Source organism: Prosopis cineraria, unplaced genomic scaffold (genome assembly GCF_029017545.1).
Source record: "Prosopis cineraria cultivar Desert tree isolate PC_DT_omini unplaced genomic scaffold, ASM2901754v1 PC31, whole genome shotgun sequence".
In the NCBI taxonomy this organism is placed as follows: domain Eukaryota; kingdom Viridiplantae; phylum Streptophyta; class Magnoliopsida; order Fabales; family Fabaceae; genus Prosopis; species Prosopis cineraria.
In genome coordinates this window covers 1-53350 of record NW_026555362.1, presented here as the reverse complement: position 1 = coordinate 53350, position 53350 = coordinate 1, and the positions used below count along the sequence as shown (strand labels likewise).

General features: G+C 31.4%; 5 protein-coding genes across 5 annotated transcripts; 3 read left to right on the top strand and 2 right to left on the bottom strand.

Annotated features, from left to right (window-relative positions):
• Positions 1–13218: 13218 nt before the first annotated feature.
• On the top strand, positions 13219–18884 carry LOC129294981 (formin-like protein 1). The gene is made up of 4 exons (XM_054933466.1): positions 13219–16020; positions 16146–16345; positions 16931–17175; positions 17842–18884. The coding sequence occupies exons 1-4, from the start codon at positions 13448–13450 to the stop codon at positions 18667–18669; spliced, it is 3846 nt and encodes a 1281-aa protein (XP_054789441.1). The 5' UTR covers positions 13219–13447; the 3' UTR covers positions 18670–18884.
• Positions 18885–21784: 2900 nt separating this feature from the next.
• LOC129294983 (formin-like protein 1) lies at positions 21785–23966 on the top strand. Its single transcript, XM_054933469.1, has 3 exons — positions 21785–21817; positions 21922–22257; positions 22924–23966. The coding sequence occupies exons 1-3, from the start codon at positions 21785–21787 to the stop codon at positions 23749–23751; spliced, it is 1197 nt and encodes a 398-aa protein (XP_054789444.1). The 3' UTR covers positions 23752–23966.
• A 1130-nt stretch (positions 23967–25096) lies between these two features.
• LOC129294985 (acyl-coenzyme A thioesterase 2, chloroplastic-like) lies at positions 25097–28878 on the bottom strand. The gene is made up of 5 exons (XM_054933471.1): positions 28411–28878; positions 27218–27395; positions 26373–26842; positions 25737–25865; positions 25097–25615 (listed from the first exon to the last, which is right to left on the bottom strand). Exons 1-5 carry the CDS (start codon positions 28816–28818, stop codon positions 25469–25471), a joined length of 1332 nt encoding a protein of 443 aa, XP_054789446.1. The 5' UTR covers positions 28819–28878; the 3' UTR covers positions 25097–25468.
• A 19502-nt stretch (positions 28879–48380) lies between these two features.
• Positions 48381–48851, top strand: LOC129294982 (SKP1-like protein 1B). Its single transcript, XM_054933468.1, has one exon. It carries the CDS (start codon positions 48381–48383, stop codon positions 48849–48851), a length of 471 nt encoding a protein of 156 aa, XP_054789443.1.
• A 1197-nt stretch (positions 48852–50048) lies between these two features.
• On the bottom strand, positions 50049–53229 carry LOC129294980 (putative B3 domain-containing protein Os03g0621600). The gene is made up of 5 exons (XM_054933465.1): positions 53146–53229; positions 52791–52914; positions 52559–52690; positions 51175–51314; positions 50049–50357 (listed from the first exon to the last, which is right to left on the bottom strand). Exons 1-5 carry the CDS (start codon positions 53227–53229, stop codon positions 50049–50051), a joined length of 789 nt encoding a protein of 262 aa, XP_054789440.1.
• Positions 53230–53350: the final 121 nt, after the last annotated feature.

Below are 53350 nucleotides of genomic sequence, written 5' to 3'. Positions count from 1 at the left end.
ACTTATTAAACTAATTAGAAATTATTTTCTTTTTTTCATATATTAATTATTTTAAAAAATTTAAACAAATTTTATAAAATTTCACTAAATTTTTTCTTCAAAGAATAAGTAATTTTTAATTAAAAAAGCTTAAATAAACAGGTTCTTTTACCCAATACACCGTGGTTTGATCTTAATCATATATAGCTAATATTTTAATTATATAGTTAAAGTTTAAACTACTAAAATATATATACAAATTCCTAGAATTGATTTGAATAAATTGGCTAATTAATATTTAGTTCAAAACTACATGCATCTTTAGCATGCGAAATACAATTTTATTGGAGGGTTTGGAGGATGAAGATTTTGCTGATGAATAAAAAATGATAATTGACAATTACCTCTCCACCTTTTTAATTAAGAAAATTAAAAAATAATATTAAGGCAAAAGCTTTTGAATGAGAAATATTATACATTGACCCCACCACAAAAGCAACATTTGCACCACTTGTTTATGTTTAATGTATATTTTAGTCATCCTCACCGATCTCGAGCGACAACGATATATGATCTCCCAAAGTGCATGTCTCATTCACCAAAATGAATCTCAGCTAACAATTATTATTATTATTGTTATTAAATAATAATGATCATAATAATATGTCATCATGGTGCAGAGACCAATATGCATGTAATGATTTTCAATAACATTACGCACGTTCCCTTTTATAATCATACGTACTACACATTATTTTTCTTCTTATGCACTCTTTCTTATTCGGTGTTTTTTTTTTTAGCCCTTTTCAAATTTTATAAGTCAAGATACACCCACGTTACGTATTTGGGTGTGTCAAAATAAAGTCTCACATTACATAAATAAATGAAAGGCTTAGTGTATACTCCCTCTTACTTTTGTTTTCAAATATAAGCAAATTTTAATTAACTCGCATTATTTAAAAAAAGTTGGTTAATTTTAATAATGATATATGTCTAAAATTGAAAAATTTGGACTAAAATGTCATTGTAATACTTTTTTCTCTAATTTCATGAGATTATCCATTCATGAGGGCTAATTTAAAAAAAATTGTAATAAATAGAGGGAATATATATATACTAAATTTGTGTTTGTGAGTTTTTTTTAAATAATGAAATTAAATGAAGTGGGATGACTAAAAATTTAATACCATTGTTCGGAAAAAAATTTAAAAGGAAGTGCAGCTTGGGGTGACTTTCCAAGCCGTCTTTGACTATCTTAAAGTCATTTTTTCCAACTCCCTAATTGTGGGGTCAAAAATAAAATGGTCCAACATAAATAACATTATTACAAAATTAGTAAATAACATTATTACAAAATTAGCCCTTGTTCTTCTCACACCTTCACTCCCTCCCAACCTAAAATTGAAAATTATAATTATATCCAATTCAAATATGTTAATTTTTTAATTATTCTTAAAGAAATCATTTATTCCTCTAATAAAACTTTTAAATAATATAATGTTTCATTTCATTTTACTTCATTCCAGTCAATCTCATTTTATTTCATTCATGACTATTCCTTTTTATTCCATCATTTACTGATATAAGCTTGGGCTAGAAAGTAAGGCCTGATGGAGAAGTGAGCTTGCGAACGTATCAACAAGCCAATTTGTTTAGAGGTGACTTATTTATGAAATGAATGATTTAATAGTGTTGAATGTGGCTGCCCAATGTTTGCCTAGATATCATCCTATAAACACCGGTATCGTCAACAACTTGTTCTAGTGCCCCAACTCGAGTTTTTGAGCTACTCTTCTCCCCTCATCCGTTGTGCTTCTCCTAAATTATTCTGTTAATTTTCACTATTTTATGTTCTTATTTATCATGTAGGGATGGTTCGTTCAATTCTAAAAACGGCATATTCAATAGTACTATAGTAAAATAGCTATTAAGAATAATGTCCACAAGATCAAGTTTTGTATGCTGCTAATGGTGTTCGTAGGTGCAGCTTGGTTTGGTTTTGAGGAAAAACCAGACTAAACCAAATCAATCATTTCACTATAATTTGGGATCTATTTGGTTTTTTCTCTGATCGGTTTGATTTGACTTTTGAGTGGTTCAATTCGGTTTGATTTAAGTCTGAGTCAAGTTTAAACTTTTTTAATGAAATATTCTTTATAATCACCAATATATACTCATGTTTGCTAATAATTTTTAACTATTAATTATTATTTGTAATGAAAAATCTCTTGAGCACAAAAAATATTTTTTGACAATTAATTATTATATTTAACTATTAAAAATTAATATATTATCTTTAAAACACTTGATTATGAAATTTAAAAATTATCTTAAATAGCTATAAATAACATCTACCTAATTGTAACTTATTTTTATTAATGGTTTACAAATAACTAAACTTGAAAAAGGGAAAAAAAAACTTTGAAAAATTTATAAATAAATATATATATATAACAAATATAATAAAACTTGATTCGATTTGGTCCGAAAAACACAAAAACCTAAACCAAATCAAATCAATTGATTTTGTCAAAATAAAAACTAAAGTAAAACTCATTTATAATCAGTTCTGATCAGCTCATGTCAGCTTGGTTTGGTGTAATCAATTTAGATTGGTTTGGAATACCTTTAGCTACTACCAACAATATATATATATATATATATATATATTATTCTTATTGTTTCAAGTGATTTGTGTGTTTGATTATAATACAATTAGGTAGAATAAGAAAGCAATGGCTGATGTGACATACGAATAGCAGAAAATGGGAGCATGCGTTTTGTTGAATAAAAACATTAAGAAAATAACGTTCTTTAAGTTCATCAAAAGTTAAGCAAAGTAGGCCATTCAAAATAAGACAATAGAACAAGGACAGGGGATAACACTATTTTTCATAAGTCAAAACAAAAAAGAATTATTAACTTTTTTAACAAATAATTATTTTCTTCCCCTCTTAGAGATTCTCAAACTACACTACCCATTTTATTATACAAATAAATACAGGTCACTTATATATATTTAAAATCATTTTGAAAACATTTTTAAATTTTTATGTCAATATTATATATTTTCTGCGCAATATAAATTTTGAAAATAAAATTTATTATTTGAAAAATGGGTAGGGTCAAGTATAATATTATAATCAACATGAAATACAGAATTTATCCAGAGTTGCATCAACTTATATTTCAGATTTCGTGCATGAGCTTCATTTTTCAGTGGACTTCCTGAAAATTTTATAATTGTATTGATAAATACATGAAAAGTCCCCCTATTGGCCTAGTCATCCATACATATCTTGCATTTTTATACTCGTTTTGATCTTATTTATAAGTCACTTTCAACATTTTTGATGAAATCAAAGAAAATATTAAACCTTAGTAACTCTGTCTTAAAATTTAAAAAGTTTTTAACTTTATCCTTATTAAATATCTACTCTAAAAATAAAATATTCTACTATTTAATGATATCTCTAACATTAAATAGGGACAAAAGAGTAAAGATAGACATAATAATTATTGAGGTGTCCTATAAATATGATCAAAATAAATATCCTCTCTCTATTTTATAAATAAAATTAGAAGAGTATAGTAGTATTTGAATTTTATAAGAAATCATTATAAATTTCATATTACTCGTCTAGTTATTAGATAATCTCTTCGTTCCTTTTATAAAACATTTTTAACAATGTTTTTAAATTTTCATAATATAGATAAATTTGGCTTATGAAAAGGGAAATAATTTATCGGGAGATCCATTTCTAGGAATATAGCAAGGAATTTATTCACAGATAAAAACTAATAATAAGTCTTATTTTTAAAAAAATAAGTTCATATTTCCATTTAAATAACAATACATTCCATGCTTTTGTTTGTGAATAATTTTTTTGCCAGATTCTTGGACATGATTCTCCCTAATTCATTTGAAGTACTCTCTTTGTCCTAAATTATTAGACATTTCTTGACAAAATTTTACATACCAATAAATATCATTAAATAAACTTAACAACCTTAATTTTTTTTTCAAAACAAAATATAAACTCCAAAGAATATCCTTCATTTAATAATCTTAAATCTACACTTAATTATTAAATATGTAAAGAGAGGGTAATATTAGAATAAGCCTATTTAATAAAATATTAATCTTTTCAAAGTGTCTTATGCTCTTTTTAATCATATTTATAAGTCACTTTTAACATATTTTATCAAACAAAAAAAAACTATTAAATTTCATTAACTTTATCTTAAAATTTAATACAAGTATTTAATAAAGGTAAAAAGATAAATATAAACATAAAAAATAATAAAATACTCTGTAAATAAGATTACAATTAATTTTCTCTTTGATTTATAAATAGGAGAAATATTTTTTGATATTATCTTCGTCCCAAATTATATGACACTTTTAAAATATTTTTTTATCCTAAAATATAAAATATTTTGGGTGGATTAAAATTTTATTAAATATATTAATTTTCATACTATCATTTCTTTTTCTATAATTAATTTTCATCTCTTCTCTTTTTAATATATTAAATAATAAATATTTTTAAAAATTTATATTTTTATTTTAAAAAAATATTGTTAAGTATATTTAATAAAATTTATTAATATTTAAAATTTTATTCAAAAATATTTTAAAATTTAAGGGAAAGGGATTATTAAAGTTTTTTTTAATATTTTATAACTTGGAACCGTGGGATGGTATGTTAGTACGAAGTTATTTGTACGTCGGATGGTACTGTGAAAAATCTATAAATTATACATAATTTTTTTTAAGACCAATTTGATAGGGCCCTTGACTAAGTTGCCGTCCTTGACTGCTTCTCAACTGTTGGCAAAGTTTCTGAAATGGTGAGTCAGAACTCTGCACACAAAATTATGTGAATTTTGTCTTCATTTGCTTCTTCTTGTTTTTGTTTGTGGAGTAAGAATTACTCCACCCAATTAATTTATAAAATATTTTAATAAAAATAAAATTTTATTAATAATATTTTTAATATTATCTTTTATATACATTTTTTATTCAATATTTATTTATTAATAAAATATTAAATAAAAGATATTTTTAAAAATTTATATTTATATTTTTAAAAAATAAGATTATAAAGTATATTTAATTAATTTTATTAATATAAAATATTTTATTTAAGAATATTTTTTAATTTGAAAGAGAAGGAAGAGTAGAAAGCACGAGACTTAAAAAAATTATGTAATATAATTTATAATCGAATAAATAAATTGGCAAATGCAAATGCATCCAAAACATGAGGAGTAAATGCAGCCTGTCGGTGCTACATGCACGACAAATGGTTTTCCCATTCATTCATGATACGGAGCTATGATGAGTGCCCAGGCAATTTCATGTTCATATTATCAGACTTGGAAAATTTTGCTTGTACTTTTAGAAAATAATACTCCTTGTACCCCAATTTATAAGCAATTTATGAAAAGGGTTGTACATACACTGACATTAATTAAATACTCTTTTAACGTTTTTTATAAATTATTTTTATCAACCTTATTAATATTAATATAAAAAATAAAAATATGTAAAATTTTAAATATATCTCTGTAGAATAAATTTAAAAAATAATGTTATGTTATTTTTTCTCTTCGATAAATGATAGTTTTAAAAATATTTTTTAAATATTACCTAAAAAATTATATCATGATTTATAAAATTAATTAAATACATTTTATAATTTTATTTTTTTGAAAAAATATAAAATTTTAAAAATACTCTCCATTTAATATTTTTTAAAAAAATATTAAAAAAGAGAATATATAAAAATAATTATATTAAAAAATTTAGTAATAAAACCTTATTTTTATTTGAGTGTTTTATATTTTGAAACATTAATCTCTCCTAAAAATGTATTATAAGTTGGGACTGAGGCAGTATTTCCCTTCTCTCAAATTATAAGATAATTTTATAGGTATTTTATTGTACCAAAGTATAATATATTTTAATAAAAATAATGTTTTGTTAATAATGATTTTTCAATATTATCCTTTAAGTACTAGATAGATAATTAAAATGATTGTGATGTAATAAATAAGTGTGTATATTTAACCGACAGGATTAGTGTCTAGCGAAAGGGGTTAACCCATTACAACATAACAAATTAGAATTCAAATCATCGTTAAGGAAGGTGCTTGCATTTAATGTTTGATGTGTTTTGAATGTGATTATTTCCAATAAGAAAATATCTGTGACAAATAAAAAATATATATAAATTTAAGGGTTAAAGACTATTTTTTCCTTGCATATTTTTTTGATGAGCACTAGATACCTTATACTTAAAGATAAGATAATATTTTCACTAAATAATTTTTTTAGGAGCAAAATTATCCTTTCATCATAGGCTCAATATCTTCTTCATTATTTTGATCATCTGATGTGAGACAAATGGGATGAAAGTAGTAGTAATTAAGCTTTATTTTAGCGGTGAAATAATGGCAAAATGGGCCAAATGCCTTGTTGTCACTATGCTTTGGCCTCATAATTTTTTCATGTCACAAATAATGAAAAAGATAATAAGTTTCTAACAGAAGAGTGATTTTGCTACTAAAAGTTTGTTTATGGGGTACATTGTCCTACTTTTCAATATGAGGTGCCATTGGATCTTTGAAAAAAAGTTTGGGGAGGAAAAATTAAGTTTAATGGTTATATTAAATGAAAGATATTTGTTTATGTTTATATTTTTCTTTTAAAAATTAAGTTTGTAAAATATTATTATTAAACTTCAATGTTAAGTGTAATTTTATTCCAAATTATAAGATAAATTGGGACGATGGGAGTAATATTAAAAATTAAATTAATCCATTTAATTGAATGGATAAATTGATACTATTTTAATTGAATGAATGAAATGTTCTATTCATAACTAGTCTTGCCACATTTTAAATAAAATTTTGACTATCAGCTCTTGAATCAATTATTAATTTTTGCTGAATTAAACATATATTAGGTTTGTCTTTCTCTAAAAATAGCTTAAGCTAAATTGATAAAACTTACGTTAATTTGTATACTTTCAATCAATTCTTCAATTAATCAATGTGAATATATTTTAATATCAGTGTCTTTGCCAACTCAACAATATAAAGTGATATAGGAGAAGAGAATAACAGAATAATTTTTTTTAAAAAAAAAAAGAGAAGGAATTTTTATATTTATGAAATTTTTCCTCGAAAAATTTTATTTTCCATTTTTCCTCTTTATTCAAATGAAGGGTTAAAAAAAAGGTTTATTCATTTGGAGCTTAAAATCTAAAATTATTAATAATGTTAAATGCTAGTGTTGAATATTACTAAAACATTAAATTAAAGTACTTGTATTAAAATTTTGAATCTGCGAAATTATTTGATACATATGGTAATTACGATTAAGATTAAAAATATAATATTACAATTTTGAATTACTAGATGCCTAAAAACACTATCTCTCTCATGCACACGTACACGCATATAGATCTCAGAGATGTGATTCATGGGGTCTACAAACGTATGAGTTGGAAGCATTATTTTTATGCCACGATAAACACGAGTTAGACAACAAACTCTTCTTAATTCTTATTGCTATTAGAGTTGTATGGTATGTCAACTCAAAAAATTAGAAATTTGAGATATTCATTGAATATTTCTTTGGTCATCTGTATCCTTTTCTTTTCCCTTTTCTATCAATTCTAACTCAAATTTTGTAGTTTTTTTAGACAATTAATTAATTTCTAATGAAAATTGGGCCAATATATAATTTCATGCAAGCAACAAATAACTGATGTATATAATTTCTCTCAACTAAGTTTTTATTGTATTTTTGATATATTTAAATTTAATTTTAGTAGTCCATGTTTTTTTTTTTGGTTTGGTTCTAGGAAAAACTTTAATATTATGAGAATTGAACTAGACTAGTTGGTTTGACCGGTTGAATTAAAAATTGGTCCTAACTTTAGTCTAATTATGACAAAAAAATTTTAGTTTGAAAACTAGACACGAATAGGGGGCAAATTGGTTGAACTAGTACTCTTATCAGTTTTTTTTTTTAATTAATTATCTATGCCTAATAAACAATGAACAAGGAAGAAAAATGAACCAGTATCTATCGAATATGTAAATATTTTAAAGTTATATATTATAAAATAAGTATATATATTTTGAATCAAAATGATAGAATATTAATGGATATTACCTTTTTTAATTCATATAATTTTATTTGAAATTTAAAAATTGATTCTTAATTATTACTATATATTATTATTTCTCTTTATTTTAGGTTTTAAAATATATTAATCTATCAATGATTTATTGGACCATAGTTCCACCATTAAATCATGAACCAAAGTCCCAACCGGTTCAATAACTTGTTCAATTTTTCTTAACATTATTCATAACTGGATCAAAATGTAACTAGATTAAATAAAAACAAGTGAAGACTAATTATAACACGTTAGTAGAAAGGCAATACAACAAGAAGATAAACTGAAAAAACAAAATAGGGGTCAAGGGTTTAACAACCAACCCAAATGGGGCACTATCACTTTGAGAAATACTTAACTAATAGTCCATATGTTGCTAAGAAACAAGATGCATGGAACCAAGCAATATAACTAGTAAAAAAGGAAAATTATATTAGTTTAATCAGATATTTCATGCTTGAGTTCTAAAAATTTAGTAATATTAACAGTAGAGCTCCAATCTGAAAGGATCTAATCTCGGCTCGACCTGGATTAGTCTGACTCCTATTAAATTCCCTCAATTCAACGTAGATGCATTTAGAATACCGGATACTCCACGCCAAGGAAAAAAGAAACCTCTGCAACGGAGCATCCCTGCAAAGGAAGAAAGACTAAGTCCACAAGCTCCATGTATAATTGATTGCTTACAACCAAAATGTCTCCAAACTTTATTATGAAGTATCAACCACAGCTAGCTAGTACTCGAGACCTCTTCAAAAGTGTGTATACAGAATTTAAAACCATTTCTCTTAGTAGAATCCATATTAAATGATGCTTGATTTTATGACGATATATGCTCATTGCTAGAGCAGAATCAATTCAGATGATAGGCCACCAAAATTCAGTCATTATTAAGTATAGATTAATTACCCATCTTACAAATCATAGAGTATTTATTAAGTGTACTCTCTTTGTTAGTTAGTTAATTTAAGGCAAACTTAACTACATGTTTAGTAAGAAACCATAGTTACATATTTGAAATTGTTTAAAAAATATGTAACTTTTCTATGTTGTCTCTCTCTCTCTCTCTTTTTAACTATCAATAAACATAATAAATTGTTTTATAGGAATTCACATGAAAATAAATAAACAAGGGATAAAATTAAAAAAAGTATGAGATACTACATAGTTTTAGCTTATATAAATATTAAGGAAGAATAGTTTTGAGAATCTATTTGAAAATCATTTTAGCCTAGGCCCTGTTTGAAAACTTGTTTTGAGAATAATTTTTTATTCTCTAAAACAAGAAAATAAAAAAATTTGTTTGGTAACATGTTTTTAAAAAGTGTTTTAAAAAGTAAAAAAATAATATATTGTTCTTGAGAATAGAAAAATGAAAACAATTTTTAGGTATTTTGTAATTATTATTCTGGAGAATAAAAAAGAATAAAAAAATATATTTTTATTATTTTTTTATTTTCAAAACATGTTCTATAAAATATCAGTTCTTAAAATAATAAAATAAAAATAATTTCAAACAGTTTTTAATTCCATTTTTTTTCCTTTCAAAATTTGCCTCACATCAAGAAGTCAAGGGAGTATGTTATTACAAACGGTCAAGTTTAAATAAATAAATTTACTTGAAAGGTCTTTTGCAAATTATTCATTCAAAATAGGGAGAATAACATTTAAAGTTCTCTCAACAATTTATCATAATAAAGGCCCACCAATTTTGTATTGAATATTATTTTGTAAAAATATATATATGTTAGTATTAAAAATTGAACCTTAACTCGTTAAATTTTTAAGAAAAACTTAACAAAAATTACAAGTTAAAGTATAGCTTTTTTATATATAGTGAAGGTTTAGCCTTTGATAATATAACATATATGTGATTTTATAATATAACATTCAATACAGAACTAACAAGCTTTTGTTGCAATATTTTAACCCTAAAATGTCATTTTCTCTTTAGAATATGTTTAATTTCATGTGGGCATCCCTCTAAAATACATTGAATAGAAATTGAAAAATAAAAGAAAGAAAGAATGCAAATTCTTTAAGGGAGAATTTTAGCTCAATATCTTTGAAGAGACTTAATTTTAGATGGGTCCAAAAAAAATTTAAAATTTCAGTTTAGTTTAGGGGAGAAAAGTCAAAAAAACTTCGCTAATGAAAAAATTAAAATACCCTTCACTTGTAGGATTACTAATTATTAATTTTCTTACTCTACTTATTAATTTACGAATATGAGTTGTAAATTACATAAGTTGACATGTCAATAATTATATAGAACTTAACATCAATTTTTTAATTACAAATAGCAACATCAGTTGTTAAATTATAAATTTTACTTGTTAATTTATTAACATCAATTGTAAATTATTATAATTATTGTAATTTATAATTAATGTTAGTAAATTAATGAGTAAAGTTAGTAAATTAATAACTAATGTTACTGATTGTCTAGCAGAAGGATGTAATTTATAAGTGATATTAATAAATTAATAAATATAATAAAATTAGTGATTTAGTATAATAAATGAAGAGTATTTTAATTTTTTTATCAATAAAGTTTTTTTAATTTTTTTTTGAATTGAACTAAATTTTAAAATTTTTTTAAACTCACGTAAATTTAAGTGCTTGCAAAGCTACCGAACTCAAATTCTGCCATCTATTTATATTCACTAGGTATAGCACTAGCATAGGTCTTGACAAAGATTTTTTTTACGGACACGTTGATCACACGCCAACATTATTGACCACGTAGCTGAGATGTGTACCATTCAAAGGTGCCGTCAACTTTGTTATTTCTTCACATCTCCTCCCACTTTCCAACAAAAGCTAAATTTATTATTTAATGTGGTTAAAAGCTAAAATTCGCCTCAAAATCCTGCTTTTTGCCTGCCAATTGTCTTTACCTTTTTTTTTTTGTAGAATTTTTTACTTTTTGTGGTGCTACACATTATGTCTAAGAAAAATCTATAATCTATATCTATATCTATAATAAAACCTAAATTCGGTAAATTATGCATGAAGGTAATATATTGATTTTCTCAGTAATGGTTAGAGAGATTAGACTGAATGGATAACGAAGGCTCAACGGTTATTCAACAGAAGCAAATTACACTTTTGGAGTAAAAACAAGAAAACATATTATCGCATTTGGTAACGGACATTATTGTTTTGTAAGTTTCTCCAAGATAGATTTCATTAATTAGTCAATATTATCATCGTCCTATGTTTGAAAAATACTACTCCTAAATTTGCATGTTAATACTATATGGTGATAAAATCAGCTGCATTCTTATCTATAATTATTATGTCTTTGCTAGTTTCTATGTTATGTGATGGCCACTATAACTAATTCATTTCTTCAACTTGTCCATTAGCATGCTTTTAACATTTAACGTTAAACTTAATCACAGAGTCTATAACCTTTTTATTGATCATTGCTTGTTCCTATTCATAAACTTGAACAACACGATAATCCATCTCCAAATTAAACTTAACGAAAACAAATTGACTTGAGTGTTAACTAGATAAGAAATCTATAAAGTCATATGTACATAATAACCTTTAATTTATTAAGGGTTAAGGGGTAGTAAATTGGCCCTTAAATTATATGCCCCCTCTTGGTTTAAAAATTAACCGAATCTCATCTCCTAATAAAATAGTTACCTACTTTCAAACTAACCTTATCTTTTTACATTTATCCCTATTAAATATTTTATAATAAATATAAAATCACTATCAATAGGGATACTTTTAGAAAAAGGCAATGGTTACACCTTAAAAGATTAAAAATGCTTTACATTTTTAAACATCTAATTTCTCAAAAAATGTCTTATATTTTTGAACTAAGGGAGTATATATTTCTAGGATTGTTGGAAATCCTAAACTTATTTTTCATATAATATTTTTTTTTAATTTTAGAAAATAATGTAATGTAACCTCTATTATTAATTGACAATATAATGATAAAAAATATCTCAAAAATTATAGAAAAGGTAAAAAATTAAAATAAATAACTCAAAAATTAAAGACAAAGATAAAAAATTATAAAAAAATATATAAAATTTTATTGGTTATTTTATGTAATTTTTGAGATATATTTTTATATTTTTTAGTTAATTTTAAATTTTTGTGTAATTTAAAAAAAAAAAAACCCATGAGTCACGATAGACAGGGTCAGAGTATCTTGTAAAGTGAAAACACATGTCCCAGAAAAAAATATTCCTCAGAGTCTAGTGTTACTTGTAGCCTAAGTTAAAATACTACTTCTACCATTTAAAATATTTTTTTTATTAAATTTTATCTTTTAAAATAATTATATATTTTTAAATTAATTTTATCTTTTTATATTTATCTTTATTAAATACCTTATAATAAATATAAAGTTACTACACTTTTAAAAAAAATAATAATTATGCTTTAAAATATTAAAAATACCTTATATTTTTTAACATGTAACTGTTTAAAAAATATCTTATATTTTTTAACGAAAAAAATATTTATTTAGGTCATATTTGTAGGGTGCTTGAACATTTTTATGATTTTTGTGCTCATCTTTGTTCTGTCATCCTTACTAGATGCTGAGAAAATTATTAAATATTGGAAGATTTTGTTTTTAAAAGCATGGATTTTTAATAAAATAAAATGTAAAACTTATTCAATTTTTATACAATTAATAAAATTTAAGATTTTCTGAAGTTCAGGAAAAATAATGACTTATATATGACGGAGTAGAATAGTAAGCGTGGGGAGCATTAAGGGGACAAATATGAGGATTTGACTAAAGCGTAAATGAGAGTGAGATGTTAAATTAAATTGACTGTATCTGAAGTAAGTGCTGGGAAATTGACAAAAGAGGAAGAAGGAAGGAAATGGATGATGGATCGGAGCATCATAGAGGGAAGCATTATACACAGAGTCTCTGTTCTGAAATCCTAATAATGGCGTAATCCGCGACCAGCAGAATCTTAGCTGGATACATCCATTTGCCTTTCTCCCTTAATTTACTCTCTCTCTCTCTCTCTCACCGCTTTTTTTTTTTTTTCCCCTCTGATTCGACCTTTTCACAGTCTCTCTCTCCCCTCCTCTGTTCTCCCTGTGACTCTCTCTCTTTCTCACTCCTTCATCACTGTGTCTGTGTGTGCGCGTCTCTCTCTCTCTCTCTCTCTCTGTCTCTCCCCGTCCCATTACTGCATTATCCTCTCTCTTCTCTGTCTGTGTGTTCTTGCCCATCCTTCTTCATTCTCACAAAGAGAGAGACACGCATACACACTACAATGCGTTCCTTCTTCACGATCTTCTTCTTCCTCCTCCTCCTTTTGACCTGCCTGCCTCTGATTCTCTGTTTAAAACCCGTTCTTTCTTCAGGACGGAGGATCCTGCATGAGCCATTTCAGCCATTGGGTTCTCCTCCTCCTTCTCCGCCTCCAATCTCTCCTCCTCCTTCACCCCCGGCGCCGCCCAACGCTAAATACCCCTTTTCCACTACTACCCCTAATCAATCTCCGTTTTTCCCTACCTACCCTTCACCTCCTCCGCCTCCTTCTCCGGCTTCTTTTGCTTCCTTCCCTGCCAATATCTCCTCTCTCATACTCCCGCACGCATCCAAATCTAAATCCTCTTCCGGGAAACTGCTCGGAGTTGCCATTGGTGCTGTCGTCTGTGCTGTTCTTGTCGCTGGCATTTCTGCTTTTGTTTACTGTCGGCGGAGGAGGAAGCAGTACTCTGCGGACGAGAAGACTCTCAGATCCGATAGTAGTCTCCGGCTGTTCCCTCCCAATGCTGAATCTGGTAATGGAGGTCGAAAGGTGAGGCACACCTCGTCAACTAGCTCCGAGTTTCTTTATCTCGGTACCATTGTTAATCCGAGGGGTGTCGAGGATCGTTCTGGTTCGCGCGCCAACGATGGTGGTCACGATGGACGTAGTGGCGGTGGCGGAGGAGGAAGTGGGGGTGGTGCTGCTGCTGTGGACCCTCGGAAAATGGACTCGCCGGAGCTCCGTCCGCTTCCGCCTCTTGTGCGGCTAGGTTCAAGACAGCAATATGGAGCGGCTCGTGATGATGCGGGTTCCGCTACGGCGGACGATGAGGAAGAGGAATTCTACTCGCCCAAAGGATCTCTGGGTGGTCAAGAGAGTTCAAATGGCACTGGATCAGGTTCTCGTAGAGTGTATGCGGCGATTGCGGGAGAGAATTTTATGGGTCGCAGCAGTGAATCGAGTTCTAGTTCGTATTCTTCTTCCACTTCGGGCTCACCGGGTCGGTCACATTCGATTAGCCTATCACCGCCGGCGAGCTTGAGCCCCAAAAGATCGCAGCCGAAATCACCGGAAGCTACAGTGGTGGACAGCTCTCCTCTGCTGCCATCATCCCCACCGCTACCACAGCTACCACTGCCTGCTCAACCCCAGACTGAAGCACACTCAGGCGAGGGATCTTTACGCTCATCGTCAGAGAGAAGCCAGTTTTCTTTATCTCCAGTACGCAATCAGCATGTGCAATCTTCTTCAATGTCTTCATTATCTTCAACACCAGAGATAGCTTCTGGACGAGATGGTCAGTCTCCATTGCTGTCTCCGCTCTCGTTATCACCAAATAGAGCTTCTGGGAAGAACCCAGGTGGGGCAGCGAGAGCAACAAGCGTCACATTTGAAAATGTTCGGTCTTCTTCCTCGTCTCCTGTTTCTTCATCGCCTGAGAGATGTGTTGAGAAAAAATCAGATGCGCCCGAGAGGCATGATGAGAAATTTTCTCATTCGTCACCAAGATTTCCAGATGCACCAATAGATAGAAATGCGGATAAAATTTCATTTGGATCACCAAGATTATCCACTACCTCGCCGGAAAGGGATGTGGAGAAAATTTCATGTGCGCCATCAAGATTATCAGCTGCATCACCGCAGAGAAATTCTGGGAAAACTTCCTGCGAGTCTTCAAGGTTATCCACTGCATCATGTGAGGGAGACGCGGAAGCAGTATTATGTGCATCATCAAGATTATCCGATGCATCACCGGCGAGAAACGGGGAGAAGATCTTATGTGCGTCACCGAGATTATCCAGTGCTTCGAATCATAGCGAGAAGTCTCTGTCGTCTTCTTCAGCTTTCTCTCTGCCATCATCACCTGAAAAAGTGGTTGAGCATGGTTTGGATCACTCTCCAAGTCTATCAAATGTTTCAGATCGGTATAGGCAATCTCCTATGCCGACCCTGCTTTCATCACCAGAAAGAGAATTGAACAACACTTCAGATGATTCTCCTACAGTTGAAAATGTTGTGGATCAAAACAGAGATTCTCCAGTTCTTGCTTCTCTTCCACCTCCGCAACCACAGCGAAAACACTGGGAGATTCCCATCCTCACATCCCTTTTTGGCCAAACAGCAAGAGGAGATAAAGTTTTGGATCAAAATGCGGAATCTCCAGCTCCTCCTACACCACCACAGCGGAAACATTGGGAGATTCCAGTTTTCTCAACACCCATTGCTCAGCCCAGAGTTTCTCCCGCTCCCCCTCCTCCTCCACCACCACCGCCTCCTCCTCCACCTCCACCTCCACCTCAGCCACCCCACCAACGAATACGAAAACAATGGGATGTTCCATCTCCTTCGACACCCACTGATCAGCCAGTTTCTAGGCCGCCAGAACTGATACCACCTTCCAGGCCTTTTGTGGTGACAAATCCAACAACTGATGTGTCTCCAGTTGAGTTGCCTCCAAATTCTCAGCAACAAAATTTGGGGATAAATGAGGAGACTCCAAAACCAAAGTTGAAGCCGTTGCATTGGGATAAAGTTAGAGCTAGTTCTGATCGTGAAATGGTGTGGGATCAGTTGAGGTCAAGCTCTTTTAAGTAAGATACTCAACACTGACTATGTTCTTTTATGGTTATGAGCATTATTAGTAGTTGAGCTTTCATATGTTTAATTTATATGGTCATTTTTCTTGGATTGAATGCATTGAATTGGTTGGGTGCAGAGTAAACGAGGAAATGATTGAGACATTGTTTGTTGTCAATACACCAAATCCAAAACCAAAGGATACTACACCAAGATCAGTTCTTCCCCCGCCAAAACAGGAGGACAGGGTACTTGATCCTAAAAAGTCACAAAATATTGCAATTTTACTGAGGGCACTAAACGTGACTGTTGAAGAAGTTTGTGAAGCTCTAGTAGAAGGTATTTTCCATATAATGTATTAACCTTAATTCGTACATTGCTTCCTGAACTTTATTCCTGGCGCTTGGTGATTTTGCTGACATATGCCAACTTAATATTTCTTTGGTTTTTTTTTTTTTTTGTTTTCTCAAGTGAGGTTCAAGGCTTATTAACTTGTCGGGAGATTTCTTTGTGTGCCGTTACTGCTTATCGTGGGATGAATCTTGCTATCGTGTCATTTTTTAGGAAAGCCACATAAATAAAAATGTAAACATTTATGCAGTGTCGGGCAATCATGTGTGTTTTAGTCATAAATCCCCCCTTTTGGTTACAATTTTATTGATTTGTAGTGTTTTCACTTTTCGTGATAGTTTGGGGATGGGAGGGTTTACATGTCATGTTTCAGATTCTGTATATTAAATTTGTAATAAGGTGTCATTTCTCTTCCATAAATATGGTTTTATGTAGCTTTAGCTTGAAGTAGATGGATTCTAGTCCTTTTGCATGACAACTAGGTTGCTGGCAATAGTTTCACCGGCAACCTTCCTGATTCTATTGAGATACTGAAATCTGAACATACAACCATAAAAATCTACCTTTGTACAGGTAGTGCCGATACAATTGGAACAGAACTACTCGAAAGCTTGTTAAAGATGGCGCCAAGCAAAGAAGAAGAACGTAAACTGAAGGAACATAAAGATGACTCACCAACCAAACTTGGTCCTGCAGAGAAATTCTTGAAGGCTGTGCTTGATGTACCATTTGCGTTCAAAAGGGTGGAAGCCATGCTTTACATGGCTAATTTTGAGTCTGAAGTTGAGTATCTCAGGAAGTCGTTTGAAACTCTGGAGGTAACCATTCTCTCCGACTTTTTCTTTTTCAATTTACTGTGTCTGCATTATTTGCATCACATCACATCTTTTGGTGTCAAAGTGAAATTGTAGATATGGTTAACCTATTTCTTGAAAGATCAATACATTCTTATTGGTTTTGATTGCCGTTCAACATGAAATGTGGTTAGAATATTATCTAACATTCAATCTGAGGTGACACGAGAAAAAAGTTGCAATAATTGCAGTGAATAATAGATTGTTGTGTGATGGAGACAAGCCCTGGGACCTTATGTGCATCCTTTACCTTTTTTAACCCTCAAAGTTAGTGGAATCCAGAAAGTGATTTTAATGGTGGAAATTGATCATAAAAATAATAGAAAGGATTAGAAAGCCTTGAATTATGAGTACAACTGGCATGATAAACATTGTAAAAATAAAAGAGAAATGAGAATCCTTTCATTGGCACACCTGCGCACGTGCACACATATCAAATGCACCACGACATTCTAGCTAACACCTCCCTAGCTTCTTTCCAGTATTTTCCGTGTGATGCTGCTTATCCTTGTTTTCTCAGAACATGCCATTCAGATTTTAATAATCATATGCCCCTTTTTACCCTCCATGACCCCCTCTTGCACAAGTCAAAAGATGAAACATAGTTTTCCTATGGCACCCAATTTGCAGGCTGCCTGTGAGGAGCTGCGCAACAGTAGAATGTTCTTGAAACTTCTAGAGGCTGTGCTCAAAACGGGGAACCGTATGAATGTGGGGACAAACCGTGGCGATGCACATGCCTTTAAGCTTGATACGCTTCTCAAGCTTGTTGATGTTAAAGGCGCCGATGGGAAGACCACCCTACTGCATTTTGTTGTACAGGAAATTATAAGAACTGAGGGTGCTCGTCTCTCGAGTACTCCACAAACTTCAAACTCCTCTTCGAGCGAAGATGCCAAGTGTAGGAGGCTTGGTCTACAAGTCGTTTCGAGCCTGAGTTCAGAGCTAGCAAACGTAAAGAAGGCTGCTGCTATGGATTCTGAGGTTCTCAATGGTGATGTCTCCAAACTTTCTAAAGGAATTTCTTACATAAAAGAGGTGGTGAAACTAAACAAAGCGACAAAGCAAGATGAAAGTGGTAACAAATTTACAGAATCAATGAACAAATTTATGATGATGGCTGAGGAGGAGATCCTGAAGATTCAAGCCCAAGAAAGTGTTGCTCTTTCGTTAGTGAAGGAGATTACAGAGTATTTCCATGGTAACTTGGCAAAGGAAGAAGCTCATCCATTCAGAATCTTCATGGTGGTGAGAGATTTCTTATCGGTTCTTGACCGAGTCTGCAAAGAAGTCGGTTTAATAAACGAGAGGACCATGGTTAGTTCTGCCCATAGATTCCCAGTTCCAGTAAACCCCCTCCTTCCGCAACCCCTAAACCCTATGCTTCCACAACCCCTACCTGGATTATATGGAAAGAGACATTACAGCTCTTCAGATGATGACAGTCCTTCTCCATAGCTACAAGGTTCTTATCTTATCCCTGAGGTTCATGGCTGCATCTTTTGTAGAAACAACCTGGTACCAGGTGTTTTTGACTGGTGGGAGCGTGTATGGTCTGCTCAAAATGATGCAACTCTTTTTGGTTTTCTGTTTAAAAATTGTAAAAATCCATGTAAAAGATTTGAGTTATATGTTATATATAAGATTATATGTAGAGTAGAAGCTGTTTTTTATTTTTTTGGAAGAATAAGTTTGCCATGCTATATGAATAGGATGTGCATTGTTAGATTATAACTTATAACCATGAGTATAAAGCTATTCAATAGTTCTATCAATCATTTTTCATTTGGGAAGCCATTGGATACAGAGTGAAGGTAATGGGCTTGTGAGGCCATTCCATGCATGGCATGTTATGGCTAATTTGGCAAGGGAAAGAGGATGATGAATTGTATTTGATCTTCTATTTTTCCCCGGGTATTAGCCAGCAATAACGGATCTGCATTCATTTATATTTTGTTTACGAATTTCAAAAATAAAATTTTAGCGGTTTCAATTTAGGGGAAATTATTTATATTTGTAGGGTTTCTACTTTCTAATACTGTTCCAAGAGGAATAAAAAAATGGATTTGTAACTAATTTGTCTCGAGTGAGTGATGTGATAGATTTAAAAATGTAAATTTAAATTGACTCTTAATTTTATATCCAAGTTGTATAGGAATAAAAAAGATATTGATTATCAATATTTTGAAGCATTCACTAATACACAGCATCCTTTAGTTAAATTCTGAAGTAAGAAAGGAAAACAACTATAAAAAAAGATACACAGCATCCTTTCGCTAATGAAAAAATTAAAATACCCTTCACTTGTAGGATTACTAATTATTAATTTTCTTACTCTACTTATTAATTTACGAATATGAGTTGTAAATTACATAAGTTGACATGTCAATAATTATATAGAACTTAACATCAATTTTTTAATTACAAATAGCAACATCAGTTGTTAAATTATAAATTTTACTTGTTAATTTATTAACATCAATTGTAAATTATTATAATTATTGTAATTTATAATTAATGTTAGTAAATTAATGAGTAAAGTTAGTAAATTAATAACTAATGTTACTGATTGTCTAGCAGAAGGATGTAATTTATAAGTGATATTAATAAATTAATAAATATAATAAAATTAGTGATTTAGTATAATAAATGAAGAGTATTTTAATTTTTTTATCAATAAAGTTTTTTTAATTTTTTTTTGAATTGAACTAAATTTTAAAATTTTTTTAAACTCACGTAAATTTAAGTGCTTGCAAAGCTACCGAACTCAAATTCTGCCATCTATTTATATTCACTAGGTATAGCACTAGCATAGGTCTTGACAAAGATTTTTTTTACGGACACGTTGATCACACGCCAACATTATTGACCACGTAGCTGAGATGTGTACCATTCAAAGGTGCCGTCAACTTTGTTATTTCTTCACATCTCCTCCCACTTTCCAACAAAAGCTAAATTTATTATTTAATGTGGTTAAAAGCTAAAATTCGCCTCAAAATCCTGCTTTTTGCCTGCCAATTGTCTTTACCTTTTTTTTTTTGTAGAATTTTTTACTTTTTGTGGTGCTACACATTATGTCTAAGAAAAATCTATAATCTATATCTATATCTATAATAAAACCTAAATTCGGTAAATTATGCATGAAGGTAATATATTGATTTTCTCAGTAATGGTTAGAGAGATTAGACTGAATGGATAACGAAGGCTCAACGGTTATTCAACAGAAGCAAATTACACTTTTGGAGTAAAAACAAGAAAACATATTATCGCATTTGGTAACGGACATTATTGTTTTGTAAGTTTCTCCAAGATAGATTTCATTAATTAGTCAATATTATCATCGTCCTATGTTTGAAAAATACTACTCCTAAATTTGCATGTTAATACTATATGGTGATAAAATCAGCTGCATTCTTATCTATAATTATTATGTCTTTGCTAGTTTCTATGTTATGTGATGGCCACTATAACTAATTCATTTCTTCAACTTGTCCATTAGCATGCTTTTAACATTTAACGTTAAACTTAATCACAGAGTCTATAACCTTTTTATTGATCATTGCTTGTTCCTATTCATAAACTTGAACAACACGATAATCCATCTCCAAATTAAACTTAACGAAAACAAATTGACTTGAGTGTTAACTAGATAAGAAATCTATAAAGTCATATGTACATAATAACCTTTAATTTATTAAGGGTTAAGGGGTAGTAAATTGGCCCTTAAATTATATGCCCCCTCTTGGTTTAAAAATTAACCGAATCTCATCTCCTAATAAAATAGTTACCTACTTTCAAACTAACCTTATCTTTTTACATTTATCCCTATTAAATATTTTATAATAAATATAAAATCACTATCAATAGGGATACTTTTAGAAAAAGGCAATGGTTACACCTTAAAAGATTAAAAATGCTTTACATTTTTAAACATCTAATTTCTCAAAAAATGTCTTATATTTTTGAACTAAGGGAGTATATATTTCTAGGATTGTTGGAAATCCTAAACTTATTTTTCATATAATATTTTTTTTTAATTTTAGAAAATAATGTAATGTAACCTCTATTATTAATTGACAATATAATGATAAAAAATATCTCAAAAATTATAGAAAAGGTAAAAAATTAAAATAAATAACTCAAAAATTAAAGACAAAGATAAAAAATTATAAAAAAATATATAAAATTTTATTGGTTATTTTATGTAATTTTTGAGATATATTTTTATATTTTTTAGTTAATTTTAAATTTTTGTGTAATTTAAAAAAAAAAAAAACCCATGAGTCACGATAGACAGGGTCAGAGTATCTTGTAAAGTGAAAACACATGTCCCAGAAAAAAATATTCCTCAGAGTCTAGTGTTACTTGTAGCCTAAGTTAAAATACTACTTCTACCATTTAAAATATTTTTTTTATTAAATTTTATCGGGCAATCATGTGTGTTTTAGTCATAAATAAAAATGTAAACATTTATGCAGTGTCGGGCAATCATGTGTGTTTTAGTCATAAATCCCCCCTTTTGGTTACAATTTTATTGATTTGTAGTGTTTTCACTTTTCGTGATAGTTTGGGGATGGGAGGGTTTACATGTCATGTTTCAGATTCTGTATATTAAATTTGTAATAAGGTGTCATTTCTCTTCCATAAATATGGTTTTATGTAGCTTTAGCTTGAAGTAGATGGATTCTAGTCCTTTTGCATGACAACTAGGTTGCTGGCAATAGTTTCACCGGCAACCTTCCTGATTCTATTGAGATACTGAAATCTGAACATACAACCATAAAAATCTACCTTTGTACAGGTAGTGCCGATACAATTGGAACAGAACTACTCGAAAGCTTGTTAAAGATGGCGCCAAGCAAAGAAGAAGAACGTAAACTGAAGGAACATAAAGATGACTCACCAACCAAACTTGGTCCTGCAGAGAAATTCTTGAAGGCTGTGCTTGATGTACCATTTGCGTTCAAAAGGGTGGAAGCCATGCTTTACATGGCTAATTTTGAGTCTGAAGTTGAGTATCTCAGGAAGTCGTTTGAAACTCTGGAGGTAACCATTCTCTCCGACTTTTTCTTTTTCAATTTACTGTGTCTGCATTATTTGCATCACATCACATCTTTTGGTGTCAAAGTGAAATTGTAGATATGGTTAACCTATTTCTTGAAAGATCAATACATTCTTATTGGTTTTGATTGCCGTTCAACATGAAATGTGGTTAGAATATTATCTAACATTCAATCTGAGGTGACACGAGAAAAAAGTTGCAATAATTGCAGTGAATAATAGATTGTTGTGTGATGGAGACAAGCCCTGGGACCTTATGTGCATCCTTTACCTTTTTTAACCCTCAAAGTTAGTGGAATCCAGAAAGTGATTTTAATGGTGGAAATTGATCATAAAAATAATAGAAAGGATTAGAAAGCCTTGAATTATGAGTACAACTGGCATGATAAACATTGTAAAAATAAAAGAGAAATGAGAATCCTTTCATTGGCACACCTGCGCACGTGCACACATATCAAATGCACCACGACATTCTAGCTAACACCTCCCTAGCTTCTTTCCAGTATTTTCCGTGTGATGCTGCTTATCCTTGTTTTCTCAGAACATGCCATTCAGATTTTAATAATCATATGCCCCTTTTTACCCTCCATGACCCCCTCTTGCACAAGTCAAAAGATGAAACATAGTTTTCCTATGGCACCCAATTTGCAGGCTGCCTGTGAGGAGCTGCGCAACAGTAGAATGTTCTTGAAACTTCTAGAGGCTGTGCTCAAAACGGGGAACCGTATGAATGTGGGGACAAACCGTGGCGATGCACATGCCTTTAAGCTTGATACGCTTCTCAAGCTTGTTGATGTTAAAGGCGCCGATGGGAAGACCACCCTACTGCATTTTGTTGTACAGGAAATTATAAGAACTGAGGGTGCTCGTCTCTCGAGTACTCCACAAACTTCAAACTCCTCTTCGAGCGAAGATGCCAAGTGTAGGAGGCTTGGTCTACAAGTCGTTTCGAGCCTGAGTTCAGAGCTAGCAAACGTAAAGAAGGCTGCTGCTATGGATTCTGAGGTTCTCAATGGTGATGTCTCCAAACTTTCTAAAGGAATTTCTTACATAAAAGAGGTGGTGAAACTAAACAAAGCGACAAAGCAAGATGAAAGTGGTAACAAATTTACAGAATCAATGAACAAATTTATGATGATGGCTGAGGAGGAGATCCTGAAGATTCAAGCCCAAGAAAGTGTTGCTCTTTCGTTAGTGAAGGAGATTACAGAGTATTTCCATGGTAACTTGGCAAAGGAAGAAGCTCATCCATTCAGAATCTTCATGGTGGTGAGAGATTTCTTATCGGTTCTTGACCGAGTCTGCAAAGAAGTCGGTTTAATAAACGAGAGGACCATGGTTAGTTCTGCCCATAGATTCCCAGTTCCAGTAAACCCCCTCCTTCCGCAACCCCTAAACCCTATGCTTCCACAACCCCTACCTGGATTATATGGAAAGAGACATTACAGCTCTTCAGATGATGACAGTCCTTCTCCATAGCTACAAGGTTCTTATCTTATCCCTGAGGTTCATGGCTGCATCTTTTGTAGAAACAACCTGGTACCAGGTGTTTTTGACTGGTGGGAGCGTGTATGGTCTGCTCAAAATGATGCAACTCTTTTTGGTTTTCTGTTTAAAAATTGTAAAAATCCATGTAAAAGATTTGAGTTATATGTTATATATAAGATTATATGTAGAGTAGAAGCTGTTTTTTATTTTTTTGGAAGAATAAGTTTGCCATGCTATATGAATAGGATGTGCATTGTTAGATTATAACTTATAACCATGAGTATAAAGCTATTCAATAGTTCTATCAATCATTTTTCATTTGGGAAGCCATTGGATACAGAGTGAAGGTAATGGGCTTGTGAGGCCATTCCATGCATGGCATGTTATGGCTAATTTGGCAAGGGAAAGAGGATGATGAATTGTATTTGATCTTCTATTTTTCCCCGGGTATTAGCCAGCAATAACGGATCTGCATTCATTTATATTTTGTTTACGAATTTCAAAAATAAAATTTTAGCGGTTTAAATTTAGGGGAAATTATTTATATTTGTAGGGTTTCTACTTTCTAATACTGTTCCAAGAGGAATAAAAAAATGGATTTGTAACTAATTTGTCTCGAGTGAGTGATGTGATAGATTTAAAAATGTAAATTTAAATTGACTCTTAATTTTATATCCAAGTTGTATAGGAATAAAAAAGATATTGATTATCAATATTTTGAAGCATTCACTAATACACAGCATCCTTTAGTTAAATTCTGAAGTAAGAAAGGAAAACAACTATAAAAAAAAGATACATTCTTGATGACAGGTTTGAGGGTCATCTAACCAAAACTTATGTGGGCCCTCCAATTTAATTATTTATTTTTTATTAACAACTATATATATACACTTTGACCAACTGATTGCAAACTACTTGGTAATTTTTTTCAAGATAGATCTGATCGCATTTTACTTTAATCTGTTGAACCAACATGTGGGAGCCTCTCCAACAACACATCTTTCCTGGCTTTGTTTAAAATTATAAAAAGGGTTTAAACGTTTTCTTTGGCAACCTGTCAAATCAAACATTAAATTAAGGATACGAAAAAACTAGTTAAAACATTTTTCTTTGTAAATGTTACAAGTAGCGAAACATACAATTTTCCTTCTTGAAGTAAATGCTAATTATAACTTTACTACATCCATTTTACCCTGTAAAAAAATATCCCTATTTCCTTTGAAAAAACCGCACATTAATTTATTGAAGTATAAATGATCCTTCTCTGAATCATTGCAAGCTATCAGAATCCATGCGCTCTATGATGATCTAGTGGCATTTAAAATCACACGACCAATGGGAAGACAGTCTGTTCATCTATGATCATCAATGCAGATAACATTGTCTTGGCAACCTAAAGAATAAAGATTCATATGCAAGTTTTCAGAGTACAAGTTCCCAATTACGCAATCCAATGACAGATTTTGTGCCATTAATTAGCTCCATTGGTATTGAGTGGAAAATGTTACAAAATAACCCACACTTGGGCTCCAAAATACATCATGGACCATGGTAAAATAAGTACCTTAAATTACAACTTAGTTATAACCTTACCTCCATTTTCTTTGAAAAAGCTACAGGCATGAAGTTTCTCCTACCTCTTAGCATGTGGAGTTTTACCTGCAAATTCCTGCTTATTCCACCTAAGTATAAATGACCCTTCTCTGAGTCATTGCAAATTATCAGCATCCATGCGCTCTAATATCAAACGAGCTTCTTCTTCTGTTGCTGGTACTACCTTTCTAAGTTTCAAGCCATTTTTCATTGCCTTTGCTTCAGGACGTACTGTGAAAGTGAAATGGAAAGTATTTGATACCTGTATCAGACAAAGAAAACAGGGAAGAGAAAAGTTGTTATTTTTTTCAATGGCTTGGACGCAAGAAGAATTAATCTACGATTTAATTTTATTGTCCAAAGGGTAGTTGAGTGAAACTAACTTCGCTAGATTGCAGCTCAGGCCTCGTAACATGTGCAACAACTTCAACATTGATCAGTGGCTGATCTGGATTGTGAAGTTCGGTATAAAGAACACAGGACTTGAAACGCAAGAAATCTCCGACATCCACCTGGTCAATAAATTGTGGTCTTTACAATTTACATGCAAAGAGCTTGATTTTCATTCACATATACCATTATAGAGATCAAGCAATCAGTTAAAACAACTTATAGCATAAGTTGCATCAGATCACATTTCATGCAAACGAGTTGATAAAAAAGAATAGCGAAGCATTGGCAGGTTCACAATACTGCGAGAACGCGCGCATAAGAACCCATGTAGGCTAGAACCAAAAAGCGCAAAGGTCTAGCCTTTTTCTCTTCCTCTCTCAAGGTTTTCAAACACAAACAATATGCCAACTCAATCACATATGTTCCTTTTCCAGTAGCATAGTCGAATTTGATTTGATTACAATATTTTCAAACAATATTCCCTGCGTGCTTATGCTATAAAAATGATGCTATAGATGAGCTAATTAAGGGTATGGATTTAAAAAATATTGCCATCGGGATTTGCTAATAGTAGTAATTATGGTATTGATATGATGGAAGTGTAAAACAAAGGACAAAATACTCACAGGTTTTAAGAAATCAACATGATCAACTTCAAGAAAGCAAGGAACCAATCCAGCAAAAGCATATGCCGTTGAGAAAGCTAATTCAAATGCTCGATGCATTAAAAATCCTCCAAAGATTCGGCCATAGATGTTTCGCTGCTGAGGCTGGCATATCAGAGAGTTCTCGAGGCGGGTATCCCTCAGAAGAATGCGGTCACGATCAGCCAAAGCAGGCATGTCACAGAAAACTCTTCCCTCAGCCAACAGAGCCTTGAGTCTGTTTACATCTCCATTCTCCAAATCTTTCCACTCCCCCTCTCTTCTCCGTTTTTTCAAATTATGTCTTGCCTCACGTTGCTCTAAAAGTAACTTCTCATGTTCAGTTTCAGGTGAAAGTCGATTAACTGGAGCCGCCTGTCCAGTTTTTGAGTCTCGTGCAACAAATATGAAGTTAGCTGTCAGTGCTACTGAGCCTGAATCATCAGAGCTCTCTGCAAGCATTTTATAAATGCTTCTTAGAAATCCAACCACAAAGCAGATGCAAAGCAAACAAGATTCAATTTGGTATTTCATATCTATATGAAATAATATAAAATTAATCAATGCAAAAACATAAAATGGGCCTGGCTCAAAAACTTCAGCTCACCAGTCAATCAAATCTAAAGCAAAGAGTGTATTTGTCAGAACAAGACTGGTTCAATAGCCAGTTCACTAGTTGAAACAGATGTGTTGGAGTAGGCCATATAACATGGATAGCAAATAAAAAAGTTACCAACAAAACAACACGCTAGCCAATGAGAGACTAGTCTGTTTGAAGTTTTGGCACTGTAAAATTTTTAAAGTTATGTGAGTCAAAAGTAAAGCACCTTCTTTGGACTGAGAGACCACAAGTTGGACCTCAATTGAGGACCGTCCAACCCATATAACAGAACCAACTATTTTGAGATCAATGTCAACACTAATTGGCTTCTTCAGCACAATCTTGTCTACAGAAGCAGTGACCAGTAAAAGTGGCCTTGTTGTGCTATCATCATCAGAGCAGTGCTGTTTATGCAGGAAAATAGAAATTAGTTATGTAAAACTTGGGGCACCGGGCATGCTTAACATGTAGAGTTGATTTTATTTTAGAATCTGGCAAGCCATTTAACACACTGAATCGCTGCAAGCAACGAGGAAAAAGTTGTTGACCCAAGAATTTCAAGCTGTACCCGGTTCAGAATTCAAATAAATGTTTTCAAGTTGTGAATTTGAAGGCACAAGAAATGATTCATTTACTACACACACAAAACAAATAGATTTTCAACCAGATCCACCAATGGCTAAAGCACAGGTCATCCCCATTATCATTCACTTCTACACTAAAAAAAATCATATCATAAGAAGGAAGAGCCCACATAAGCAATTACAATGAAATGAAAAGTGCTGTTAAGAGATTAGTTTAATTATTTTTTTATTGGTTTTCTTAAAGTTAGCTGTTAACAGATTAGTTTTATTTTACATCTTATTTTTTTAAAAAAAGAATTAAAATTTTAAATACAAACACAAAATCCGCTGTGTTGCTGCTGCTGCAAAAGAATCTGATTTCCTTCAAATAGTGATAGAAAGAAAAGGAACACTGCTTGTAAAGACAAGAAATTCGTTTCAAACACACTACAATTTTTTTTTTTTAAAAAATATCATTCTCATTCCATCTCATCCAAATTCTCAGTTTTAAAAAGCAACAAAGTCTAGAATTTAGATTGGCCAGAAAACAAAGCTTTAGGATTCTGAGGATGGGAAAGATCCTTGGAACTGTGAAAGCAATACGTAGAAATTCAATATCAGCACGAACAATTCTTTGGTTACTGCATAAATGTTCGATGAATTCCACACTTCACATCTTGTAACTTATACTCGTCTTCTAGTTGAATGCGACAAATTGATCAAAGGGTTTAAACCATGTAAACTTTTAGGGTTTTAAAAGTTGAAGCATACTTTCAGCGAAGTTGAGCTCCATTGGGCATTTGCATTTCCCCCAAAATTCATTAAACGACGAAGGGGAGGATTCAAAACAACGTACCTTGACGGAAATAGTTCCAGCTAGGGCGTCAAGATCTTCAAGCAATTTCCCGATTCGAACCTCATTCCATGGATCTCTATACTGTTCTCTGAGAACAAAATCTGACGAGAAGGTATACAGTATACAAGTACTGCTTTGCGACGGAGTTTTCGTAAGCAACGAGCTCTGCGGAGGCGCGTCTTTCGGCGGGTCAAGCTGTCTCACTAAGATCTTCGACTTGGCTTCCCACAAGGCGGTGGTCACTGGCGAATGGTACATTCCTGGCCACAGAGCAATGGGTTTCCGGTCGCCAGAGGAATCATTGGCTGGAGGCGACGGGAAATTGATCGAAGGAGAGACGAAAGTTGAAGCAACAGGGATTGTACCTTTCACGGAGATCGTGTTCAAAGGAGAAGAGCTCGAATCCATTGTCGTGGAGCTTCGTACTTGAAATTCTATTTTTAACCGCAAAAAGGGTTTCGGAGTTCGAAGTCGTCTTCTAAAATCGGGGAATTTGGTCTGAAGTTGTTTGACTTTTGACTCGTGACTGACTTCATTCTCGGAGAAAATTACATCTAATGACCCAGATTTTAATTAATCAAACTGATATTTGATGGTTAACACTAAGTAACACCATCAACAAAAGTTCAATTTTTAAAGATCTGAAACATCAACAAACCCGAGAAAGATGTCTAAATCAAGTCTTACAAACTTGAAATCCGTGAAACAAAATTAGAATTTCCGAATAAAGCCATTCATGCGAGCATCCCATCGATGAGCAAGAACACGTACGGAACTACAGCGAAGCTCATGCTCAACGATGGTTTCAAAACTGCAGACATCATCTTCCTCTTCCAGATCATTATGATGGACGAATCCTCTACAGCCTGAACTCAATCTTTCTGTGCAATACACTTGAAGATCCAAATTCTGAGAATTATAGGACCGCTAACTTTGATCAATTGCAAACAAGCTTGATCAGTATTTCCATTTATAAATCATTTTTAATATATTTTATTATATTAATTTTTTTTAAAACTTCATAACTTATTTAAAAATTTCATAAGTTTCTAAGATTACCTGGTTAAATGTTCATTATTTACAATATAAGACTTTGTGCTTGTTTGGAATTTAGTAGATTTAAACTACAGTTTGTAGATTTAAAATTTATTGGGAGTGAAAAAATATATTTGGGTAAGAGAAATTTATAAATGAGGTTTTCTTTTCTAACTATAATTAGACTAAAAGCTAGATGTTTTTCTATTTCATTTAATCACGTAACGTTAATTAAATCTAGCTACCTACAAACTAATTACTCAGTCCTCTCTTGTGATTTTTTTTTGACCATGTCCTCTCTTTTGAATTAAATCAATATATTCTATGTACTATGATATAAAAATTCTAATAAATTAATATTTGTATATCATAAATAGTACAACTCATTTGTTCAGAATTTGTATAATGCACCACTAGTGATATTTTAGTATTTACATTCAGACAACAAATGGATAGTCACATTCTGTTCACACATACACACATATTATGTAATGACCAAAAAAAAAAAAAATACTAATTTATATTTTCTTTAAATTAGTTTTATGGAAAATGAAAGGGTGAGTTACTGAAATTTATGCTAATAGCTTACTTGAAGGTCCAAAGTTTTAATTTTTGTTAGTAATAAATTAATTTTATTTAGTTTAAAATTATAGAAAAAAATTATCAAAGTACTCATGTTTTTATGTTATTAGAAGAAATTTTGGGCCCTCTTTTGTAATTTTTGCAATTTCATAAAATTTAGATTTTATATTCTCTCTCTCGGTCATTAAGCACGTACTGTCTCATTTGTTTTCCCTTCTCCTTCGGCATTTCCAAAAAATCCAAAACCATCGAGGGTCATTTCGTTCATTCTCTGCTCAACTCCTCCTCGCCGTTGTTCTTCATTTCTTCCCTCACCGCCGCTAGCCTGCATCTTTCCTTTTCTTCTGTCGTATGTCCGTCGCTGAGCTTGCTTGTTTCTTCTCCGTTGAGGATCTGCCATGAAATGGCACTGCTTCTCGTTTCCCCTATCTCTGGTTGCTATCGATTTCTGCTCACTGTTGATGAAGTGTGCTTGGTCTTTGCCTCTTCTTCCTCCTTAGCCTCTGTGTTCAGATCACCAGAGTTTGTTGCTGCAAGAAAGTTGTTCAAGTCGATTTACTTGCTCCTTGCTTAGGCTTCTTTCCTCCACAGTTCCTTTCTGTCTCCCATGCGGTCGCCAGTAGCTTGCACAAGTGGAGCTAGGCCAACCGTTGAGTTCGTCGTTAGTATCCGTGATCACCGTGAATCTGCCACTATCAAGGTTGAACTTGCAAAGTCGTTCACTCCTTTGTTCATCCATTGGTCTTCTCTTCATGCGACGGTGATGCCTGAATTTTTCTTCTTCCTCCTCTGTTAATGCGCTGCCATGGGACCATCTTCCGTTTGTGCTGTTTGTGTGGATGTTCTAAGATCTCCTTCTCCCTCCTTTGTTCTGCGTCCTGCTTTCTCCATTTTTGCTTGAGTAGAACCTCCTTTTGTTCTGCTTTGTCGTGATCACACATGAGTTAGGGAGGTTCAACTTCTTCTCTTCATTTCTTTATTGCATTGGTGGTAAGTCAAGATGCATCCTTCTTCTATTTTGTGTGTGCATTTGTTTGATGTGGCTGAAATTAGGTTTTTATTTTCTCTTCTTAAATTGCAGTTGTTATGCATGTTAGAAGGATAATCAAATTAAGCTTGAGTTTAAGAACATGATTTTTGGCGGATAAATTTACTCATGCTAGAGGAATTAAATTAAATTTGTCCTTAAGGTCCAATTGAATTTTTTTTTCTATTAAAGAATCAAAATTGGATTGGCTGATTGAGGTCAATATCAATTTTATGATTTGTAGGAAATGAGATTTAAGGGGAAGAGGTTTGGTGTTAATCTGAGAATTAATGGATGATAAGTGTTTGATAAAATGCCTTTAGGAGAGTTTTGCTTGAATATCTTAGATTTATGAAATTTGATTAGTTATTGTGATAGACACATTTAGTTTGAGTGTTATTGATCCATGAATTTAGCTTGTAGGTTACGAATTAAAGGAATTTAATTATTATGAATTTGTATGTGACTTTAAATTCTTGGGGATAGAATGGTTATAAATAAAGTATTGGATAAAATATGATAGGTTAGAAAATTCTAATTGTATGGTTGGAAACAATGTACCGAAGAGAAGATGCTATCTCAAGTAAATATGTTGATATGGCTAAAGCATTATGGAAGAAATTAGTGACGTAAATGGTAGTGCTTAAACATCATTACCTATAAATCTAAATTGGACTTTTGCAAAGGAGTTCATTAAAGGAACTATTGAGATCTTATCTAAGTCCTGAAATTATTGAGAGTTATAAAGTTGAAAAGTGTACAAGATCAAATTAGAAGTCATCCTTAGATGTTTGGAAATGATTGGTCAAGAGAATTAAAGGTTATATGTTTATTCAATGGTTTGGAATGTTATACATTAGATGCTTGGTAAAAAGCCTAAGGAAAAACTTTTATGTATAAATTTTGTTGCTAAAATTTTAAAGTTTTTTTCTTATTTTATTGAATGGATTCCCTTTAAAGAGATTTGTTGATTCAAAAGTAAAGTTAAAGTTCATTAAAATCTTATTATACTTTATAGGGTAATTGTAAGGAAGGTAGCTCGATTGGAGTTGTAAGAAATGAATTTTGAGCTTTGAAGATTTTATAGGTAAGTAGATAGCGTTCCAACTGATTTTTTTTCAATTAAAATTTTCTTTACTAAAATATTATATTTTTCTGCAAATCATGCTAATAGTAATAACATGATTGTTGGAGATTTTATTAATGAAAATTAATTTATTTTGTGAAATTAGCTCTATCAAATTTGAAATATTTGTTACTCAATAAATACAAGTTTGGATTTTAATTATGAAATTTTATTTTGAAAATTATTGAATTGCTATGGAGAACAATTCATGTGAGTTTGATATTGAAAATGAAAATTTTATCTTAAAAGTGATGATTTTCTCACATGTTTGAAAATGATTTTAAAAAGAGAATTTATACAAAACACTGGTTGCTAACGACAGTTCCGTTAGCTCTTAGCGCGCCATGGTACACCTAGCTAGCAGGTGTGTATAGGAGGTGCTAGCCCCGTGCGATGGCCAATGCATGTGGAACGGATGGATGGTTATTCGTGAGCATCTTACTCATGTTTGTTTCATGGCTTCAAGCCGCATTTGGTTAGTATTAACCTTGTGGATTATGTATCCATATTTGTTTCTTGGCTTCAACTGCGGTTGGTTACTTATCCTTGTGGACTGTGTGTCCACGTTTGTTTTCATGGCATAAACCGCATTTGGTTATTTACCCTTGTGGATTATGTGTCCACGTTTGTTAATTGTTTTGATAAGTTTCTATAATTATAAATCTAATGATTTGATATTTTCTTTGAATTTCTAGAGAGACATTTTATTATGAAGTTTATTAAATTTTTAAAAAATTTTTATTTCTTTAACTTACATAACTATTTCGAACTTTTTATTATATTTATGTTCTATTATTTATGGTTGGGATGTTATTTACTAAAAAATTATTTTTGGTCTTAGACACCCTAGTTGACACCGATCCTCTAGTTGATCCATAAGAACTCATAGATGTGCTGGGTAAAGAACTGATCGAAATTTCCCTTTTTATGTAACTATCAATGCTTATGTATTTTATTTTGGAGAGGTCTGGTTAGGTGCTCTACATATGCTATATCTAGAGCTTCTATTTTGGTATATATGCTTCGTTAAAAGAGCTAAGCTCTTGACTGACATGATATTCTATAAATATTTTTGTATTGTAGAGTTTGAAAGATCTTATTTACAGGTGAGGTTTTGTCAAAATTTTTATAATTTTTTTTAACTTTATTATAATGACTAATATAAAAAATGTTAAAATTTCAATATAAATTTAATTACATTTTAGAAATGAAATGAGTTTAAGATTAGAGGCTTACAGAGATGTATTATATGGTTCACATCCCGTGCCAGTTACTCTCCATTTTTGAGGTACTCATTAATGAACATAAACACGCGAGATCAAAAGCTCTTGCTCTAAATTCACAGAGCATATGATCAAAACTAAACTTTTTGAGTAAACCTTTTCATTGGAGCATCCTAATGATGAACATAAACACACAAAAGAAGCTCATTCTCGTCATTAATAGGGGTGGAGTCAGAATTTAAGAATAAGAGAGGCCAAAATTAAAAAACATATATATTATAAAATTCTCATAAATTTTAGGACTAAAAGTATATAACATATATATAATACAAAGAAAATTTTAAAAAATTGGGGGGACCGCAGCCCTTGCTAGTCTTCCCTCCCTCTGTCACTGGTCATTAATTTGGATCTTCTCAAAGGTGTAAAAATCTTTCATTGCAAGATGATTGTTTGAGACAAATTTCATGTTGGATATTATAAATATTTCGCATATTTCAAAAGAAATTATTATAAATTAATAATATTAATTATTATTTAAGTATGTTTATTATTTTATAACATATAATTTAAACGACATTATTATTTGAAATTATTTTTTAATTGTAATTAAGGTGGTTTTATTGCCTAGCATTATGAGATCTACCTATAAAAGGCAATGTTTGTTACAGGTTCAGAGAGAGCCTGGGTACTCTTGGCCTTTCTCTCTTCTTCTATCATACTAGTTCATTGTGCAGTTACTTGAGTATATTCTGTGAATTTCTGTTGTTCTGTGTCCCTATTTTTAGTAGGAAAAGTCTGTTTAATCTTGGGGAGCTGCCACGCGATCAACCCGGTGTGGCGAAATAGCTCTTAAGGATAGTATCTTTGGGCATGACTTAGACTAGATTTCACCAATTATTGGCAACAATCTTAAGAGCTATTTTTCAATAACAATGGAAATGAGGGAACAGTACAAATGCTCAACCCACAAGTACCTGGTTCATATAGGTCTTGGTGTGAGTGGATACAATGATGGTATCGGGGGTAGTGGATCTGATGCTTTGGTGTGGGGCATGCAGTTGAGGCCATCCATGATTATTATAATTAGCAATGTGTTTTTAGGCTGCCCTATAACTAGATTCACTTCAACCTTATGCCATGCGTTTGATATATGGCGAACGCTCTCAACTAAAAATCACTAGAATGAGGAGAAGATTTGTTGAAATGAGATAAGTTATATTCTCAAATATATTTCCTATTTTATTATGAGAAATATGATGATTAAATAGAAAAGTTTTGGGGTGTGTTCAAATCTAATGGTGGAGTTAAATAAAATAAAAATAAATAATCATTAAGATGATTTTCTTACTTTTGCTTGTTTCTAGCTTTCGTTTTTGCTGTTTCTCCCTGTTGCTCTTGTCATCAGTGCATGTTTCTTCCTTGTTAGCTTTTCATTGCACCTAGTTCAGGATGGTTTTTGGGTTCAATAATATTGATTTGATTTAGACCCCACATACATATATGTGGTTTTCTCGTTATATCCAGGTGTTAGGTGTATCATATATGCATTCAAAGTTTTTTAGCAATGGAGGATGCTGGATGACACTACTGTTGAATAGTATTAAAATTAATAAAAACTAGATTTTGTAGTAAAGCACAACCTAGGTCGTTTCCCTAAGAGTCAATAGAGTAACTATTTGAATTATGATTATGAAAAGCAAAAAAAAATGGGGGGGTTTTTTATAATGAAACAAAAAAAAAATCTAAATTAAAATTAAATAAATAAAGAAAATTTAACTGAAAAAATTATCAAAAACAAGTAGCGCAATCAATTACAACCCAATCACTTAAATTTAATCTTTCTCATCCACAAATTAAATAAATTTTATTTAACTTTATTATTCTGGTTTTATTATATATTTCTCAAATTATCATTCAAGAATTAAACAAAAAATTAAGTTATAAATTAATTGAAATCTTCCTTAAAACACAACCTAACAATTGTTTTATGTTAGCTACACCCAAAAACAAAGTAGGATAATCACCTAAGCTAGGCCAAATTACTCATATGTTACTATATCAATCAATTATAGCAAACAAAACCTCAGATAAAATTTATAACTCAAAAATTATGTAGTAAAATTACTCTAATCAGCAATAGCAATTAAAACATAAAATTTAAAGGTAGAGAGAAGAAGTGCAAATTGAAATAAAGCTAGAATAAAATCTTCCCTGAATATTAAAGATTCTGATTAAAATTTAGGATCATAGTTTGTGATTGATCACACTAAAAATTTAGCCTTCCATAAAACTAAAAATCAAACAGTATACTGTGAGAAAAAAAGAAGAAGCCATCGCTTCAAAATTGGAGAACGGAATTAGAAGATGAAGAGTGACCGTTTTCGATTCTTCCTCCGTGATATGTTCGTTCCTTGTGTTTTTCTTTTTCCTGTCCAAGTCGTCCTCTTCTGCTATACAATTATATATATATATATATATATATATATGAGTGATGCGTTTGCCTCCTGTTCTGCGTCTCTCTTCCTTTCTTTTATAATAAAAACTAATAATTTATTAAAAAGATAAAACTACCTTAAATAATTCTAATTGAAAATTACACTAAATAACCTAAAATAAATTCAAACAAAATTTTAAAGATTTGATTCTTGATTTGATCTCCAAATATGCCTATATTCTTCTTATCCAATATATTCTCTATCAATATCTTCCAACTTAAATTTAGAAAATCTGCACAAATAAAATAAAATTAAATAACACCTGTATAAAATATTGAAGATATTATTTATATTTTAAAATAAAAAATTTAGTTAGTTAAAATTTTAAAACTAAATATTGACTAATAAAATTAAATAATATTCAATTAAATTCAATTAGCCTCAAATAAATATTTAAAAGTCTAAATTAAAAGAATAAAAATATATAAAATTATTATTTATCACAAGACGTCTCGTGAGGAGTTATCAATATGTCTAAGTGCCAATTTCGGTTCTCTTTTGGCATTCATGGTTCTTTAATAATTTTTGGGTGTTATGGATTGTTTATAAAGAGGCATAATAAGCTTTCAATTTTATAAATATTGAGGCTAATAAAATGGCAAATATTAATAGATTAAGTCTCAACGTATATACTTTAAACTTTAAGTGATTGTTGGCCAAAATACTATTTGGAGTTTCAAAAGTTAATGCTGGTATTTGTTACAATACCAATAAAAGAAAGGCATGGTTGTCGTTTGGCACCTAATCAATGATAAGAATTGATTATATTTAAGTCATGCACATGTTAGTTGTATGAAAGGTTGGGATTAAAGATTGATGTTTTATTTACATAAATTGGTAGATGTTGCAATTTTGTATGGTATTATATTCAGTATATTCCAATTGATGGGAGACATTTTTCTGTAAATTAAATATCTGTAATTTAGTGAATGTTATTTATGAATGAGGATTATATATGATTCTCTAGTTATGATACCATTCGGTTATTTAGACATTAATATGGTGTTTATTGTATTTTAAAAGTGAATGAATTATTGTAAAGTGGTTACACAATAATGTCCAACACTTAATGATGTTTTATCTAAAGCATAAACGATTTGGTGCTTGTGTGTAGTAAATTTATTGTTATGAGAAATCACATGGTGTTTGCTTGCACAATTGTGCTGCTTTATATGGATGTTGCCTGAAAATGTTTTAATCCATGCATAAGTTTTAATATCCAAAATATGGGGGCTATGCGCATGGGTTTATGCATGGTGAGTTTAAATTATGAGAAATTTTAATTTAATTAGAATGGGAAGAGATTATATGGTGGAATTCTAATTTAATTAGAATAATTATTAATTAGGTATAAAATATTTTTCATGTTATCGAAATATATTTAAAAAGGTGGGATATCTTGCAAAAACTATTGCAAAAGAAAATGTGTGTTATACAAAATAATTAGCCTCACTTTATAAATGCAAAGATATGGTTTTATGTTTTGATTTAGAAAGAAAAATTAATTAAGAGGAGGTTGTTAGTTACATGAGGGGCAAAGTTTATGGTGGTAGTACAAATTTAATCATTTGTCTACTATAGATAAATGTATTTTAAAATAGGTATGTGACTTGTTTAATTATCTTGGCATCAATATTCATTTTTATAAATAATGATTTGTTTATATGTGTTATGGTCCCATAAAATAAATAGAATATTTTCTAAATTATGAGATTGTGAATAGTGAACCCTCGATGTGTAAAATACACGGATATTAATGTAAGAAGAGCCACTAGTGATTATCCACCCTTAGTGGTGTTGGAAATAAATTTGATAATAAGATCATAGAGTTTATTACCTTGAAACTGGAGGCTAAGTTGTGACAAATCTCCTTAGTAATTATTTTGGTGTAAATTGTCGATAAGCATATTTATAATGCAAACATGATAAAAAATGAAAATGGAATGATCTTATTGCTTGATCTATGTATGTATTAACAAATTTTTGAGAGCTTGTTGCATTAATTCATGTTAATCCCATGACATATACTGTGTATATATTGAGCATATGAAGTATAGTTTCATAAGAGGATGAGACAAATGAGTGTTTGAGGGATACCATAAATGTTGGTATCATATATAATGGATTCTCATTGTATTAAAATAATACAATGATGTTAACTGAATTTTATATTAAGATGAGGAAAAATTCATTTGTAGCCAAATAAAATATTATTTGAGCCAGAGTTTATAACTTTAAAGTTGGCTAATAATGAGGCTGAGTAGTTGAGAAATTTCTCAGTGAATATTCTACTATGAGTAAAATCGACACAAGCCATGTCAATGATTTTTGATTGCCAAATGGCAATAGTAATTGTAAAGAGAATAATGGCATATATAGATATCATTTGAGATACAATTAAGCATGCTAAGAGAGGGAGTTATCTCAATTGATTATGTGAGATCAAATGTAAATCTAACAGATTCATTAACTAGCCCCTGGGGATAATTTTAATTATTAAAATGTTGAGGGGAATGCAACTTAAGCCTATTTAAAATTAACAATGATGGCAACCCAACCTTTGTGATTGGAGATCCTATGAAAAAGGTTCAATGGGTAAGAACAAGTCACTTGTTAGTTCTGTTAGCACCAAATTTTTTGTTCTTTCCTATGGCTTGAGAAAGTGCTAGAATACATTGATCGGAGGTTGACCAAAAGCTCTTAATGTTTTTTATAGTCCTTACGAATGGTGTATTCATTGCAGATACACTTGATGAAAACACCTATACAAATGTGGAGTGGGGTCGCTCCTATGAGATCATGGCAAAATCTCTAGAGCATTTATTAAAATCAAGCATTTGTATGACCGATAACGTGCAAAACTGTCGTTAACAATGGAAACATTGTAGGGTATAATCTGACTAATAAGACCTCTAGTACACGATCAAGATCTATTAGTTCAATAACAAAGTTACACTGACTTTTCTGTGTGTTAAGTTTTATTGGTCCAGGTTTGGCTTAAATTGAAAGATACCAAATTCAAAGTGATTATCTTCCATAAGAATAACTCAGATGATAGTGGTCCTTTTGACACACATGGGGGATTGTTACAATTGTGTCAAAAAGGAAAGTTTCATGTTGCTCAAATGAATGAAGAACTTAGTTTATAGATACTAGGATGTGAACTTGGGCTAATAAATGGGTTTAGAGGAGAAATGGGCTATTACATACAATTGCACACAAGATAGACGTAATTCTGTGCAATTTTTCAAAATTTTAGAAACTATTTTTTGGAGATATAAAATTATTTGTATAAGATAGTTTTCCAAAAAATTTTCTTCCTTTTGAAATATGTGGGGGATTGTTGGATATTATAAATATTTTGAGTATTTCAAAAGAAATTATTATAAATTAATAATATTAATTATTATGTAAGTGTGTTTATTATTTTATAACATATAATTTAAACAACATTATTATTTGAACTCATTTTTTAATTGTGATTAAGGTGGTTTTATTGCCTAGCATTATGAGATCTACCTATAAAAGACAATGCTTGCCACAGGTTCAGAGAGAGCTTGGGTGCTATCGGCCTTTCTCTCCTCTTCTATCATACTGGTTCATTGTGCAGTTATCTCAGTATATTCTGTGAATTTTTGTTATTCTGTATCCTTACTTTTAGTAGGAAGAGTTTGTTTAATCCCGAGGAGCTACCGCGCGATTAACCTAGTATGGCGGAATAGCTCTTAAGGACAGTATCTTTGGGCATGACTCAGGCTAGATTTCACTAATTATTGGCAACATTTCAGCCATCCCTTACCAGTCAGTCTTGCTTGCTCGTTATCATCTTTGCCATACACTTGAGGCTCCAGATCCCACGTATTCACCGACCTCATTGTTTCAACTTTCAAGCTTGATCTCAATTTTGCTTGGCCTCCTTTCCTCCATATGTATTGCCTGCTAAACCCTAATGGTACACTCTGCACCAATTTTATATATATATATATATATATATCTATATATCTATATCTATCTATCTTCAAGTTTGAGAGACCAAAATGCTATGTTAATTTAAATGATAGATAATTATAATTATTTGTTAGGATGAATACAGCTTACCAGAATGTTACTGATATCTAAAGGCTTGAGAGTAACTTGGAAGAAAGGATTCTCCAATCTGACCACAGGAAGCGATCTTCTGCGTCTTATATCATCTGTACCCAAGTCAGTTTTGGAATGTTAGTTAATACAATCAAGTACTTTTTCCATTAAAAAATATAAGGCATTTTCAGGGGTTAGATATTAAAAAATATAAAGTATTTTTATTCTTTCAAAGTATAATCATTATCTTTTTTTAAAAATACTTTTATTAAATAAATTACTTTATATTTATTTTATGGTGAAATATTCTATTAAATAGGGGTAAATATAGAATGATAGGGTTAGTTTGAAGGCAATTAGCTACTTTATAAAGAGATAAGATTCGATTAAAAATGCTTTACATTTTTGAGCGAAAGGAGTAATTGAATCATATTGAATCTAATTAGAAATAGTTCTTTTAAAGGTGTTTATTGAAAATATTATATTTTAAAAATAGTAATAAAATTGTGCAGCCTGTTTTCTGAAAAAAATAAATAAGATTTTCCTCAACATTTAATGGAACACTTTTAAACTTTAAAAAAAGTATTAATAAATTACTTGAATTATAATGTTTCTTGAATTTTGGTATTATCTCCTATACAATCTAATAACAAAGTTTTTTGGTCACGAATTTAGCCTTTAATCTTAAGTGTTGGGGAAAAGGAATTAATATTTTTTTTTAAAATTCAAGTTCTTTGATGTAATATATTTCCAATTTCAATCTAATTTTGAGTTCTGAATTCTCAAAACATGAAGATTAAATTAAAATTTGAATCATAATGTTGCATTGATCAAAGAATAATTTTAAAAAATTTCAAGCTCAAAGAGTTTTAAGTGCTTTAAATATACAACGATAAATTCAGAAAAGAAAAGGAGGAAGCACAGAAGCTTACCAATGTCTTCCGCCTCATCATCATCATCATCTTCGTCATCATCATTATTTTCCTCCTCATCGTCATTCTTGTTGTCGTCGTCCTCCTTATCCTCCTCATCATCGTTGTCATTATCGTCATCAACAGTGACTACGACGATGAAAACATCACCACCACCATCATCAGAAGGGTTAGAATAAATATCAACGTCATCTTTTTTTGAAGATTTCGATTGTCTCCATCTTCATTTACCACGTTATCATCATTATCTATTTTTTCATTATCGTCCCTCTTTTTTTTCCTCCATCTCCAGCAAGAGCATTTCTCCTCTCATCATCTTGTACTTCGTTCCTTACAGACCTCTGATCTCCAAAAACCTCATGCTTCTCACAGCATGTTTTATGATCGCAGATTTTAACCTTGAATCTTGAACAATCTGGTAAATATTTAAAAACTAGGAGATCTTCATATTTAGCGTTATTTTCTTGGATGCATTTACTCCATCCCTCGCTGAAATAAAATTTACCCCGATCATCTTTATTTTGACACCCCAAGATTTACCAGAATATGTCTCAAGCCGCGTTTTCTTTGCCACTTTTTTACCAATGATCTTGAGAAAATTTTTTGGGATTTCCTATATATTAACACAAACAAGAGCAAGAAGGCTATCAAGAGTTCGTTCGAACTTTTACACACTCACTTTTCATAGCTTTGTTTAAACTTTGAACAATACTAGAAAATAAATACTATATAAAATTAATATATGTTGAAGAAAAGAGTTGGAAGTTTTATCTCTGTTTGATGTCCAACACATTCCAGAAAGATTGTTGTGAACTACTCTTGTCTATTTCTCCTTTTTCACATTTCCGCATGGTCACTGTCTAGTCGCAATAAGTGCTATTATAACCTGACTTTAATATCACTTGTTGAAAATGTAAAGTAATTGCCTGAAAATGGGAGGAGAGAAGGAATGAGCTAGAGTATCTCAAAACTCTAAAGATTAAGTTTAAGGCTCATTTCTCTTTATTTTATATTAGTTGGCCAAATAAGAAAACCTAGTGATGAAAGAATCTTTCTAGGAATCAACATCTGGAAATCAAACATGCATGTGATTGTTTTGATCCTCTATAACTTAAAACTATGTTAAAGATTAAGCAAAAATAAAAATAAAATCAAGATAAGTGAGAATGATACTAACCCGGCGCGTAGAGGGATCATTGATCAAAATCTTGAAAAGAAAGGCTTTTTTTTTTTTTCCTTTGAGACTCTGATTAGGAAGCTCTATCCATGAAAGCTTTGACAAGATCGATGTAGACCACAGAATATTGGAACGTTGTAATGGATATGAAATCATGAAGGGATTCACTTTTATGGAAGCCTCTCCAGCAACATACGAAATTGAAGGAGAAAAGATTAGTTAGAAATGAGTTAAATCATTTGCCAAAATAAGAAATGTGTTAAACCAAATTAACCTGAAAATAAAAATTAATGCATGCTACTTTGGTCCCTATTAGAGGGTGTCATGTAGAAGAATTTTTTGGTTCTTAATATAAGACACTTGATGGAGTATTAATTACATTTTTTTCAATATTACCCCTATTTAAACTCATAATTAAGAGATAATACAATGAAAATTTGAAAATTTTCACTTCAATAGGGGATGATTGGAAGTTTCTTTTATTTTGTTGTCAATTGAATCACCATTGCCGAAGCTAAAACCATCACTATCGCTAACAAATTTTCGAAAGCCTATGGGTTTTCTGATAATTAGAAAGAGGAGAATTGAGCTTGAGGGAACCCAATGTGGTGGAGGTGAGAGCCACGACATGGTAGCTATCGCGTTCTTTCTGAGTTGGGTGGTGGATGTGCATTGAGTAGCTTCTCGGGGATTCCATTGACGATGAGAAGAAGAATGGGGTGTTATCAGAAAGTTAGAGAAAGAATAAGGAAGTTTTGATGGGTCTAAATTAGCGTGCTTGAGGAAGAAGAGGAACATTCAGCATATGATACATGTCAATCTTCTTGGTCAAATGAAACTTTTTAATGGTCAACACTTTTTAGAGTTAATCGTGGGGTATGATTACACTCTTTTTTAAAGTTCTAAGGCAACATCATCGTATAAAAAAATTTAAAATATCAGGCATGCCTTGCAAAAAAGTTTCAAGGCATTTTCGCCATTTAACTCATGTTTTATTTATAACAATTTTTTCTTCATTAATTTTAAGGGTCAAATAATGAATGAATTTCAAGAATTGTCAATTGTTATGATCAAGTTGGATTGCTTAGAGTCTTTAGACTTATCCTAGGTTTATCTTTCGTTTAGGTAGGAGCTTTTTCTCTTTGTTAGGAGAGTAGGGTCAAGGACTCTTCTGACCAGTTGTTGATGAGTATGTACAATTGCGATCCTTGTCCCAATGAATGATAAGGCACATCTATTTATACTCCTTAATTAAGGGTATTGTTAGAAAAATCTCATTAATTGCATCTTCAAATATTCAAAGTATCTTATATTTTTAACATCTTGTTTTAGAAAAATCCTTATTTTTTAAACAGAGTGATTATTTCATTTTAATTAATAAATTTTATATTTAATATAAATTTAGGTATTAATTTTGTGTTCACTAACTAATTTTCTTCTATCTGTCACCGTGCACCTCAGTGTGTGTATGTGCATGTGGCTTTTAGCAATCAAAACAATGGTGACTAAGAGTAGATTTTGGGAACGATTGAAAAATTGGAGGAGGATCAGATAAAACTCAATCTATATACTAATATAAAAATAACTTTTTATAGCAGTTAAAAATGACTTTTTATAGTAATTAAATAGGCAATATTGTTACAAGGATGTAGGTTATACGATTGCTGTAAAAAATATATATTCTACATCGGCTAACCATAACCGATATAGAAAACAGATCAACGATTTAAAAATTAAAAATTGTAATACTTTCTACAGTGGTTGGGTCTAAAACCGCTGTAGAAAGTACACTTTCTACATTAGTTACGTCTACAACCGTTGTAGAAAGTCTTTTCTACAGCGGTTTCCTCTTTGCTCGCTGTAAAAACTATACCACATCTTGTCAAAATTATAAAAATGCCATTGCCTTAGTTTTCTATATCGGTTGCCTTCTAACCGATATAGAAAATATCTTTTAAATTTCATATTTTATACTAGTGATATCTAAATCTTTGATTGTACTTTCAAGTTCTTCAATCAGTATGCGATGATGATAGGGGATTTGAAGAGGCTATAATTTGAAAGGATGGAGATGAATGTGTCTATAGTCAAGGATGTGCAACTTTTGTCCCAATGTATTTGTGGAAAATGAAGATGGAAGAGTGGAGGATGATGTAACCTGGATCTAAAGACGATTCTAAAATGTTGAAAGCAAAATTGATGACAAAGAGCATTTGATATATGGTTCAAAATTAACGGAGCAGGTGTTGTCTAGGTATGAGTATGTGGCAATGAATGATCTTGTTCATCCTTTGATGTAGCTTATTCATGTTCCTCTATCTCCTATGTGGTATAAGTCTAGTATATAAGTATATTATGCATCTTTCCATTCTAATTTTCATGGGTTCATAATGGTATAATTGTTTGGATTCTCTTGAGTATGTTTTGGTGGCTTTACCCCTTATTTTAGAATCTGTGTTGTTGGATGTAATCGAAATTTTGGGTAAAGTATTGCTATCTGTTGGAGGTAGTTTTAGTGTGTTGTCTTTTGTTATTAATCTTATAATTTGGAACCATGCTGGGTTTAGATGGATTTTTGAAATGAATTGGATTATATAAACAACAATGTTTGTGAGCTAATTAAGGCAATTATTAATAGCGAAAGCGCTGCAGAGAATGCTTTGTTAGGGCCTTGTCCTTCCCTCATTTTGGAGGGTCTCTTTATGAGAGATCGATGTTCTCAGTAGCATCCTTTTTCGACCTAGATCAAGTGTGTGTGAGTAGTTGTTTTGGGTGGGTACAAGATTTTGGGCGTGCGAGTGGGTTTTCTTAGGTAGATCTAGTCATGACTTGGCACGGTAAAGCTTTTCTCCGGTTGATTTTGTGATGGATTGGAGGCGAAGTATAGGCTTCTTCAGAAGTTAGAGCATCAAAGGACCTTTAATTGTGTAGTGAGTGTCAGAAAATGCAATTTCACTTGTATTGTGATGGTGGAGGATATTAAATGGGTACCTCCAAGTGCGGAGTCAATTATGGTGAGATTGAGGCAAAGATTGATAGTGGTCATTTAGGTTATGAGAGGAAGTTTTAAGGTAGCAAATCTACGGCTTGGTGTGGTGTTACGTTGAAGATGGCACATTTGAGCATCCTAGCAATTGGGTAGGCTTGAGTGCTTTATCGTTTGCTACAATGAGTTGAGGGTTTGGAAGAAGTAGAGTATAGAAAGTAAGCAAAGTTTTGCTTTAATGTTCAGATTTGCCCAACTTCTAGATTGTACTTTGTTAGGAATGGGGAGCGACTGCTCGGGAATGCGGTGGGGGAAGAAGAGACTTGCAAGAGTAGCGAAAGGACACTATATCTTCATTCAAACCTCAAAACTCAAGTTTATGAGTCTTTTTTCTTTATTATGTCTTAATTATTAAGCCCAATTTTATTCAATGTGATACTTTACACATTGTCTTATATCTAATCACACTTGGACAACGTAATACTTTGAATGCACTTCTGTTTTTGATTTGGATTGGGATTGAGAATTATACTTAGAGAAGAATATGGAATAGGCAACATATATTTTGCAAGTAATGTTATATCTTTAATATATTTTATGCTTATTTGTTAAGGGAAATAGCACTTACCCAATTTGTTAAACCTGTGGCTATTATTCACCAAGCTTTGTTTTATTGGGATTTCTACATGGTGGTTAATTTCAAGAGAAAGCCTGGGGCTTAATGAACAAGCTTCTAATAGCAGGATAACTGGGGCAGATAACATCTCTCTGGTAAGGCTTATAGCGTGTGTGTTGATGGTGCTTATAATGGTAAGACTCACTCTCTTGGCATTGGTTTTATTCTGGTTAATATGAATGATATCTGTTTGGTCTCTATAGGGAAATTCATTGAGCTTGTCTCCCCTTTTATGAGCGAGGTCATGGCAATTTTGGCAGGCCTACAATGGTATGCTATCAATAATACTACTAATGCCATATTCTGCTTATTTTCCATAATGCAGTCTTTAAATAATAGACAAGTGTTTCTTGAATGGAATGGTGTGGCACATATGGAGTCTATCTTTAATCTTGGAGGATTGATGAGCTATTGCAACTTCAAATAGGTCCCAAGACATTCTATTGCCGCTACTGCTGGCTAGATTGCTTGCGTAGCTTTTAAAGGGAAGTGCTCTAACGAGTGGGTTTCATTACCCCCTTCCCATGTGGGATCTATCCTAACATGTGATTATGTTAGGACTCTAGAGACATCGCTTTTTTTTTTGGTTGCTTTTGTACAGGTTCTTTGTCGTTTTTCTTTGTGTTCTGTTGCTAGTCATGACTTTGTTTCGTTTTAATATATTTGTTTCTTCCTTCGCCAAAAAAAGGGTAATGATTGCTCTTATTCTTTGGAAGCTATGGAAGGCATGGTTCAGATTGGGCTTGCCTGCCCCCATTCCCATTAACTCTTTTCTTGGATTGTGAATTCGTTGATTCGAGGAATTTTCCTTTGATTATGTTTGAATCATGTACCGTAGGTTGTTTTCTAGTTTGTTCTATCGTATGTTTGGTCTTGGTTTCTGGTTTGGTTTGTATGAGTTTTATCAATTCGATCTCGATTTAATCTCTTATGCTTGTCTTAAACTCTTAATTATAAATTTGCTTCTTATTGTTTAAAGAGGATATAATAAGGTTAAAATTTACTGACATGAATAGAGAAATATATTGATGGTAGCAATGTAGATGAATAAAAAGAAATATAATTATTTAGGTATGAAAGAAACAGAGACTAAAAAATTTTTAAAAACAAAAGAATAAAACACTAAATAAGAGATTATATTGATAAAAATTAAGCTGATGTGAGATCTAGTTTATTTTTATTTAGTTACATATACATTCTAAATCATCAATATACATTATTTAGATTAATTTGATCATTAATTTTTGTTTTAAAACCTAAATGACTGACATAATTATTTAAAAAAAAGGATTAAATCAATAATTGAAGCAAACTTAAGGGGTGAAAGTCACATATATATATATATATTCCTTGATTGAAACTATTTTTCCCATCCATTTATTTAATTTAAATATATTCCAAAAATATTAAATAATATCATAAAGTAATTTAAATCAAAGACAGCTTTCAAAATTCATATGATAAACTCCCATTCATTCTGTTCTTTATTATGAGAGAAGACTTCATTGGAAACTCTCATTTATCACCGTGTCGACCTTCTCCAAGTATTTTCTTTTCATTTCATTTCTTTTTTCTTTTTTTGTTTTTTTGATAAACTCCAAGTATTTTCTTTTAGGATGTGCCCGAGGGACATATTTGAGAATGTCTTGCAAATGTGATCTTATCTAAAAATGAAAAATAGATTCGCTTTAAAATAGACGGGGCGTTGATTCAAGAGTCAATGAAGAGATTATGGTTAGACTAATCATGATTAATTAATTTAAATCTGCTAGTTTAAGAGAGAAATAAAACGATAAATAGAGAGTGCAGAGGCAAATAGTTTCTGAATTCCTTATTACTGTTAAGCTTGCAAAATTACAACTGAAAGATAAATGAGGCAACAAATTTCTTAAATTTGAGGAACAAACTAACAGAATAATGAAATAAAAAAATTATAAATATTTTATTCCAGATTTTTCGCCACTCATATATCAGCTACATCGTGGAGGTCTGGAGGTAGTTTCCGAAATTTGTTGAATCAGATTTTGGATATAAGAAAGAAAAATTTAATAAAAAAATCTATTAAAAATTAATTTTAGGTGAAAATAATTATAAAATTAAAAAATAGGGCAAGAAACGATAAAAAAAAGTAAAAATATTACTTAAGAAAATTACTAAATATTTTACAATTTAAAAGTAAAAAAATAATTATAAAATGTAATATACTCATTTTTTTTATTATTGTCTTTCATCTTTTTTAAATTTTTTTTTTCAAATTGTAATTTATCTCCGTTTTTTCTGAAATTTTTTAACTACCTATCAAATGAAGAATTCTACATCTTTGAATTTAAAATATAAGATTTAAAATACGAAATTTTAAATGCAAAATTTAAATCCAAATTTACTCATAAAATCTCACACGTTCACCTTTCTCATAAAATTAAAATTAAGATAAATAATTAAATATGTTTTTCCGAATTTTAATTTATCCCGTAAAAACTGTTAAAAACGGTCAAGCCCTCCCTTTTTCCCGATCGTGCATATATATATATATATATATAACTACGTCACTTTAACTTTTCTAAAATACCACAAGATCGAAAGAGTACTGTGAAAAAGAATTCTCCAGACCAACCCTTCTTCTCCAGAAAGATGACGACAACTCCTTCGTCTGAGAAGCTAACTCTGGAGAGCAACGACGGAACCCTACTCGAGATAGACGTGAAAATCGCACTGACATGGCAGCTTCTGAAAAACAAGATCGATGACGGTTGCGTAGACGGCGTAATTCCGATAGAGAATGTGAATGGCGAGACGTTGGCCAAGGTCATCGAGTATTGCCAGAAGCATGCCATGGCCGCCGACGACGCAGAGCTCCGCAGGTGGGACGCTGAGTTCTTGAACGTGGACTGGAGCTCTCTGTTCGATCTCACGCTGGCGGCGGATTATCTGCAAATCAAGAGCCTCAGGGATCTAACAATCCGGACTGTGAGCGATAGAATCGTGGAAATTAAGAGTCCGGAGGAGTTTCGGAGGACTTTCGGCATCAAGAATGATTTTTCTCCTGAAGAAGAAGCACAAATTCGTAAGGAGAATCAGTGGGCCTTTGATGGCTACCTTTGAATGCGTTTTCTTTCTACAAAATTTTCTTCAGCCTTAGTTTCTTTCTTTCTAGGACGCAAATTCAGATCATCTCCATAAATTCAGATATGATATGCAATATGCATTTCTCTTTCATCATCTTTATAATTTAATATTTTACCTTTATTATGGTGTAAAGAGCTGGGAGCCATAAATAATTCACGCCTGGGATTCTTTCAAAGAATTCACGGAGAATTTTATTTGAGGATCTTGATAACTTTTTATTTACAAATCATATCAAAATATTCTGAAATTACACGATAAGTATTGGAGGACTTAACTGAAATAATTTTTTTTTTGGGTGCGGCATGACCAAATTGTCCTAACATTTGAAAATAAATGTTATGAACTTAACATGCAAAGTTGATTAACAAATAATGTTAACAATTTTACTAGTTTTAATGGTTGATGATGAATGGATTTAGTACTAATGTTGTAAAATAGCAAGTTAGATATAATAATTCCTTACAGAAGGATATTTTGCTTCATCATTTTATTTCACTTCAGTCACAAAATCCTGCGGTGTAATTTATTTTTTTGGATCTAACTTGTAAATAAGTAGCTATGGTAGTCCTTAGATGAAATTCTCTCCATTCCCTCAATTAAGCTCCTATTCAATTGAGAGATATCGTGAAATCAAATCCTTTAATTTTTATTTTAATGCCATTAAATCTATTTGTAGAAAAAACTATTACTTTTTATTGTTTTTTATATAAGCAAAATCACCTATTTCAATAAGCATATATTACACATTTTCTAAATCATCCCTCATAATTTACATTAATAAAAAATAATTAATACATGCTTATGTTGATTAATATAAAGTATTTTAATATAATTTTTTTATTTTTAGATATAATTATTATAGTTAATTAATTTTCTTAAAGTAAAGACTGATAGTAAAAAATATACTTACAATCAAAGAATCCCTATAAAGGACCTTGAACTGATTTTCCGTTGAAAAATAAAAAATAAACTGACAATCATCCTATCCTTTCAGGATATAGAATATGTAGTAGCATTAAATAAAAAACTTAAACGATCATATCATATGCGCTCAAAATACAAAAAGACAACCAAAATAACGTTATCCAGATTAGGACTTACAAACTTGAAGACTATGAACAGGAACAGGATGGCTGGGGGGAGTGATTGAGGATTTGATAACGTGTGTATGTCCTAAAATATGTGAACAAACTTGTGGTTCTGTTGATCCCATCGATGAACATGAAGACGGAAGAGAAGGTGATGAGTATGGTGGATCATTTCAAAGATGCAGAGATCTCCCATTTGCAGCTGATATTCTGAGACGAAGCCCTTCCATCCCTGACTCAGTCTTGCTCCTGCAATAACCTTCTTGTTGCCTGGGCCCCACAACACCATCAGACCCACATCCCACATTTTGTTGCACTTTGACATCTCTAGCTTTATATCTTGCCTTTGGCTCTCCTTCCTTATGTGTTCTCTCGAAAAGCTCAATGGTATATTCTGCTCAACGCATAACAACACAATTAATTGCACCAAAACATATATATGTTGAATCCTGTATTGAGTACGTGACTTTGTAAATATATAAATTGATTACTTTCAATATAGAGTTTGTAAATACATAAGAGAGAGATAGTAAGATTAAGTCAAGTTATTTTGTCTTCCTCATTATCTTAACCTCTTCAAATGCACACATAACAGGTCAACCTGTTAGATTAATCAAAGATGATTAGTGTTAATCACCTAGTTAGTTGGTGATCATAAAATCTATATATAAAGGGTACCACATCATGTTAGGCATAAGAAGCTATAATCCTACGAGAAGTTAATTACATAGGTTCTCATTTCATTAGTCCCAAGCATTTTTAGGTTATTGGTTTAACCTTTAACGGGTTAATAATTTATTGCAATTGAGCAATTGTAAAAATGAAGTGAAAAAATCGACATGCAAAACAACCCAATTCAGAGGACTAGGCGCAATATAAACTAACAAAAACAAAAACAAAAGAAAAAGTTTCAAGTTGCTTAAGGTAAAAACAACATCACAGCAATTCTATTTAGGTCATAGACTTCGTATTGCATGCAAAAGAAATAAAATGAAATATCTATTTGTTAAAAAAAAATCATCATATAGTTCACTTTATGTGAGGAATTTACTTTCTTAATTTTTGTTTGTCAACCGCCAATTTTTTTTTTACATCAACGAATACTCGTTTCTTTTCCGATTAAAAATTCATTTAAGTAAGAACAAAAATTAAAGATATTAAATAAATTAATATATTACAATTATTTGTCAAGAACATGAAAGCTTAATTACCAGATAGCTGCTGATACTTGAAGATTTGAGTTTGACTTGGAAGAAAGGATTCTCAGATTTAAATTCTATTTGATTATCATTAGCCAATGTTTCGCCCTCTTCATTCCTCGTCTCTTCACTCATTGACTGCTTCGATTTACCTGCACCCAAGTCAATTTTGGGACGTTAATTCTAAAAACAATATAATAATAATATATTATATTTTAGAAACCGTAAAATTTACTTGTTCTATAAAAAAATTTATCTCAGAATTTACTGGGATGGTTATTGAAATTTAAAAATTATTATAAAATTACTTAAACTGCAATTTTCTTAGATTTTGAACAACAACTTTTGCCTTTGAAAATATTAAGACTTTTAAAATAATTGACCTCAATCATTAGTTATTTCTCGCTGATTCTATCGCGTTTAACTTGGATGCTCATGACCCTGATGTGCACTTGATAAAATCTAGAATGTTCAAATTTTTTTGGATGATTTAGATATAATTTTTTCTTTTATTTTTATTTTACATTTATTAACATAAAAAATTATTAAAAATATATAAATATATTCCTTATCAATTGGGACAAAGTAGATTTTGAAGGTTTAATAATAAATTTACCATTCAGATTTGTTATAAATTGTTTAAATTTAAAATTTCTAACTTCTAATCATTTAAAAAAAATATTTTTTAAAAATCTCCCATCAAGAATAGTCACTTTATACAAATTAGAAAAATTTAATATTAAAATAGATTATCTAAATTAAATATATAATATCCAGATTAATTATGAGCATATCTATTTAAAAATTTGGATTATTTGAATTAAATTTGGATGGACCTTAATGAGAACCAAGGTACTTCCTGCGCACCAAAGAAGGACCTGATTCTATCCTTTAATCCTAAATGTGCGTTTGGTTCAAGAAAAAGGAGGAGAGGGATTGTAATGAAAAAGAAGAAAGTATTTTAATATTATCTTGTTTGTTTCAGGTAGAGGACAGGAAAAATAAATATATATAAATAACTTTACTTTTATATTATTAAAATTTTTCTAATAAAATATAGTTATAAATAAAAAAAATATAAAAGATATTGGCCATTATACAATAAAAATATACCTCTTCCCTCCCAAACAATGAAACAGGAGTAAAATCCCACCACTTCTCTTCCCCCATCCAAACGGATTTTAAGTTGTCGAAAACATTTTTTTTTACTTTAAAAATTCTAGAATAGAACATTTAATTATATATATAGGTGCGATACCGATTAATTTAAGATCCACAAACAGAAATATATATATATATAGATATATATAATCAACTATACTAAATTCAATCAAACTCTAAAATCTTAAAAATAATTTAAATTTCTGAAAAGATAAAAACGCATCAAATAGCTCACCTGCAACTTCTTGTTCATCATTATCTTCTTCTTCGACGACAGGACGAGAAGAATCAGATTCAATATCAATGGGTTCATCTTCATCAGAAGCTTCGTCTCCAACATCAGAGTCTGTCTCAATCCTTTTTGCAGCTTTCGATGTTCTCCATCATCTTTGTTCACATTATCTTCTTCTTCCTCATCTCTCTTTCTTTTATTATTATTTGTCTGATCTTCGGCAACATCATGTAACATTCCTTCTCGCAGCAAGTTTTGCCGTAGATTTTGACCTTGAACTTTGAATAATCAGACATATATTTGAACACTAAGAAATCTCCATTCTCCAATTTATTGTCCTCCACAAATTTACTCCATCCCTACAGAAACAAACTCGATTCTCACGCTTTTCCACTTCGACTTCTTCAGATTTCCATAATAAGTTTCAAGCGTTGCTTTCTTTGGCACATCTTTGCCAATCACTTGTTAAATGCGGTGGGATTTGCTGTTAACACCAGAAAAAAGCCAAAAAAAAAAAAAGAATATTATCAATAACTTGATTGATATATTAAGAAGAAAAAGAAAAGAAAAGTCAGGTGGGGGATACTAACCAAGAAGGTAGAGAAATCTTGAATCAGAACCTTGAAGAAGGTAGCGTTTTTGCGTTTCGTTTGGGACTGTGCAGGTCTGTCCATGGAAGCTTTTTGGGGAGATTATTCAGAAGACGAGTATCAGAAGGCTGTGATATTGCAGATCACTGTGAGTTCTGTGCGTGTAACGTGTCCGTTTAAGAGTAACGTGTCGTGTTCCTGGAAT

Bases quoted from the DNA above. Each gene is read 5' to 3' on its own strand.
- LOC129294981 (XM_054933466.1), top strand. From the start codon at position 13,448: ATGCGTTCCTTCTTCACGATCTTCTTCTTCCTCCTCCTCCTTTTGACC. The intron at 16,346-16,930 runs GTATTTTCCATA...ACCTTTGTACAG, and splicing joins TTGTGAAGCTCTAGTAGAAG to GTAGTGCCGATACAATTGGA. The intron at 17,176-17,841 runs GTAACCATTCTC...CCCAATTTGCAG, and splicing joins AGTCGTTTGAAACTCTGGAG to GCTGCCTGTGAGGAGCTGCG.
- LOC129294980 (XM_054933465.1), bottom strand. From the start codon at position 53,229: ATGGACAGACCTGCACAGTCCCAAACGAAACGCAAAAACGCTACCTTC. The intron at 52,915-53,145 runs GTTAGTATCCCC...TTGTTTCTGTAG, and splicing joins AAGATTTCTCTACCTTCTTG to GGATGGAGTAAATTTGTGGA. The intron at 52,691-52,790 runs GTTACATGATGT...GAACATCGAAAG, and splicing joins AACTTGCTGCGAGAAGGAAT to CTGCAAAAAGGATTGAGACA.
- LOC129294985 (XM_054933471.1), bottom strand. From the start codon at position 28,818: ATGGATTCGAGCTCTTCTCCTTTGAACACGATCTCCGTGAAAGGTACA. The intron at 26,843-27,217 runs GTGCTTTACTTT...AAATGCTTGCAG, and splicing joins GGTCTCTCAGTCCAAAGAAG to AGAGCTCTGATGATTCAGGC. The intron at 25,866-26,372 runs GTGAGTATTTTG...TTTATTGACCAG, and splicing joins ATGTTGATTTCTTAAAACCT to GTGGATGTCGGAGATTTCTT.
- LOC129294982 (XM_054933468.1), top strand. From the start codon at position 48,381: ATGACGACAACTCCTTCGTCTGAGAAGCTAACTCTGGAGAGCAACGAC.
- LOC129294983 (XM_054933469.1), top strand. From the start codon at position 21,785: ATGGGAGGGTTTACATGTCATGTTTCAGATTCT. The intron at 21,818-21,921 runs GTATATTAAATT...CATGACAACTAG, and splicing joins CATGTCATGTTTCAGATTCT to GTTGCTGGCAATAGTTTCAC. The intron at 22,258-22,923 runs GTAACCATTCTC...CCCAATTTGCAG, and splicing joins AGTCGTTTGAAACTCTGGAG to GCTGCCTGTGAGGAGCTGCG.